Source organism: Tenrec ecaudatus, chromosome 3, assembly GCF_050624435.1.
Source record: "Tenrec ecaudatus isolate mTenEca1 chromosome 3, mTenEca1.hap1, whole genome shotgun sequence".
Lineage (NCBI taxonomy): Eukaryota > Metazoa > Chordata > Mammalia > Afrosoricida > Tenrecidae > Tenrec > Tenrec ecaudatus.
Window position 1 is genome coordinate 54,535,830 of NC_134532.1, and position 72,089 is coordinate 54,607,918.

Genomic DNA, 72,089 nt, shown 5'->3' on the forward strand with positions numbered 1-72,089 from the left:
ACTTCCTCCCCGGGGTCAGCCATGCTTTCTCAATTAGCCCAGACAGAAAAGGAGCCTTGGCCCAGAGACTGGAGCTCAAGGAAAGAGACTGAGGACCCAGTGATGAGAGCTGCCCTTTGAAATGTCTAGTCATCTAGTCCTTAGCCACTGCGTCACTATATTGGGGATTTTTACCTATTGCCCTCTATAACAACTAGAGATGGGAGGTCTGAGATCTTCAAAGAGAAATATTTTTGAATGCTCATCTTACTGGCAAATGATTTACATATCATACGAGTCAATAGTTCAGTCGTTCAATCAGATCAAGGGCAATGGTACAATCAATGATTACCATATCCATTTTAGAACAACACCCCCCCCCCTCCATGGTTAAATTGCCTTCAAAAGGAGTTGTGTAATCACAGTCAGGTCTAAAGCTCTCTGTCCCCTCTGGCCTCCTTCATTTTTTCGTCTTGAAATCAATCCCCCTTCACTCCCTAGCTTCCCGATGGGGAAGTTCTCCACACTGCTGATCTCACAATCCCTCCCTCTGCCATGAGATCTCTCCACCTGCAACTCTGTCAACCCTTGTGTCCATGATCATGATGCATCCACGCCTCCTGTGCTTCACAAACAGGGAAAGCCAACAGAAATAATGAAAATCAACATAAGCCGGCAAGGATAAAATGATACCAATGCAGTGAACAAAGTCCTAACAGTGAGTAAGGACGCACCAGCCCTCATCAACATTCCAAAGCCAGGGCTGATGGTCTCTTCTTTCTTGAGATTTCCCCTATCAGGAAATTAATTACGAAAGGAAAAATTTATAAAACAAGGAAAAATCAATCTCTCCTATGGCTGGGTTGAGAATTTCTTACCTTTATCCTTTTCCTGGGTGGTCGCACAGGTGGAGTATTTGGAAGGAAGGGGAGGACCAGGAAGAAGCAACCCACTCCATACAGGATGCCCAAGGTCAAAACAGTGAACCAGGTGGGGTATTGGTAGGTCAGCCAGGAAGCACTTTTCTGTTCCAGCAGAAAGAGAATCTCCTCCATCTTCTGGATACAGCGGTTGCACTCAGGCAACTGAGCACTCTGAGTCCCCTCTGCCTTCAAAACCACTTGCATCACAAACCTGGGCCCACATCACTAAAGGGTCACAGTGGGGTGGGAGGTGACAGCAGAACAACACATAATCCCTCCCTCTACCCTCCAGCTCATCACATCCCTCCCCTGCTCTGGTCTTCTCTCTCCCACTTGCCTGCTCTGGGCCTCCAAAGTCACCAGCTGCACCTGATGGAATGGAATCTTAGTGCAAGTTCTTATTCATTCCACCTCCCACCTAGGTATTACCTGCTTCCTTGGCAAGTTGCCTGAATCATGACCAATTTCATAGGCTTAGAATATCTGAAGTTGTCTCTGTCCTCAATGAAAACCTTCTCAAGTCATGGTTTTACTTTGTCTTATCCAAGATAGAGAACTTAGGTTTATGTAACATTTATTTAGCTTTATGAATGTTGGATGAAAAGCTTGGAATTTGACGTCTATGACCAGGAGAGTTATTCAAGAGCTGAGGTATATCTCTCCCAGGAGAGAGATCTAAGAAATTTTCTGCCAGATGGTACATTTGGGGAGACAAGGAACACTTAAGCATTAATCATTCTTAACAGTGTCCCCTGCAAATCTTCCTTGTGTGTGACTACTGCCCATTTAGGGCTTGCTCTGGGAACACTTGATGGGGTAATAAGCCTTGCAACAATTCAGGCTCAAAGGGCAAGCATCTGGCTGAGCAAAATAAAGAGATAATATGGATTGAGTTGTGTCCTTACCACTACCACTTGAGATATTCCCCCAAAATTCGTTGGAACCCTAACACTGAAGGCTATAATCTGATTTGGTTATGTGAGGGCTCTCTCTGGGAGAAATGTACCTCTGTCCTTGGCTTCACACAAGAACCAATTGACGCAGAAACCTAGTTTGTGATCCAAGTGACTTTATAAAGGATAGAAGAGGCAAATATGCTCGTGGGGGGTGGGGGCGGACTGGACAGCCCACGCGCGCTGGGTTGCATGACAGCTGGTGGGAGGCCCCCACCCATACCCTGTTGGTAGGCATGGCTGACGGTACTGTTTGACCCCATTGACTGAATTAAGCCCACCTGGTCTAGATGGGGGCCCGCCCAGGTTGACCTGCTTCCTGTCACAAGGACCTAAATGTGTGCATCTTTCCAGCCTGAAGCAGCTTTCAACTGTCTGTGATGGGGAGGAGGTTTGGCATGCACAGCGACCACCCTCAGTTCTGCCTCTACTTACCTAACAGGTACACGGCATTTCTTTTCTGTTTTTTAAAACAACAACAAAAAAATCATTTGTAATCTTTCTATTCCAGCGGTGCTAGGAGCAAGGCAGAGGCAAAACCCAAGAACAGGGTTCTTCTCCGTTGAAGCGCGATAAACTCACGGGGAAGCAAACAAGCATCTTCATCCACGTGAAGTGAATCTGTGAATCAGCAGCTCCCAACTGACCAAAGCACGCACAGAGCAGCCCAGCATCAAGGTCCGTTTCTGTGCACTGCTCCCACTGTGAGGAAGAGCTTCATGTGCATTAAAAGGGAACTTTTGTAATATTTGAATTTTGAATAGTGGTTTTTGTCAGAAACTGGAAAAAAATCTCAAAGCCTGAAGAAACTCCTTTCTAGTACTGAACATTCAAGGGAGCCTGTAGAAGCCTGAAATGATTGCTAGGTGACCACCTGGATCTGCTTGTTGAGTGAAAGTGGCAGAATAGCAGCAATAGAGCAGCGGGTTCATTCTGACCACTGACACTCGTGGACCTGGTTTACAGGCAGTAGAGAAGAAGATGAGAGCAGGTTGACTCGTTTGAAGTCCATGACCTACTCTGAGGGGACTAGAGTTGTGGAGAATTGGTGATGGGGCCAAGGCCTAAAGGCAATGCGACCAATGGACACTGAGGTGAGGCCAAGAGAGGGAGCCCACATTGACTTGACCCGAACCCGACCAGATGAAGAGAAGAATGTTGAGCCTGTGCACTGGTATATACTGCTGCAGACTGTGTAGACGAACTGTCCTGCTTTGACTTTCTTGTGGATGTGGACTTCACAAGGTTCCAACTGGCATGAAGACTCTTTATATTGAAGAATATGATTGTCTCCTCAGAGCACTGGGTTGATGGAAGTAGGCAGTAGAGAAACTGGATAGCCAAAATGGGCCAGATAAAGGCGTGAAGTGGCTAGCTTACAAGATTTCATAGATACTGGAATATATTCATAGATTTATAGGATTAATATGTGGGTGTACCTTACCTGCAATTGTTAAGCATAGGATATTTTTGTTTCATCACTTACAGAATATTATGTTTAAAGGAGGGTGGCACGGAGTGAAATGTATGCATTTTCATATTATACTGTTAGATACTGATATGATTCTATTATTGTTTTGAAATTATATACGGCTAAAGAATTTTGTGAAAATGTCAAATGGACAAGGGGTGGTCTGTTGTAGTTATACAATCTGGTGTCAATTTGGGACTTGAGAGGATTAAGAGTGAAGGGGTAGACTCTAGTCTCTCTATTGGGTTATGGCCAATGAGGCCTCTTTGTGGGCCTGGCCTTCCCGTCAGGGTTCTGGGAAATCTGGTATTTCCTCCTTGGAGGCAGGAGACTATCTTTCTGCTCATTCCCTGAGAGATGTCCTACTAACAAGACACATGGCACCACACTGATAGAACCCATGCCCTGGGAACTGGAGGAGCCACATGGAGACCCTGCCAAAGCTGAGATGCTTCTACCACCACTGGATGCAGAAGACTTTGCAACTACTGACCTGTGATCTTCCTGCATTTGGGGTCATTGAAGGTGTTTCATGAGTCTGAAGAGAACATTATAGATTGATATCAGACATGGGCTAATATTGGACTTATGGACTTGATCTTGGTTGGGCTGGAATGCTTTCTCAATATACAACTGTTCTTGTATATAAAGGTCTTTCCTATACACATCTGAGTGTGGATTTGTTTCTCTAGTCTACCTGGACTAACACTCATGGATCCCTTTCAGGACTGTAAGTTCTGTTCCCCTGACTGCTGCAAAGTATGTGACAGAGAAGAAAAGGGAGAAGAGTGAACTGTACCCATTTATTGAGGTAAGAAAAGTGATGAAGGAGCATGGCCGGTTCCCCAAACTTCATGAGTGGAAAAATGGGCTCTTGGCACAAAATGACATTCAATCTTCACCAAGAGATTCAGGGCTAAATTGCTGCCCTATCTCTGACCTCAGCTTTTGTTTTATTTTAATTCTCATATAATTCACATATATCATTCAATACTTCAGTCATATTAAGATTTGTGTAATCCTCACCACAATCAGGTTTACATCATTTCCTTCTTTTATATTCATTTTTGTTAGCCCCCCCCTCACTCCCCCAAATCTTCCCTGCCTGTCCCTAGGTGATTGTTAATTCTGTTAGTGTCTCTCTGGATTTACCTCTCCTGGATTTCATATGTATTAAAAAAAAATACAAAACAAAATCAAGAAACAAGTAGAAAAGAAAAACTAACAATGATAAAAGAGAGAAAAACCTCAATCGAACAGAAAGTGAAAAATACTAAAAACTGGAACCAAATTAAAATTAGTCTGAAGAGATCAAATGATCAGGTGTTACATTTGAACTTAACTGTATCTGTTCATGTCCATGGACTGTGGTCAGAGGGAATTCACCCCGCATGTGCATTTGAGTCCTTTTGCAAACTGGGTGTTCCGAACTTAAGCTCTGATTCTTGTTCATACCTGCAGATTGAGATTCTATTATTTATCACCCTGGCATCACACTGGCTGTGCTGCTTGTTCTGGGCGGCCTTAGTTGATATCTCACTTAGATGGCTGCTTATTTTCAGAAAAAAGGTTTAAGTACAAGGCCCTGTTCTTTGTGATGGATGTGCACCAACTGATTTCAGGGTTTTTTTACACCCTATGCTTTCCAGTCAAATATTCACTTGAGGTAATTCAAAACACTCACTTGGCTCGATGACGCCAGAATAGCTCCCCTCCATGCAGTTCCATGGAGCTCAGCATAGTTAGGGCACAGAGATGAAAAGACGATTGAACCATGTACTGAACGTTCAGGTTTTTCCCTGCTTTTGAAAATCTGTTTGCGCTTGTAGAGTAAATGTTTTGTACTTTTTAAGAGTGTAAAAAAAATAGATGGAGGGATTCAGAGAAAATGGCGACCAGATAGGACCCATCTATCTGGAGCTCCTGCTGCCAGACCAGAAAAATAGGAAATTAGGTGAAGGAAACGGGGAGGTGGAGTTCTGAAATTAGAACTAGGGTAACAGGGTTTCTCCTGAACCCCTTCTTTTGTGGGATTTCCACTCACAAAGCAAACCAAGAATGCTTTAAAGCACTATAATTTTGACGAAGTGGCAGGTGCCAGATATGCCCTTGCCTGGAGCAGGGATCCCTGCAGGTGGACGCCCTGAGAGGGGGCAGAATCTCAGACACGAGGGGAACCCCACACTGAGCTCTCCATGCGGTTGGATGCCTTGAGCTCACGGTCAGGGGTTGGTGGTGGGTAGCCATAATTTAGAGTAGAAGAAAAAATATATTATTACCTTAGGAAGATCATGGTGTGGGAGAAAAAGGCAGAAAGTCGGGAGTCCAGGGAGCAAATTTAGTTCCAATTGGCCGACTAGCAAACAACCCCCCTGATAAGCTGGATCTCCCCCTCTGGGGGTCAGCTTGACAGCCACCAAATCTGAGCACATCACAAGTAGAATTTTTTTTAAGGGTGAAACATAAATGATTGGTTTAAAACTCAAACCCAAGTCTGGTTGCTCAGCTCCAAGCACCACATAGGGGAGTCCCTTAACATAAATCAGCATAAGAAGCAACCTAGCTAAGGAATGCCAGAACTCAGCCACAGGGCCTGGCAGCTTTTACCATAACAAAGACCCGCTGTAGCAGTGTCAGCCTTAAACAGCACTGAGCTGTAGCCCAGAGACTGTGGGAGACAATTTCATTCTAGCTGGCCAGAGGGATAAAAGAGAAAATCCTCTGATCTAGGAAGCATCAGCAGTCTAGATAGGACAACAAGCTTCCCTCTCAGTGATTCTACACATAGCTGGGGAGGCCCTGCCGGTCTTGGAGCCCTAGACGGGGCTGAGGGAGCCCCCCAGTGCCCCCTCCCAGCCCCTGCTGCAGTGCTACATGCAGCACAAGGCAGGTACTCCAGCACCCAAGTGACCCCTGGCCACGGGCGCGATCTTGCTTTTGAAGTAATCTCACACAGCATCTGTGGAACCCTACATCAGGGATGGGAAAGTCCATTAACGCATGCCCAGGAGAGCCAGCATAGGAAAGCTGGATTTTCCTGCCCGTGGGCTCCAATGGATGTTGCACCTGGAGCAGCCCACCTGGGCCAGATGATTGCAGTTCAGCCAATGGGATTGACCTGGGGTCCTTCACCAGCCTCCCCGGGAACCCTTGAAAAGGCAGGAACCAGAAGGGAGAGGGGTGGTCTGGTCGTCTTCCTGGGAGGAGAGAGATCCTTGCATGACCTGAGGCAGTCTCTGCCAGGCCCCATGGTCAAAGGAATCCTATGGGTGCCTTGTAAAACCTGAAGCTTCTTTTAACTCTCATTAAATTCACTTGGATCACGAGCCTGGCTTCCGCATGAAATTTTTCTCGCGGGGAGCCAAGGACTGGGGTTGGAATTTAGGCCAGAGAGAGAGACCTTACAAGTCCATGACCCCGTGACCTTGAGGAAGAGTTGGAATTCCTCTGGCCTCAAGGACAGGTGATCAAGTATCATTACCTCCTTACCCACTGCTCTACTTATTCTCACTTTATTCACTAGCCCTTCTAACTTTTCCACCGCACTCAGTTTCAACGTGCTCAGGTTGGTGTTGGGCTTTTATTTACTCGCTTTCTTCTTTATCCCTCTTTGTTCCCCTTTTCCCCTCTTTTTCCTCTTCTCTCCCACTCTCTCCTCTCATATGCCACTAAAGGCTTCCAGGTCACTTCCCTCCGCTTAGGGCAAATCAACCCAAATAGCAGGAGGCACTCCAGCCTGCCCTGTGTGGGAGTGCTGTACACCACACAAGGCACCTGGGACAAACACCTACAGTGCGCTGCACCGTTGAAGAAACCTCCGTCATGCCTCTAAGGTGATCTCGTCAACTAGGGCAATTCTGCCCAGCACCACTGGGTCCCGGCATTAAAAGGGCACACTGACCTGCCATGTTGGAGCAGTGTCTAAACCCCTCTGGCCCCTCATCCAAGCAATCAGGGATCAGCTACTACTTTATACTTTATTTCCTCCTTCTCTCTCTCCTTGCTCTTTACCATCACAGCCAACCTTAGTGAACTCAGTTGGATTTATTTCCTTCATTCTCTTTATTCTCTTTTTCTTTCTTTCCTCTTTCTGTCTTTGCTTTCTTCACCTCTCTCTTAGCTTGTACGATTCTCTCTGCTCCCTCTCATTGCTTGCACATACCACTGCTGGTTTCCAGAGCCCTACACTCTGCCTAGGGCAACCCTGTCCTCCTAGTGGGCAGCCTGACCCCTAAGACAGTACTGCACACAGGACGAGTCAGAGCTACACACAGCATAACACAGGGTCAGTTATTTCTTTAACCATATAAAAAATACTCTCTCCTTCTCCTTCCTTTTCTCTTCTCTCTTTTTCCTTTTATTGGACTCTTCTTACAGGTTTTCTGCTTTTCTCTGCTCCATCTAGCTCTTCTCTACTTCCTACCACAGCCTCCACAGATTTGGTTCTCCTTTTTAGTTGTTTTCTTTTCTTTTTTTTTTTTTTTACTGTTGTCACCTTTGTTTACTCTGTGCATTTTAGTTGTGTGTGGGTGAGTGGTTGTCAGTCTGGTTGGCATTATTGCCCCAGCCTGTGTCTTCCTCTTTCTCTCTTTTTCCTCTCCTTTCACTCTCTTTCCCATCACAAGACAATAGCTGTCTCCAGGCCACTCCCCTCTGCCTAGGGCAAACCTGAAGGCCCAACTGAGGGAGCTCCCACCCCCCACTTATTGGTGTGGCAAGCAGCTGGGGAATTCACGCTGGTCCTCTCCCACACACCAGGCCACAGGTTGTTCTCCCCTATAAAAAGTGGGGGCATCCCCAGCCTAAATCCTGAGGTCCTACAAGTGACTGGGGGAAACGCCTGACCACCACTTGTGAGGCTCCACGCTACTGTGGGAACATCCACCCAATCTCCAAGGCGATCTCTCTGTACATCCCCTTGTCTAGCCAGATTTGTAAAGTAGAATTTGGATCATGATAGTGGGGGGAGGAAGCATTTAGGAACTAGAGGAAACATGTTTCATTGTTGCTACCCTGCACCCTGACTGGCTTATCTCCTCCCCACATCCCTTCAGGAAGGGGGTGTCCAGTTACCTACCAATGGGCTTTGAGTCTCCACTCTGCACTCACCCTCATTTACAATGACATGATTTTTGTGTTCTTTGATGCTTGATATCTGATCCCTTCAACAGTTCATGGTCACACAGGCTGGTGTGCTTCCTCCATGTGGGCTTTGTTGCTTCTGAGCTAGATGGCCGCTTCTTTATTTTCAAGCCTGTAAGATCCCAGATGCTATAACTTTTGATAGCCAGGCACCATCAGCTTTCTTCACCACATTTGCTAGTGCACACATTTTTCTTCAACCATCATGTTGGAAAGGTGTTCATCATGGAATGCCAATTTAATATAACGTCTTCTTGCATTGAGTAAGTATTTGGCAATGTCCATCTACTGCCTTAATACTAAGTCTATAAATATATGCACGTTGATCTATTTACGAACCCTCCTGTATAAATATATTTACATATGTACATGCCAGTATGTAGACCTCTAGAAATACCCTTTGTCACCTAGTTCTTTCCTCTATTTACTTTTACTTTCCTCTTGTCCGACTATCATGCTCAGCTTTCACTTGGGTTTGAGTAATTTCTCTTGGTTACATTGCCCTTGCTGAATACCTACCAGGCTTCTCACACCCTCCTTGCGACGGATTTTGGATTACTTGTTGCTCCCCTGTCGCTGGATTGGTCAGCATCACCTCCTTACCCCCTCCTCTCTCTCTCCCATGTCCCCGGGAACCATTGGTCCTGTTGTTTTCTCCTCCAGACTATTCTTCCAGCCTATCTTATCTAGATAGATCTGTTGAGATAATAATATGCACCAAAAATCAAACCATAGCAAGATAGGCGATGGGTGAGAACACTGTGATGACAAAAAAACAACAACAGAAAACCAATGATCAATAAAAGAGTAAATTAATTAAAAGACAAAAAAATTTTTTAAGAAAGAAAAACCTGTAAATAGATCAAGGTCTGATTTTTTTTTTCTATAGGTGTGTCCTTCAGTCAGGTCTGATGGCATATCATGCTCTGGCCCCAGAGTCTGTCCTTTGTACTCCCTCAGGGGCTACCCGCTCTGCTCTCATAGTTGCTCTGCTGCATGCTTTTAGTGATTTGCCTCCGTGTTGGAGGGCCAGTCGGGTCAGTCCCAACACAGAGTCTCCGGTATTGTCCCCATAGGGCTCTGGGCCAGCAAGGGATGGCATGTCTCATAGTGGGATCAGCCATATGGTCCACTCTGTACATTGGCTGTTCAGAGTGCCAAAATCATCCTCCAAGCCTGGTGGACCAGTGTGTGCTCCACTCTCTTCCTCCCCCTTCATTTGCCCCTGTGTGCTCTGATCAGACATGTCCATCTCCCCTAGCTACAGGTTCAGTGCCGTCTTCTAAAGTAAATTCTTCTGGGGGGACGGGCAGTTGTCCACGTAGCTGGTATGGAGGCTGGACCATCCACTTTTCATTTAGGATCAAAAGCATCTAGCTTTTAGCATTAGGTGCTATTGAGTCAGTTCCAACTCAAGGCAGAATGAACCACTGCGCAGTCCTACACCATCTTCAAAACTGTTGTTATACTTGAACCTAACATTTCAGCCTTTTCCAGGGACTGGCATCTCCTGATAACATATCCAAAGCATGTGAAGTCTCCCCATGCTTGCTTCTAAGGACCTTTCAGACTGTTCTTCTGACACAAATCTGTTCATTCTTCCAGCACTCAATGGTATTTTTAATATTCTTGGCTAGTGTCATCTTGATGGGTTGAAACACTATCTCGCTCTAGTGTTGATGTACATTTTTCTGATGCCTAATTATACTGAGTATCTTTTAAGGTAATCATTTAATTTTTATGGCATTTTGAAAAGATGTCAATGAGGTCTATTTAATTTGTGTTCAGATGGAAACACATAACTCAAACTAAATATGTGACAGTAGAATAAGAATCCATTTTATCCTAAATACTTGAGATATTTATACAGCCTACTCAAGTTTTTATCAACATAGATAAGGTGGCGGTGGTGGTGGTGGTGGTGGTGGTGGTGGTGGTGGTGGTGGTGGTGGTGGTTTTTAAGAGTTAATCTCTAAATAGGGGGCTGTAGTACTGAGCACTGAATCTCCTTTGCTTGATTAATTTTTATGTTAGGGAAGTAATACAAGGATTCCATCAAATGACCCATCAGTTTGAGGAAAAAGCATATCAGAATTGATGGTCAAAGCCTATATGGCTTTATGGTTTAGTCTCTAGGGGTATGTAATGCTCTTGTGAAAATAGTATTCCTCATGATAATAACGAGGAACTGGTGGGCCTCCAGGGCTGGGAGCTGAACTGAGGGGCAGTTCTACCCTGTCTAATAGGGTCACTATGAGTTGGCAAAGAATCGATGGCTGTCAGTTTGGTTTGTTTGACTTGCGTACTGGCATTCAGTGTGTTTATCGAAATCAATAAATTACAAGCATTTAGATGTCTATTTTTTACATACAAAATTTAAATCCCCCAAGCCTCTGAAAACTACGAAGATTTCACAGCACTAGGTTGGTACTCTCCCATCCAAGAATCAGTGAAACTGGCAGGGTGTGAGGCATTCAGGCTCCCTCAGTTCCTCCTACTGCCTTCCCTGACCCTGGTCACTTGCTTCTATTACCTCTCTTGGACCTTACATGCATTTGAATTAGAACACCATAGAGTACAGTGCTCTACATGTGCAGCAGCTCTAACCATGTCACTCTCTGTCTCTATGAAGCCTCTTCCAACAAAATTCAAATGCGATTGTATGTGCACACATAAACACACGCATGCACCAGAGCACCCTTCTTAACAGAGAGTCAGGAGGGTCTCTTATTTGCTGTCCTCACTTTGGACACAAGTCCCTTGATGATGAGTAGGAGAAAAGGAACATCAGGTAGTGGGGGAAACCCTAAGGAGGAACAGAGGAGAGCTTTAACTAAGAATAATGCTACTAGGGGAATGATGGCATGTGAGGAAAATTAGATACTTCCAGACTGTCAGATTTTTCCATACAGCAAAATTAACTTTTCTAGTTTTGTCTAAAACTGGCCCCAGGAAATTTCAAATAGCACATCTCAGATTATCTAACCTACAAAGGAGTAGCCGGCCTTCCACCCACCCCCACCCCACCCCCGCCAAAAAACCAAGCGGTACAAAGCTCCACTGGGTACACATTTCAAAATATACATTCTCCTGTTTGGGCAGGCATCTGGCAACTTGCTCTGAGCTAGTGCACCCACACTTTTTTCCCAAGGTCATTGCTGGTGACAAGACCTTGTGCTCTTCTCACAAGCCAGAATGCAAACATAAATCAAGTCAGTGTAAGACGCCATCATCACCTCACTCAAATACACCTCGTCAAGTGAACTCAAACTTCAAGAAGATGCTCATTTGTTTGGTTTTGTTGATGTGAGGGTGATAGTGCATTTGGAGTTTAGTCATTGCACTAGGTCAGACTGTTAATCAAGCTTCCTATATAGAGGTTCTGAAGATATTGTGTAAGAAGGTCTGAGTTGTCTGGCTAGACCAGAGCTTGCACACTGCTATTGACTAGAAGTTCCGACACACAGAATCCAGGACAGATAAACCCCTCAGGACCAATACTGAGAGTAGCAACACCACGAGGGAAGGTAGGGGGGAGAAGCAGAAGAAAGGGGAAACCAATCTCAATGATGGACATACAGCCCCACTCCACCACCCAGGGGAACAAACAGCAGAAGTTTGGGTGAAGGGATACAGCAGAGGCGTAAAATATAAAAATAAAAAGTATGTATAAAGTATCAGTGGTTCACGTGGGTGGGGGGAGGGGAAAAAAGGAGCTCAAGGAGAAAGAACATGTTTGGAAATGATGATAGCAATGTATTTACAAATGTGCTTCATACAAATTGGTGTATGAATTGTTACAAGAGCTGTAAGATCCCCCAATAAAATGATTTATTTAAAATAAAAAGGACTGATTAGTGGTAGACAGGGGACTGGTTTTGCCACCATGACAGTGCACCTGCTCACACAAAAAAAACAGCATGCCTCTATCGCCCGATCTGATCCCAGCACACCGAGGCAAAATACTAAGGGTGTACAACAGAACAGGAAGGGGAACAGAGCAACGAAGTCCCCAGGGAATACCAAAAATAGACTTTGGGGCCAGGGCTAGCTGACCCATCATACTCTATGAGAAAACACTCCTAAAGGCCAACAAACAGTCCTTGAACTAACTAAAAGCTTTTCTTTCTTGTGTTTTGTTTTGCTTTTTGTCATTGGCTTGTTGGTGGTGGTGTTGTTCTTTTGTTTCATTTTGTTGCTTGGGTTTGCTCTGTCTCGTTTTTGTGCATGCTATGATTTCCACAGGTCTGTCTAAATGAGATAGGCTGGATGAACAATCTGGAGGAGAAAACAATGGGACTGACAGCTGGGGGAGGGAGATGGGAAAGGGGGGTGTAGGGAAAAAGGAAGTGCTGTTAACAAACCCAGGGACAAGGGAACACCAAGTGATCCAAATAGATGGTGAGGAGGGTGTAGGAGGCTTGGTAGAGTGTAACCAAGAGTAATGTAACCTAGAGGAATTACTGAAACACAAATGAAGGCTGAACATGAGAGTGGGACAATCGGAAAGTAAAAGGAAATCAAGGAAAGAGGTAGGAAGCAAAGGGCATTTATAGAGGTCTATATAAAGGCATGTGCATATGTAAATATATTTATGTATAACGATGGGGAAATAGATCTATATGCATATATTTATAGGTTTAGTATTAAGGTAACAGATGTACATTGGGCCTCCATTCAAGTACTCCCTCAATGCAAAAATACTTTGTTGTATTAAAGTGGCATTCCGGGATGCTCACCTCCCCAACACAATTGCTGGAGGCAAATGGGTGCATAAGCAAATGTGGTGACTGAAGTTGATGGTGGTCGGCTATCAAAAGTTATACATTCTGGGGTCTTAAAAGCTTGAAGTTAAACAAGTGGTCATGTAGCTGAGAAGCAACAAAGCCCACATGAAAGAAGCACACCAGCATGTGTGATCACGAGGTGTCGGAAGAATCAGGTATCAGACATCATCGGAACAAAAAAATCATATCTTTGTGAATACGGGGGAGTGTGGAGTGAAAACCCAAAGCTCATTTGTAGATAATTGGACATCCCCTTACAGAAGGGTAGCAGGGAGGAGAGGAGCCAGTCAGGGTGCACTGTAGCAACAATGAAACATACAACTTTCCTCTAGCTCCTAAATGCTTCTTCCCCCACAACTAAAATGATCCCCATTCTACCTTACAAATCTAGCTAGACCTGAGGATGTACACTGGTACAGATAGGAACTGGAAACACAGGGAATCCAGGGCGGATGATCCCTTCAGGACCAGTGGTGAGAGTGGCGATACGAGGAGGGTAGAGGGAGGGAGGAATGGAAAGGGGAAACCGATTACAAGGATCTACATATAACCATCTCCCTGGGGGACAGACAACAGAAAAGTGGCTGAAGGGAGATATTGTATAGTGTAAGATAAGACAAAATAATAATTTAGAAATTATTCAGGGTTCATGAGGGATGGGGAATAATTATCAGCTGATGCCAGCGGATTAAGTGGGGAGAAAATGTTTTCAGAATGATGAGGGCAATGAATGTACAAATATGATGTATGTATCAATTGTGATAAGAGTTGTATGAGGCCCCAAAAATTGATTATAAAAAAAGAGAAAAGAAATAACAGTATGAAAACATCCCCCAAAAAAGCATGCCTCTCTTGTCCCTCATATCCTAATCACCTGAACTCACTCCATGTGACTTCTTTCTGTTTCCATGAATGAAGGACAGTGGTTTGACAACACAGAAGAGGGGGGGAAAAAACAAGGGTGTCACCCAAACTGCTGAGTTTGAAAAATGTTTCCAAGAATGTAATCACAGATTAGACAAATGTGTGAAGTGTAATGGAGAGTACTATGAAGGGGATAAAAAATTTAAATGCATAGTTTTGAAAAAATTGTAGTTTTTGTCGGGTTCCCCCTAGTAGCTTCCAATTTCATAGCAACTCAAGCCATCACCATACATCAAACTGACAGAGAAGGGGTGGGTTTTGTGTGTAGGTGGTGTTGGTTATTGCACAGGGGCAAGGGACTTCTGGTGGCATAGTACCTTATGCCTTGGGTGTCAACTGTAATGTCAGCAGTGGGGAACCACCAGTCAGTCCTCAGAAGAAAAGGATGAGGCGTTCTACTCCCATAGAGTTAGCCTTTGGGAAACCCACAGAGATAGTTCTGCTCTGATCTCATAGAGTCGCTATGGCTCAGCATCGACTCCATCGAAGTGAGCTGACAAACTAAAGGCAGGAGATCTGAAAGAGGATGCGGAGACGTTGTCTCAGGTACTTTGGACATATTACTATGGTGGAACCAGTCCTGCAAGAAGGGCATCATTTTTGGCAGAGGGTTAGCAAACAAGAGGAAGACCCTTACTTAGGTGGATTGACACCGTGGCTGCGAGAATCGGCTCAAATACAGTAACAAGTGCGAGGATGGCGCAGGACTGGGCTTTGTTTCTCTCTCTAGTGCACAGGCCGCTATGAATCCGAACTGACTCCAGGGCTCTACAATATCAACTACTACAACCCTGAAGTTCAAACCTACCCAGTGGCTTCCCAAAAGGGAGGTGTGGCCATGTGCCTCTGTAAAGATGACAGCTAGGGAGCCCCTGCGGGGCAGTTCTACTCTGTGGCACAGGGGCAGCCAGGAGTCGGAATGTGCTTCACAGCAAAGGGTGTGCTTTGTCTCAGTTTGTGCCTGCTGCTGTTTATGCTATGCACTGAGTTTAACATGTGACACTCAGGAGCGAATGAATGGAAACACACCCATGATGCTTCCATGATGCCAGATGCAAGCTGACACTGTTTCTGAGTTCTGGGCATATTATTTTTTCAGAGATAATTTCCTGTAGCGGTGACACACCGAGTCCTATTTCATGTAAAAGCATCAGCAGCAGAGGAAAGCACTGCACAGAGAGAAGACTATGACACGTAACAGGCTTTCCATAGAGGAACAAAAGGGTGGATGTCTTGGGCTGCACTCTTTTCTTGTATACAGCAGTAAACAAGCTGAACACATCTCACCTAAGCATAACATTACAACTACTTGAAGCCCAGCTCAGGCATCTGGACAAGAGGCAGCAAGGAAGGATGGGAGAGAGTTAATGGGCTGGGCGTCCCCAAAGGTGCAGAGTGGGAATCAAGGGAGGATCCAGGACGAGCCAAGGCTTCTGGCAGAAGTCTGAGAGGAGAGCAGCAGAAAGGAGCTGCTCTCTGGGTCCTCACAGATGTAGCCAGTGAGAGAGCAGCAGTGCTGCCCCCTGGCGGTGCGCCGAAGGCAGGGCCGCTTCCCCCAGGGCTGGAGAGCTCTGGGGAAAGACAAATCCTGTCACTTTGGATGCCAAGTAAGGGGGCACTGTGTGCCGGTGGTGTACCTATGTTGGCCAAAGCGCTGCCCACTGTGCATTTGCTTCCCACAAGCACAGTTATCCTTCCTCGTGCATCCAGGAAAGACAGTTCTAGAAAAACACAAGCAGTAAAATAAAACACTGCCAGGTCTCGAACCATCCTCACCATTGTTACTATGCCCACTGATGTAGCCACTGGTTCGAGCTGTTTTATTGCCCGTCCTCCACTTTTTGCCAAGCATCATGTCCTTCATGGACTTGATGTCCCTTCAGGGACTGGTCTCTCCTGACAGCACATCCAAAGATATCAAATGAAGTCCAGCCATCCTTTGTCCCCATGTTCTCTTGGCATTCCTTGTACTTTTATTGCTCAGTGTCTGATTATTTGGGACCAGGCCTTATTGCTGCCCCTTCCTCACCTTGGCCCCCAATCCCGACCCCAAGCCCTGCACATCCACTGTGTGAAACCTCCTGTTCCTGTAACCATCCCTGTGCTTTTGTGTGGGGGGTCTAGCTGGGTTCCCCTGGCAATTCGCCAGCTGCCCTTGGGAAAGTTCATGGAGTCGGCTAATTAGTAGAAAAGCCAAACGTCCAGCTGAGATTGGTTTACTCCCTAGCACCCTTGGGCAGGAGCACAGCCCCACTCCCGGTCCCAGGTAGCCAACGACCACACCTAGGTTCTCCGGACTTGGCAGCTGTAACATGTGGCCTGGGCTTCCCCTTCATTTCCTGCTCCTTTCTGGCTTGCTGTCTGACTTTTCTTTGCGGAATTAAAGCTGCAAATTGACAGGATCCCATAAACACTCTAAAGCCACAAAAAAACACCAAATGCCCACCCAAACCTGTGAAACTTCCAAAAATCATCCTTAGAAGATTCCCAAACCCTAAACATTCCTAAACCCCATATATGCCCTGAAAACACCATGAAAGCCCTAAGAAAACCTAAAATGCTGGGGGAAAAAAACACATATAATATTAAAAATACCCTAAAATCCCTAAGGAACTCTGTAACATCACTAAAAACACCATATTGTGCTGAAAAATACCTATACACTCTAAAAAACCACCCCTAAATCCCTTAAACACTCCCTAAAATCTTATAAAACACCCTAAAAACCCCAAACCACCCGAATGCCCCAAACACACCTTGAACGTCCACAAACAACCTAAAAGCCCTAAAAAATCACATGCCACCAAAAAGCCCTAAATGACCGCAAAATTCCAACTCATAGCCACCCTATAGAGGGCTTCTGGAGCTGTCAGTCTTTTATGGGAACAGCTTTATCGTTCTCCCAAGGAGAAGTTGGTAGGTTTGAAACCCTGACCTCATATTTAGCAGTCTAATAATTGCTGGACAGTGCCACCAAGGCTCTACTGGTGTAGTGGGTTACACATTGGGCTGCTAACCTCAAGGGAAACGGTTCAAAACCACCACCCACTCCTTGGGAGAAAGAAGAAGCTTTCTTTCTATTCCCCTAGATTTCTCATTGAAGGTGTAAAGTAACCTGTTAAATGCTCGCAGTGGCAGCAGCAATGTCTCATAACCATGGGGAAATGTGGTTCAGAAACTTCAGAAGCAAGCATCCACCAGTAGGTGACTGACCAGCAGTATTGACTTGGGCAAAGAGAAGGTGACATGGAAGGGTAAGGAGAAGAATGCGTGCAGAGGGCAGGTTGGCAGCTGAGCCTAAGTCCAGTAGAAACAACAGCAGAATGGCCTGTTCCTGGAAGGGCCACAGGAGATGGTGCGACTTCATGTAGCCCCCACTTACATGTGTAACAGCAGCAATTGCCTGAACACGTGGTCTCCCCAGGGAGGAGCCTTTGTGTGGTGTTAAGATGCTGTTACTGTCTGTTGTACTGTGGTGGCCTGCATTTGGCTGTAATGGTGGAAATTTTGCAGCCAGTAGTTCAAATGCCTGCTGGGTCACTCACTGCAGGTAGACTTCAGCAGTTTCCAGACAGAGACGAGGGAGGAGGACCTGGTCTTCCACTTCTGAAAGAACTGGCCAGTGTGAACCTTGTGAATGGCAGAACACTATACCTGAACATGAGTACCGCAGGCTATAAGGCATGATGGATTGACACAGTGGCTGCAGCAATGTGCTCAAACATAGGATAGTGCTGGCCTGGAAAATAGTTCATCGTCCATTAAAAAAAATCATTATATAGGGGCTCATACAACTTTTGTTGTTGTTTTTCCCTAAGGGAGAGCAGTGTATTGGTACACTGAGAGGTATATAGATCAATGGATACGAACAGAAAAGCTACACATATATTCACCAGTCAACAGGAACCTAGCCTTCGAAAAAGGACACAGAAATATCCAAAGGGACAAATTCTGCTTGCTCAACAAATGGTGTTGGACAAACTGAGATACCGTATGTAGGAAAATGAAGCAAGCCCCAAACCTTCCCCCATGCACAGAAATTAACTGAAGAGGGGTTAAAACCTGAAAGTAAACCTCCGGGCTATCATAATCATTTTTTCGATGACCTCATCGGTCAGAAATCATTGTAGGAACGCCAAAGCGTTCTTGTGTTCAACGTCTACATACATAGCAGGTGCTCCAGTAAAGGGGAATCTTGGTGGAGCTGGCTCATCCATTCCTGAAGAGAGTAGAGCACCACGTTGGCCCATCACAGAGCTCAGGTGTAGAATCTTCCTCACTGTCATCCTTTATCTCAGCAGTGTCAGTGTTGGATTATGAATTTCCCAAAGAACCAGTATCGCTCAATTCTGTGCACAATGCTGACTCACTCTCGCTGTTATTTCACTGGTCTAAAAACCCATTTAGGTTAAAATGACACTTTTTTGATGCCATGACCTAAAATTTTTAATGAGAAAATGTTCCCAATGACATTACATGGGTCTTCGTCTAATCCTGATGCCATGTTCTTTTTCACAGAGACCAGCTTCTTGTATAAATTGCTCAGCATACAGATGGAATAAGAACAGTGAAAGGATACAACCCTGATGCACACCTTTTCTGATTTTAAACCATGCAGTATCACCTTGTCCTGTTCACAGTCTCACCTGGTTCTATCTCTTGGCCTTTGCATAAGCTCCATATGAGTACAATGAAGTGTTGTGCAATGCCCATTCTTTTCCATGGTATCCCCAAGATTCACCTCCTTCCACTCGTGGTTTCCAGAACGTGGGGTTGGGACAAAGCCTGGATAGTCTCATGGCAAGACCAGATCAGGAATGGAGCTGAGCCGGGAGCAGCTTTATTTGCTTGCTCCAGGGAAAGTCTGCCAATGTGACTAAGCCTCAGGGGCTTTCTACAAATGATAAAGGTGAATCCCTCTCTCGTTACCCACTGATCATCTCTGAGCCTCTTGCTCTCATATCCCTTGCACAGACCTCTACCATTAGATGGACAATTCGGTAACGTTTGAACACTTTTCTGATGCTGAGCCTGGGGAGCAACTAATAGCTGAGTAAATATTGATTGAAAGATGGTGAGTGGAAGAAAATAGCTTTGCCAGGTCCAGGTTGTGATGGAGATGAGAGTGTTACCAAATCCTGCTGTCCCCATGGTGGGTTTGCTGTATTGTGCCCAGTCCTGAAAGTCTGAGCCAGGGGTTTTAACGTGGCCCCTTTCAAAACATATAGGTGGAATTCTTGGACCATGAGCTGTCCATAAAGCTTTACCAAGGAGATGTCCGCCCTGGAGCGAAACAACCCAAGAACCTAGATCTTCGTGAAGGTGTTGGTAAGGGATGCAGCGGAAATCATAAACTTGACTGAAAGCACAAGAAACTTTGCCTTCATGTGCCTGCAGCTGGACGAAGTGGTGCTGGAGCACACCCTCCTTTGTGATTCTTCTTGTTCTTTTTATGAGCTGCTCCCTGGCCTGTGTAGTCCCGTAAATCTGGAAACTCTTTGCTGGTGGGGGCAATTGTTATATCCTCCCCCCAGATCCAGATGTCTTGTCCATGGTCAGTGTGCAATCCTTGTTTGCCAGAGGAGTGGGGCATCTAAAGGCAGGCAGGGGTCACATACTTTTTTTCTACACTTTCTAGAAAGACCAGAGCTAAACATCTTGCAGCCCTTTTCATGTCCTCATTCTTTTCTGTATTTATTTTCCATGAAAGAGGAGAAGAAACGCGACAGCATCTACTGACAGCAAGTCAAATGCCATCGTGTGTGTTCAGAGGGCAGGCTGGTTCTCATTTGCCTAACTCATCAGTCCCATCGTGCCATGTCCATGTTAGATTGTTTAGGGAAACAGATGACATATGTTATGATGCTAAATAAGCTGAAACAGTGCCAGGATGGAGGCAGAAGGGTTTTATTTGTTTGTTTTTAAATGAAGCATGGCTTTCTAGTGACTTATTGTGGTGGGGAAGGGGGGCACCGAGAGCAACAAGACATGGCTGTGACAGTGGTCTGGGAATTGAGACAAATCATTGCTTCTGCAGCAGAGATGAGCTGCCTCTGACCTGTCAGTTACTTGAAGGGAGACTCTGCATTTGGTCAGACAAGTCTCAGTTGGAGATGGTACCAGCTTTCCTCCTGAGCCTCTGTGGTTCCCTTTGAACTACACAGGCCCGAATCGCTTTTAGCTGAGCAACAGCAAATGGCAACACAGACTTGCCATATTGCTCTTTTGCGTACACTCTTTAAAAATCATACTAAATATACATGCATCAAAACATTCGTCACTTCCACGCTCTACAAGATTATAATTAAGTGGCATTCTGCATGTTGTTCATATATCATCCTTACCCATTCCAAAATTATGTCATCACCCTTATGGAAGCTCAGTATCGTCTCAGGGATGGCACTTCCCCTCCAGGCCCTACTGGGTTAGGCTGGGTTGACTAGAGAAATAAATCCAAGGACACTCATATAGGTATAAGAAAGACTCCACCTCACTTAATTTGTCCAATTGACATGGCATTATGTAACAACCATACTTACCTTCCTACCTATCCCTGGAAACAATTGGGAGATGTTTGTCTCTATTCATTTTCCTAGCCTAGATATTTTTTGTAAGTGGAATTAAGCAAAATGTGTCCTTTTTGAAGCTGATTTATTTCACTCAGCATAATGCTTATGAGGTTCATTCCTCTTGTAGCCTGTGTCAAGAGTTCATTTCTCTTTATGGCTGAGTAGTAGTCCATTGTATATACCGTAGGCAACATGTTTGACTTATCCATTCACCTATTGATGGGTATTTAGACCGTTGACACGTTTGCGAGATTGGGAATAATGTTGCAAGGGCCATCTGTGTATTTGTATCTATTTATGCGCTTGCTTTTAATTGCTTATATCCTTCATTTCCTTTTCTTTCCTTGTTAGACTCAGTATGATCCCCTTCTGCCCATCCTCTAGCCTCACAACCTCTGTGTCTGATGTGCCAGGATCTCACCAGAAGCCTTAACACCAAGATTCTGAGCCCTGACTGACCATTCTGACCATCCAGGGAATTGAATATTCCGGAGCACACAGAAGATGAAGTTATCAAAACTCCTTAGGCATAACCGAACAACTGGAGGGAGTGCTTTATTGGGCTGGGGGGCTGGGGATTATAGTTTTGAAGGACACCAAGAACAATTGTCATTACCTAGACTGTAAAGACTATGTTCGACATCCATGCTGGTGAGTAGCAGCTGGATTTCAGAAGCTCACAAGTGGCCATCTAGGTGGCAAGTATTGTCAACCTCACTCTGGAGGAAAGAGTGGTGAGTGGACCACATGGACATTAGACTTCATGACTCTGAGCACAGAATAACTAGATGATCTCCAACTATCAATTCCAACTTCTTTGAAAGGGATCACATCCAAAGGTCCTAGATAGTGAAGCAAAATTCACAGTCATAAAAGAGACCAGGCTTATTGGCTGGATAGGGACTAACAGAACCTCTGAAACGATGGTCCTTATTCACTAAGTTTGAAAATGAACTCCTACCTGTGGTTCAATATTCAGCCAAATAATAGATTGGTCTATAATGGGAGCAATTACACAAGTGAGGCACACAAACCTGAAAACAGCAAACCATTTGATCTCAAAAGGGCAGTATTAATCCAAGGCCCAAGTTCAGAAGGGTAGGAAGAGAGGAGGAAGGGAAACAGAAGACTTAAGTAGGGAGTGGAACAAGTCATATTATATTGTGGAGATTGGAATAAGTGGCATAAAACACAATGGGTATGAATTGTTGAATAAAAAACTGATGATCTTGGTAAACCTTCACCTAATTCACAATAAAAACTTATGAGAGAGAAAAAAAATCCAAGCACCTAGGCTGCATTCCAGGCCAATAAAATCGGACTCAGTGGAGATGGGACAAAGATGTCTTTTGGACAGCTCTCTGGCGATCCCAATGAGCACACAGGCTGATACCCACCATCTGGAAACTATGGGGTAGCTGCTTCTCCGGTAATGCCTCGGGGGAGCGCTTGGGTCCCTCAAAGAATGCGGGATGATGAAGGGGCAAAGGTCATCAAACCTCACCCACAGCTTTACACTGGGGGGCTGCTCTCTGAGGAATGTGGGAAGGGTCCACTTGCATGCTGTCTCTGTGCAGCAGATCCAACAGACTCAACACCTTTCCAAAGCTGGCAAGAAAGTCCGAGAGACTAGATGTGGGCACCACGCTGTGAGTTTCCCAGAAGGCACGAGACAGATCGAGAGCAGTCACAGGAACACAGACTCCTCCGGAAATGCCGCCATGCGCAGAACATGCATCTCTAATTTCATTTCACACTGACTCAAGCATTCAGTCCTTTTTACGAAAACCCAGCTTCTCATTACAGTAACCGGTTTAAAATGACAATCTTCTGTTGAGCAAGTCTAAGAAATGACCTTCCTTTATTTTACATGGTATAAAAATTCAGTTTCCTAGGCCGATGGGCTCTAGGGACAGGTGTTTTAATGTACTAGACATGGCTTTCAAAGTTCTTCAATTGCCTAAATTAATAACGACTTTTTTCCTTTGGCTTTTCTAAGGGACACATTAATTTCAATCTTTTTCTAAGGAAGTGAATCTCTAGCTATCTCATTTGGATAACTTTCTGCCTTCAGAGTAGAATTTGAAATAATCTGCAAGGTTACCCCTTCCCCACCCTGCCCCAGCAGCCCAGCCTCTTTCTTCCTTCCAGCCTCCAGCCAACGGGGTTTGGTTGGGAAAGGAGATGCAGAAGGGAGTCTCTGGATTTTTCTATCAAAAGGTTGGCCACAACCCCCAGTAGACCAAATGTAATTCATTATGGCGGGTTTTGGTTTTACTACATTAAGAGTTATCCTTAGGGAAATTACAAACAAACAGAAATAGGAAGACTTTATATTTTATTAACGGATGTACTGCTCAGTCTCATTATATTTTAAAAGACACAGTATAAAAAAAAAATCTGGCTCCATTTAAAATGTCCTGACTAGCAGAACTTAAAATACACAAATCTTAACATGAAAGTCTAGATGAATAAATAAAATAAACAACGAAACAGCTTTCTCAGGAAAAGCCATAATAAAGAGCTCGACTATTTTTTGAGCTGTTTAAGATGCTCGTGTTAAAGGGAAAAGAGTATCATTGTTGACTTTGAAATGTAGAACCATTTGCTTAATTCAGTGATGCTAAAATGGGCAGTTTGGCTGAAGAAAGAAATTGGCTTGTAGCATTTGATGAGCAATTTCTTCTTTTGAATATAGAAATGACCAGGGATGCGGACACGCTTTTTATTCTTTTGAGGACCCTCTAACCAAGAAATCTTTTAAATGATCATTACACAGTGAATGCCTGGAGGCTCTGGAAACTATTTATTTTGACATTATTATAAGCTCAAAATGATTCACCAATGCAAAAGAAGAAGAGAAAAAGCAATTAAATACTAAGCTGTAAACACTGGAAGCTTTTCTGTGCTGAAAATAATTGGACAGAGTTTTTTCTTTTTTTAAGTAATAGTGTCCAAAGAGATTCAATGATCTTATTGCTTATGGATTTGGAGCTTAACTATATTCCTTATTTTAAATTTGATATTAGAATAGCAAGATTATAGACCTTGATACAGTGTGACTTGGAGAAGTATCGTTTCATTAAATTATCAAGTTAAGGCTCAAGGAGCCTGGCGGAATGTGTGTGACCATGAGGCCAGCCAGTTGGAATCCGCTATGGCTCACAGAGAAAGATGCGGTTCTCAGCTCCTGTAAAGATTTAGAACTTCGGGAACCCACAGGCATAGTTCTACGTTGTCCTTTCAGGGGTCCTCAAACTTTTTAAACAGGAGGCCAGTTCATTGTCCCTCAAACCCGCTGGAGGGCCGGACTATAGTTTAAAAATAAAACTATGCACAAATGCCTATGCGCACTGCACATACCTAATTTGAAGTAAAAAAAAAAAAAGGGGCAAAAACACCCGGCATGCTGAATAAATGTCCTCTGAGGGCCATGTGGTCCGCAGGCCATAGTTTGAGGACCCCCTAGATTGATATAAGTCAGAATCGACTTGATAGTGTTAGGTTTCTGGGGTGGTTGATCTCAGTTCTTGCTTAGCAATGCTGAAAGAATTCATATGGCAGAAGCACTTTTGTAAATCCAAGTGAATGTTGTGAAAGAAAGTTTCAGGTATCGCAGTCCCCAAAAGTCCCCACTATCTCCGGAAAGCACGCCGGGCTGCATGGCAGGGGTGGGGAAAGTTTGCAGCTGAATATGGCGGTTTCATGGGAGGAATACCTGAGCAGGAGTGCAGAACCAGCTGAGGAGCCACGGCAGGAACCCCCAAGGGCCTCACCCTCCACTTGCAGAGCACGTGAACAAGGGAGGGCGACAAGGAGCCCAGGCCTACTTCTATCACCTCCCAACACCACTGGAGGGCATTGGTCGATCGTACTGGTTGATTTTGGTGCACTTTTGTGAAGTCCTATTCTGTATGACCAGGTGGACCTTCCACCTGGGTCTACATGACTTGGGTCAGAGCATACTCAGTTCTGAATTTTGCCATAGGTATCTAATGAGTGTGCCTGATTTATTTCCAACCCCTTTGTTGTGGCCCGGACAGCTCATTTTCGTTTAGTGCTGGCATTTGGGAAGACAAGCCCTAATCTAGCAACCTGTCAATAGCAGTAAGTGAATGGAATTAAAACTCAATTCATAGCCATAAATTCAATTCGGACTCATAGCGACCCAAGAGGACAGGGCAGAATTGCCCCCTGAGGATTTCTGGGGCTGGAATTCTTTACAGGAATAGAAGTCTCTTTTTTCTCCCTCCCAGTGGCTCCAAAGGACTGACCTTGCAAGGAGATGTCCAGCGGGTGCCTGCAGGCTCCTTCATTGAAAATCTCTGCTAGTTTATGAAGCGGGAGGGAAATTTTGAGGAGGCCGTCTGCGGCAGAGTTAATTCCCCATTAAAGCCAATGAGCTTTTCCACATCTCTCAAAAAACAAACAAAAAAACCTAAAGTGACTACTTCAGATTAATATGCTGTAGGTAGAACCACCTCCCACTCAGCAAACCAAACCAATCAACCAACCAACCAAACAAACAAAAACACCCCAAATCCTGTTGCCTTCAAGTCAGTTCTGACTCATGCTCACCCTTTGTGGTACAGAGTACAAATGTTGCATGAGGTTGTCTAGGCTGTACCCTTTATGAAAGCAGATGACCCCTTCCTTTTGTGGTACAGCTAGGTGGGTTTGAACTGATAACCTTTATATAAGCAGCCCTATCCAGCGATCTATGTCAACTAAAGTGTCAAAGCATGTAAAGACTGATCCACAACCCCCACTTCTCTCTTCCTCTTCTGTGATGACCTGGAATCCACCTTTTGATCTGGTGGCACCATATTTGTGAAGCAGCCCGAATCACTGACGGACGGTGTGCAGGACAAACACCCTGTAGAATTGCCCTTCCAGCGTCAGAATTTGCATGAACAAGAAATAAACTTCTAGATTTTAAGCCACTGAGGTTTCAGGGGTAGCTTCTTTCTGCAGAACAGACTAGGCTATCCTGCCTGATCATCTCTTCACAGGGTTTTTGTGGAGAGCTACCGGAGCAGCTCGATCCAGGGGAGCTGCCAAAGCAGATACCTACACTTTATCTGGGATTGTAGGTTGTAGTACCAAAGTTTTTATTTGCCCGGGAGGCACTGAGTAAATTTTTTTTCTTCTGAAAACAGGACAATATGTAAGTAAGTTTGGAGACATATGTAGCTGGAGCTGAAAGTCCTCTTACCTTGCAGTTTTCTTTGGTAGAGATAGACTTGTTCTTAATGAAACCCATGACAGTCAGTGTCACAAATGACTTCTGAGGAGAGGCCAAACAGCTAAGTCAAGGCCAGCCTACCGTTCTCTTAAATGCTGTCTCATGCTCTCATCTGCTCTGACGTGTTTGCTCAGGGGCATGTGGCAGCCACTGGGCGGGCCTTACCATTGGCACTGAAAATCATTGTAGGGGATATTAGAGGATTTACATCAAGAAGACCTGACTTCCTGGCCATTGCTCGGGGGCCACAGTTCCCAAGACAATCAGTGTCAAGGGCAAAACAAAATAAAACATGACGAGGCCTCTGGGGCTGGGTTGAGCTGGATATGTAACCAAAGCCCCCTTCTACCAGGATCTTCCCAAGAGGAGATTGCTCTTTTCCATAGCTAAACAATTTTGTTTAACACACGTTCTGCTGGGGAACCTTCTGGGAAGCAGAAGAAAATAAATCTGCCTTCCTTTGAATTAAGCTGGGTTGGGTCCAAGCCCTGTGTAGTGTGTATTCTTATCATAACATCTAAAGGAGTCTCATTTCACCATTCTTAGCTATTAAAAAAAAAGTTCCAGGCACAATAATTCAATTTAAAATTACACACCAGGAGTAGTTCATATTTAATACACTTTATACAGGTATTACAGGTACAAGGGACGTACTTGTTAACTGCCAGGTTGCTGGCTTGAACCAACCAGCTACTCCACAGGAGGTACTGTGTTTCTGTGAAGATTTTCAGCTTGGAAGCCCACTGGGAGAGCTCTCCTCTGGCTTGAGTCTGAAGGTGCTTGACAGCAGTAGCCTTTTGTTTTTATAGAGGTATAAAGCTTTCTTTCTTTCTTTTTTTTTTCTCGGTATAAAGCTTTTTAGAACAACAAAAACAATTCCTTTTGGAAGTAAGCCAGAGATAAAACCACAAGTTACATGCTTTACTTTTTTTCTGTCCTGCTGCTGGCAGCCACCCTTTCATCGATTGTGCACACCAGCATGGTGGTGAAGTGGTGAACTCTGCGCTCTCACTCCCCTGGCTACACACTCGGTCTCCTCACTCATCGTGTGGCTTCACCCAACGCACGGAGCCTCCTGCAGGCTCCTCACCCTGTGTGTAAAAGTGCGAAGGAGACAGACTTCCTCAGAGCTGTGCTTTAGAGAGAATCCTCCTCACATACTCAGCACCGCCTTGAATAGGGCAGCACTGCATACATGACATCTACTTGATGATTGTTGATGGTGTGGTGGTGTGTTTGTACGGATAAAAAAAGAGCCCTGAATGGTTATGTAACAAGTAAGGGAATAAATAGATCTTCCTTCATCCACCTTCATCTTTCATTGTTCTATCACTCTCTGATTGCAATATTAGAGGCTAAAATGGGCAGAATTCCCACCTCTGAACAAAGTTTGTGCACATGGGTGTGCATGCTTGTGTGTCCATGTGAGTGTGCCTGTACAATGTGTGTGCACGTGTGTGTGCACATGTGCACTGGAGCCTGGCAGCAGCAGGGGAGGCGCCTGTCTCTGTTCAGCAGTATCTGACGGCTGCTGCAGGTGTAATGAGAAGTGATTGGTGATCTGTTCAGGGAGCTCCTGGGGTGGACTCAGGGAAGGAGCAGCAAAGAAGACATACTCATCTCCCCCATATGTAGATGAGGTGATGGAGGTGGGCGGTAGAGGAGCAGCTCCTTAGTAATGAGATCACAGGGGAAAGGCCTTGGATGAGGTGCCAGACATCCCTGCTTTCCCAGAGAGGGTGGGGCCTGGAACGAGGCTGCATCCTGCCTAATCAGTTACAGTTGCTCTGTCGCTCTGGGGAGGGAGGCAGATGAGGCAGGGAGCTTCCGGAATCTCTCATCTCCAGTCCTTCTAGGTGGATGTGGGAGCGTGTGAGGACGGCCACACTGGAGGGTCAGGGTTGATCGCCTTGCAGTGTGGAGCCCGGCCTGGACCTGCGTTGTGCAGGGTGACCAAGGAGCTCTGAGGGCAGGGTTCTGGGTGGGGGCTTTGTCTACTAAGACCCACAGCCGCGCCCTGTGTCGCAATGTTGGCATGCAATGTGCAAAGACTTGAGACAATGTGAAATGGACCATCCACTTCACTTGGAAAGACAGGAGGGCTGAAAATCAGATTGGGAGATCTGATCTCGTTTGCTGCACAGTTGTGAGAGGAGATATTCCTGGCTTCTCTCATGTTGGGAACCGGGCATAATCAGCCTGACAAAACCAAGGCCATATTGCCTGCCCAGCAGGGCTAAAGCCACGTCACCTCAACCTTATCTTACCCTGACACACACCAGATGGCCCACCCTTGTCTGCTCCAGCACCGGACATTCCAACTGCAGACTTGCGGCCGCCTGCCCTGTGTGCTCTACACCCCCGCCCTTCCTTTTTTTTATCTCCCCTTTGAACTCCCTTGTTTGCCTCACCCTTTATAGAGAGGCTTGTGTAGCAATAAACTCAGACCTTGACAAGAATCTGCTTGGCCTCGCTCCTCTCTCTCGCCCGTTTCTCTTTCAGGCTGGGTCCTCCTTGGAACCCCTCGAATAACTGAGTCCCGCGGGTTGGGGCACTCTCACACATGAAACTATATTCCTCCTCAGGCATCAAGGAGGTGATACGAATGCTTTGATAGCCTAGTATCTGTCAGCTGGGAGGCACAACATAGTGAGAGCCCTTATTAATCACTTGGAGATTAGCTGAGGGGTGGGAGAAGCCAGGCATGAGGCTTTCCAGGGCTGCTCAGCCTGCACAGGAGTCCTTTCCTGGGTTGGACAGAGGTGCTGCCATCTGAAAGCTCAGATAGAGCAGTTGGAAAATTAACTGACCTGGTACAAGATCTATTTACATATATCAAAAGATCCTGGGTAATAACATCTCATGTTTGTGCAGCATGCCACATTTGTCAAAGGGCTTTCTCATTTACTGTCTTACTTGGTCCTCAAACTAAGAGGCCTTTGGGCAGCTATTGCTGTTTAATTTTGGGCGTGGTAACAGCTTTGGGTATAGTACTGGGCTTGGAATCAGGCTGTGCAACCCACAGCAGGTCACTTAGCTGCTCTGGATTGGCTTTCTTCCTCTACGAAGGTCAGCGCTTGGACTAGACCATTTTCCCAGTGGCAGCTCTGCTGACATTTTGGCCAACATCGTTCTTGTGGGGCTGTGTTGTTCCCTGCACCAGGATGCTAAGCGAGCATCCCTGGTCTCAGCCCACTAGATGGCAGTGGGACTCCCTTCTTCAGAATGTCTCCAGGCATGGCCAAATGTCCCCAGCAGAGTATGCTGCTGGGCTGGCGCACGGCAGGATGATGCACTCAATGAGTTGGATTTTAAGTTTTCAGGTACTTTACATGTCTGCACAGGGAGACTACATCAACAATTACCCAGCAGTCAATGGGTCATCACTGACCCTCTCTATAATTCCAACTGAGATCATGAAGCACCGACTGAGTTTCTGAGCTTAGCACCCTGCATGGCACAAGTTGTTTAGCACTCAGCTACAAACTAAAAGGTTGGCAGTTCAAACCTATCCAGAGGCCTCTTAAACAAAATCCTGGTGGTCTGCTTCAGAAGAGTTGGAGCCATGAACACCCCATGGAGTGAAGAGATATAAACATGAATGTGGATGTGACTCTAGGTATAGCTACAACCGGGAACCATGGAATCAACTACATCATGGAATCAACTTCAACTCCTGGCCTCCTTGTGTGTCCAAGAAGAACTGTGCTCCCCAGGGTCTGGAAAGGCTGCTTGGTCTGAAGTAGATTTGCAGGCCCTTCTTTCTAGGTGCCGCTGGGTGGCCTCAACCTTCCAAGCATGCTATTAAAAGCCAATCCGTCACCTGTGTGCATCACTGAAGACACACAGACACAGGGAGCAATGCCCTGGCTGGGGCACTGGAACAGCGCTGGCATGCAGTGAGTGCTGCCCAGTTAGCGAACAGGTCTTCCCTTGGTACTTTCTCAGGTCTGTGTGAAGCTTTCTAAGCATCCAGAGTTCTCGGCCTGATTCTGCTGCCAACTTGCAATGTGGCTTCGAGCTAGTCTCTTGCCCTCTCTGGGCTTGATAACAAAAGCAGGGCAGGCCAGCCACAAATATCGTGTGGCTAGCAGGGGAAAGCAGTTGAGGACACAATTGCAGATGGAGTTCATCCTTTGGACTCATCGCCCCTCCTCCCTAACACCCCCCCCCCACTCCACACACACACCTTTTCAACTGCACCAGATGGGTTTTAACTTTCCGGCACCAGAAAAGCAGACCTTGAGTTTTTTCCTTTATGGAATGTAGGCCATCCCTGCTTATGTGTCACATTCAGTCCTCGTTCTTCTCCCTACTCTTGTCCCTCCTCCAGTCATCAACAAGTGACTGCAGGGCGGTTTCCCAGCAGGGCTGTGCTCAAAGATTCATAATGCTGGGTTTTCCTTTAGTTCTCCACAGTCTTGGGCTTGGAACAATCCAGGCATTACCTTATCAAATGCTCATTTTAGGGGGGAATGACGGGGGCACTGGAAACACCGTATGGGCTCAATCCTTTTCTGCACGTGTCTGAGGGGTTTCCAGGAGTTCGAATTTCAACTTAAGTGATTTATTTTTTGTTGTTTAATCGCGTGCCTGTCATCTGCTGGACATTTCTTCTACAGTGTTTTGTTGTTGTTTACCCCATTTCTAAGATCAGAGATAGAAGGGTCAGGCACAATAGGCAGTTAAATTGACTCAATCTGGGGTGTGAACCTGCTTCTGTCTGGTTCCTCATAGCCCTCAGTCATTTTAATGCAGGTGTTGTGAAGGGTGTGGGTTCAGCAGCCACACACTGCCTCATCTCGCCTCCTCGTTGATAGGCTGTGTACCCTTATGTGAGTTGTTTAATCTCCTACCAAGCTTGTGAGAGCACTACTTTTATTAGCTTCATTTTACCGAGACTGTGAGAGGTCAGGGGAGCGAAGGCTTACATATTGCCAGGCATATAATATGCTAATGATAGTCAAGATATATAACTAAGCATTTCTCTGTTCTTGGTTCTGTCAGTACCTGGTGTGGCCACAAAGGAGAAACCTGGTTTCCTGCTATTTTGAGCATCTAGTGTGAATGGCAGGAGATAAGTCACAAGCTAATGAACACTTGTGGTGTAGTGGTTAAGCACCCTGGGCCCGGCTATCAAAAGATATAGTGTCCAGGGTCTTAAAGACTGGAAGATAAACAAGGGGCCATCTAGCTAAGAAACAACAAAGCTCACATGGAAGAAGCCACCAGCCTATCTCGACATGATCGCTGAAGACAAAGCGGGTGCATAAGCAAATGCGGGCATGTTTTCCTGATGTGCACTCACCCTTTACATAAAACTCTCTCTTATACATACGCGTTTCTGTGGATTTGTTTCGCTAAGGCACCCAGACTAACATAAGCAGCATGGAACGCATTTAAGAAGCCTAGACAAGGGCAGGGCAGGATATTTGGAGGGACTGGATCCAGAATTAGAGAGGAAGGGGTCCTGGAGGTGAAACGGGCTGCTAGCTCCCTGTCCCAAGGGGGACAATGAGACTGCTGGCTCCCATGAAGATTTACAGTCTTGAAAACTCCATATAGGGTCACTGTGGTTGGAATCCACTGGACGGCAGTGGCCTTTTGGGATTGAAGGTGGAAGCCACCAAAGAGCCTGCGGGGAGTGTGTGAACTTCTGGAATACAGCGAACAACCTCTGCACATCTGCTTTTCGTGCTGCCCAAGTCATGCATTGACATTTGTCCAAAAGTGAACCATCACAGCTGCTCTCTCAGGAAGCTGGGGGCTGAGCCCGCTGGTTCCACTCTGTCAGCATTTCTGGTCCGGGTACCTGCCCTCTGCCCCGGCACAGGCAATGGGCTTTTGGAAGCAGTGCTCCCTGGGTAGTGGGTGTGATTTGGCTCCTCTGGCCTAACATGATGAATGCTGAGAGGGGGTGGATACTAGGGGGTTAAGCTCCCTGACCTTTCCCTAGCCCAGGGGAAAACTTACTATTTAAAGTAAGTTTTAGACAGAATCTTTAGAAAGATAAATTGTTTACTTAATGTACACAATTACTCCCCAACACATCTGTTTTGTGTCTGCTCAACTCAACCTCCTAGGCTATGGATGACCTTGAGCAAGTTTTTAAAGTCACAATGGGTTTCTACCAGGATTGAGAGTTCAGCTCTCTCAACTCTCCAACTGGTTATTAGCACCATAGTCTCATTTCTATTTATGGATTTACTTTGTTTGAGGGAAAAAAGACTCCCAATTCAACTTTATTTTATTAGGAACTCCTTTGCTATGTTTTACACAAGAAAAAGACACAAACCGCTGTTCTGGATGAAGGAGAGCATCCGCATGAGGCCACAATGGTGTCGGAAGGACCCACAGCCACAGTTACTTAAATAAAATGACACTCATTCTGTCCTGCTGACTCTGACTCATAGTGACTCTGTGTAGGGATCCTGAAGTTGCTACCTTTACAGGAAGCAATAACCTCATCTTTCTCCTGTGGAATGACTAGTGGCTTCGAACCAGCGATCTTGCTGTTAATAGTCCAACACTATCCAGCATCACCACCTGAGCTCCTGAAAGCTTAAATGAGACATGGAAAACAAACACCTTTGTCACAAAACTGTCCCTGAAGACGGATCAATTCATGGAGTTGCGGGAGGGCCTGTGAGAGCATGAGCGGGACCTTCATTGGGATGTGCACACGACCGTATATCGCTGAGTCTGGCCCGGGGAGTGGACGCAAGCTTTCCACTGCCGGTCAGCAGTAGGAAAGAACTCAATGGTGGCTGAATGTGTGGCCCCTCAAAATGGATTTAGGGTCTCCACATAGACTCTCACTGTGAGCCACAGCCTATTGCTCAAAATTTAAGCTTAAATATGACTTAAATGCCTAACATTCTGTTTCCTTAAACTAGAGTACTGCCAGGATCAACTAGAGGCCTGGATGACCTATCAGGTCTGAACAACGATCTCAAATCACTTCACATGATCCATTCCACCAGTCATGTCACCAGTCACACCTCCTCACTTACCCATTCCAGAGACTGTGCCTGTATAACCTATCGACTAACACATTCCCACATGTTGTGATTATGAAACCAACCATCATGCTGGAATAAGGACCAATCACGATGTAAGGGGCAGGGTCAATGGGAAAGCAAGATAGGGGCTGAGGAGAGCCAAGAGGGTCCCGTCACTCAATCCCTAAACCTGATCTAATGTCACTAGACTGGGGTCTTCCTCACATCTCAAGGGCACCCGATTCATGATTGAAGTGAATTGTGCTTATTCAATCTTTGTTCTGCTTACCGTCCTGCTATGCTGCCTCCTCTTCTTGCTTTATGTGTGTGGCTCCCTCTGTTGTGGTGACAAATGGCTTGAGAGGGATTTGACATAGGGAGAAAGCCCACCCACATCAGCTGTCACCAGAAGCAGACACTGAGTTCATTTCTCTCACCTCACAGAATTATGCACATCAGACACTGGTAGAGCTGCCCGGAAGGGGAACCCTTAGTGCAGTGGTTCTCACCCTGTGGGTTGCGACCCCTTTGGGAGTCATATGACCCTTTCACAGGGCTCGTCCAATTCATAACTGTAGCAAAATTACAGTGATGAAGTAGCAAGAAAATCATTTAATGGTCGGGGGGGGGGGGTCACCACAACAAAAGGACCTGTATTAGGAAGGTTGAGAACCACTGCCTGAGTGTGCTTAGGACTTTGCTGCCCTCAGGGTCACCAGACATTCCTGAAGGCAGAGTCACTGCAGGAAGCCCTTCTGGGAAATGCCCTGAAGCCAGGTCTCAACCAACTCCATCCACCCTCACCCTCCTAGATCCTAATCATAGGCTGCATGGAAATGCTCCCTGCCACTTCAAAGACTGTAAGTCCATGGGAGCAGAAAGCCTTCTCTTTCTCCCTTGGAGTGGTGGCTGGTGAGTTCAAACTGCTCACCTTCTGGGTAACATAACCCACAGACCAGCTCCCCCTGAGCTCAGTTAGGTTTGCCACACAGCACACATTGTTGGGAACCTTCTGAAGTAGCTGTGCCATGTGCAGGTTGGGGGATTTCGCACAAGATGCAGAATTCCACCCTCTCTTGGAAAAAATAATTTTTGCAATAGCCTTGTATTCTCTTCTGGATCTGAGTAGCAGCTACTCTCATGCAGTCCTAGCACATACATGCTAGGTCTTACGCCGAGTCTGCTCCATGCTTTCCTGTGTCCTATGTGGCGCTGTAGGCACCCAAGGCATGGACTCTGCAGCCTGGGTTCAAATCTCTCCTTTCCACTTCCTCACTGTGTGGTCATAGGCTCATGACTTTATCATCCTGTGCCTGATTTTTCATCTGTAAAATGAGGCAAGAATACAGTCCACACATAGGCTTCTTAAGTGAAATAATTGAATTATTATATACAAAAAGCTTAGAACATTGCTCGGCATCTTGCAAATACTGTTAGGTAGCTTAGCATAGGGAGTGGGTCATCCATTACATATGCTCAGGTTCAAACTTCCGGCCAGGAAGGGGTGGTACACCTAGGTGGGTGTTACACCTGGATTGGCCCATCTGAGCCAGGTGAATTCAATCCAGCCAATGGGGTTGACCAGGACCATCAACCATGCCTCCCTGTGGAGGAATTGAAATGGCAGGATCTTGACCTCTCTGATGTCTCCCTTCACCCACTTTTCTGTTGTCCGTCCCCCAGGGAGGAGGTCACATGTAGATACTTGTAATCGGTTTCCTCTTTCCAATCCACCCTCCCTCTACCCTCCCAATATCACCACTCACAAATTATCAAGGTTTCTTGAGGGATGGGGGAGGAAGGGGTAAAAATGAGGACTTGATTGATGCCAGGGGCTTAAGTGGAGGCAAATGTTTTGAGAATAATGAGGGCAGTGAGTGTACAATGTGCTTTACACAATTGATGTATGTATGGATTGTGATAAGAATTGTATGAGCCCCTAATAAAACGATTTAAGAAAAGAAAGAAAAGGCAGGATCCTGGAGCCCACGTAGTGACTTTCTCTCCAGCAGCTTCTAGGCAAGCTGTGCAGGGGTGAGGGGCCCTGAGGTGCCTGTGTAAACCTGAAACTTCTTCTCTCAAAAAACTCACTTGGATCACAATCCAGGCTGCGGAGTGAATTCTTTCTCACGCGAAGCCAAGGACTGAGGTATATTTCTCCCACGAGAGATCTAACAATAGTATCTCTTATTATATCATTAGGAGCCCTGGTGGTGTAGTGGACTATGCATTAACCTGCTAATCGCAAGGTCAGGGGTTTGAACTGACTAGCCCCTCCGTGGGAGAAATATGAGGTTGTCTATTTCTGTAAGGCAATGGTTCTCAACCTTCTGAATGCCGCCACCCTTTAATACAGTTCATGTTGTGGTCACCTGCAACCATAAAATTATTTTCATTGCTACTTTATAACTGTAATTTTGCTATCGTTATGAATTGGATGACCCCTGTTAAAGGGTTATTTGATCCCCAAAGGGGTCGCGACCCACAGGTTGCGACCCCTGCTGTAAGGATTTAAAGTCTCAAAACCCCAATGGGGCAGATCTTTGTCCTATTGGGAGTCAATAAAATGGTAGTTAGGTTTTTTTCTGCATCAGTATCAGATTCTGGTGGCAATCTCAGTCATCCTGCATTGTGGTCTGGTTTGAACTCCGGAAATGACTGCCCTGGTTTGAGGTGAGGGCCACGGTGCTTCAGTGGTAGACCTCTCATCGTCTTTCACCGGGAAGACCCGGGTTTGATTTGCGGCCAATGTGCCCCAGACTGTCAGTGAAGGTTTGTGTGTTGCTACGACACTGAGGCTTCAGTGGTGTTTCCAGACTGAAACAGAATAATGAAGAAAGACCTGATCATCCCCATCCACACATTGACCTATGGCCCACCACTGTTGGCTTCCTCTCCCAGTCCTGGTGGTAGCACAGATTGGCACAGTTTGCTCCACTGCCCATGAGGTGCCCATGAGAGGCTGAGTCGACAACCACAGTCAAGATCAACAGCTTAAACTCCATTCTGGGTCTATGGAAACAAGAACAACCTTCTGAAATGAGGTCACATTGCTATTTGGGACTGGGAGGATGCCTTTGTGATATGGATTGCACTCTGGATCCCGAGGGGGACTTTTAAACACAGCCACATAGCAGCTCCGGAAATTGTCATAGTGAGAAGGCAGGTTAAAAAAAAAAGCTTTTACTGGCTTGCTCAAAGGAGGCTGCGGGTAGATTGTGGGGTGGAAAACTCCTCTGGAAATGAAAAGTTTTTTTCCTTACATATGCATCATTTCTTCTGGTCCTGAAAGAAAACACAAAGCAGACGAGAGAAGGAAACGGAGACTAGCAGTCATCTTGTTGGTATTCCCACAGCACCCCCTCCTTAAGCACTTGCTGGCATCTCATCCAACTCCACTCAGTGTATTTCCACCCGGCAATGATGCAGAAATGTCTGCGTACTCCAGTTTGATTGTAGTCGGGCAACGTTTATGGCTTTGACGTTCAACTGAGCATGGCAGGACGTCTAGAAACAATTATAACCAGCACCTGCTCTGTCTGTGCTGTGGGCAGGCAGTGACGGATTCCCAGCCTCTGGAACACTAGTGTTCCCTCCCAGCTCAGGATAATGACGGTGACACTCGGCCCCCTTGTTGTCTGGGGAGCTCAAGGAGCTCTCCTCTGAAACCTCAACTTATGGGCATTTCTTTAAGTGAAGACATCAAATTAGTGACTGGAAAGGAAGGCGTAGGAGATGATTATTGGCCACAAGACAAGCCTCAACCGCCTCCAGAGAGCATGTCTCCTAAGTACCAAGTCGGCGGTGACAGCTAGGGGGCCCTGGGTCACCGGGTGGTGTTGAGCGGGGACTCTGGGGCCCCAGCGTGGGACGCTGGCGGGTGCAAGTTCAAGAGGGTCAGGGGCTGATGCCTCCCCATGCCCCTGCCCTCCCCCAGCAAGGGGGCTCTGGGGTGCTGGGTCCTTGAGGCCCCGGCTGGCGGGGCCGCCCACGGTCAAGGCTTCGGGCACAAGCGCGGGTGCGCTGAGGCCTGCGCCGTGCGGGGGTCTGGGCTCAAGCAGGTGGTCGCGGCGGCTCCGCGGGCGGGCGGGCGCCCAGCAGGACGACCGAGGACCCCCGGCGCGTCGCCGGCACCCAGCGCCCGGGCGTAGAGGCAGGCGGGGGGCCTGCGCTCCGCTGCCGCCAGGGCCCCCTCCTTCCGCGCCCCCCCCCCCCGCACCAGGTGAGCCCGGCCTGGGCCTCGGCGGGCGGTGGGGCTGCCCTCTCGCCGCCCTCCAGCGCCCCTCTCGCCGCCCTCAAGGGGCCAGGCCGCGCCGAGCCGGGCGGCCTCCGGCCGGGGCTGGGGGTTGGGAGGGGCGGGGGTCACGAGCGGGTCGCTTGTTCGGCCGCAGGCGGGGGGCGTGGCCGGGCGGCCGCGCGCTAGGCCGGGCCAGCGGCCGCCACGCCCTCGGGCTCAGACTCCGACTCCGGCTTGGCTCGCCCTGGCGGCCGTGGCGCCGTGAGGAGGAGTCCGCGCTCCTCTGTGGCGGCGGCGGCGGCCGGCTCCAGGCCGGGTTTTGGCGCCGCCCGCCTGCTGCCTCCTGGCGGCTCCTGAACTCCAGCCCCCTCTCTATCAGCCTCTCACTCCGTCTCAATACGTCTCAAGATGGCGGCCAATGTGGGATCGATGTTTCAATATTGGAAGCGCTTTGATTTACAGCAGCTGCAGGTCAGGCTTCTCTCTTGGCCTCTCGCTCGGGGGTGGGGGCTGCGGGCGGTCGCGGCCTCCCCGGGGGGGCGCCGGGCTGCCTTCCCGCCGGGGAGCCGCGGCGGATGGGAGGAGGGGGGTGCCGGGGAAAGCGGGGCCGACTCAGGGACAAGTCCCTCTCACTCCCCGGCCCCCATTGATAACTCGCTTGATCGGAAATTGATCCTCTTTGTTCAATTCATCGATCAGCCCAAGATGGCGCCGGGAGCCGCCGCCGCCACCGCTGCCCCTGGTGTCTGCCCCCTCCCCTGGCGCCCCCCCCCCCCCCCGGCCCCGAGCCGCCGCCGCCGCCGCGGGACCGGGGAGGGGGCGGCACTGGGCGCCCGCGGGGTGCGCAAAAAAAACAAAAAAAAAAGAACTTGAGGAAAGTTGTGTTTTTCTTTGCTGTCTCATACCCTGTATTCTTTTATCTCCTATCTGAGATCCTTCTGTAAGGGGATGTCCAGTGCACTGCAAATAGGTTTTGGGTCTATACCCGGCCGTCCCCTCTCATTCTCCATGATAAGATTTTTTTGTTCTCATGATGCCTGTTGCCTTATCCCTTTGAAACTTTGTGATCACACAGGCTGGTATGCTTCCTCCATGTGGGCTCTGTTGCTTCTGAGCTAGATGGTTGCTTCTTTACCTTCAAGCCTTTAAGACCCCACACGCTATATCTTTTGGTAGCTGGACACCATCGGCTTTCTTCATCACATTTGCTTATGCAGCCGCTTTGTGGTCAGTGATGGTGTAGGGAAGGTGAGCATCGTTTAATGCCAATTTAATAGAACAATGTTCTTGCAATGAACGAGTCCTTGAGCGGAGGCCCTATGTCCATCTGCTACCTTAATACTAAATCTATAAACACATGGACATAGATCTATTTCCCCATGCCCCTTTGTAAATATATGTACATGCCTTTATTTAGACATCTATAACTGGCCCTTGCTTCCCAGCTCACTCTTCTATACCCTTTGATTTTCCTCTTGTGCCCACTGTCATGCTCAGTCTTCCTTTGGGTTTCAGTAATTCCTCTTGGTTACATTACCCTTGATCACGCCCTACCAGGCCTCCTGCATCCCCCTCACCACTGATTTCCATCACTTTTTGTTCCCTTGTCTCTGGAGTTCTTAACACCACTACCTTTCTTCCCACCTCCCTCTCTCGCATGTCCTCCAGGATGTGCTAGTTCCGTTTTTTTTTCTCCTCCAGATTGTTCGTTCAGCCTATCTTATTTAGACAGACCTGTAGAGGCAATAACATGCACAAAAACAAGAAAGAACAAAACCAAGCAGCAAAATAAACAAAACAACAAAAATCCAATTACAATAAAAGAAAACAAAGGTCAACAAGATAGAAAAGCTCATAGATAGTTTAAGGACTATGTGTTGGCCTTTAGAAGTGTTTTCTAGTCCAGTCTTTTGGGGCACCAAACCCTGACCCTAAAGTCCACCTTTAGCATTTCCTTGGGATCTTGCTGCTCCTTTTACTTGCTCTTCTGCTGTACCCCCTTAGTGTTATGCCTCGGTGTAGCGAGATCAGTTTGGGGGTAATTCCCACACTGTGTCTCCAGTGTTGTCCCCTCTAGGGCTATGGGTCTTTGAGGGACGTTGTGTCTCGTCGTGGGGCTGGCCATGTGGTCTTCTATGTGAACTGACTTCTCTGAGTGGGAACATCATCCTCAAGGTCTGGTGGGACAGGATGTGCTCCACTCTCCCCTTCTCCCCTTCATCTCTGTGTGCTCTGATCAGATAATGTCTCTGTCCAGGAGATGCAAATTCAATGCTATCCTCTGAAATAAAATCTTTGGGAGGGGTTGTGGGGAATATCTGCTCAGATCTTTGGTGTGTCCAGGAGAGAGGGACTGCTCGGCTGGGCACAGCCACGAGGGGCTCAGAACTCTGGCTCCAGAAAATGGTTGTAAGTTTGGCTTTGTTTTTAACCAGTTGTGTGCCTCTGGGTCAACACCTGTGTTTTTTTGAGTTAGTTTTCTGATCCGAAAAGTAAAGGTACTCCATTGTCCAGACTCCCATGTCACCAAGTGATTGATAGGGGCTAACCAGAGCCTGATTCAAATAGTGTGGATCTGTTAGGTGCCTTCTAGACCTGGGGTGGCGATTCGGAGCCCAGGACAACAATAATGTCCGAGAGGTGATATAGGTGGCTCCAAATTGAAACAGGAAGACCACTGTGGAGATTTTGTCCTTCCACTGATGGCCACAGGCCACCGCCTCACGTCCTGCAAAAACAGTTTCCATGGCTCAACAGCCAAGCCAGGGGCCAGTGCCATAAAAATCATATGGCTAACTGGGACAAAGGGCAGACAGATATTTTTTATCATGATGTCTTGAGAAACCCACCTAACCTCCATGCAAATCTTCTGGTGTGAGTTATTTTTGGAAGCAATCATATGCTGACAGTAATTCAAATCTTTCCTTTTGACAATTTGCCTGTACTCTTTTCTGAACCTGAGAAGGTAATCCCTGTGTCCACTAAGAAATTGACTGGCTGGCCTCCTACTTGGACAGTTAGCCTGGGATCCTGGGGACCAAGTGAAACAGAGCACTGACACCTTCATTCAGCTTCTTCAAGCATTATTGTCTCTTGCTTGGGATTTTCTAGGTGTGGATGAGGCCCGTCCTCTCTATTGGAGGGTTGTCTGCTTCTCCTGGGGTATTCAAGGCACTGATTTTTCCAATGTCCTTCTTTCCTGCAGTAGGCACATTGATCCTGCCCCATGGCTTGGCGGTGCCCACAGGTCAGTCTCTCCGTAAGTGGGCCATGCTCTCCTTTTCCTGAGTCTCTGGGGTCTCTCATGGCAATTACTAGTATTTTAACTAGTTTCTTTGTCTCTGTCGTGGTAGGATCATCTCTGTTGTTACACACCCGCTGAGCCACTTGTACCAAATCACTAAGATTTTTCCCGTCAAACCCTTCCCACTTCTTTTTCATGTCTGAGGCAGACTGAGTAATAAAGGCAATACTTATTGCCCTCCTGTTCTCGGGGCCTCCAGGCCGTTAGGGATATAAAGCCCGTAGGCTTCCATCAGTCACTCTAAAAAGGCACGCAGACATTCTCTTGTAAGAGCCTGAAAATTCTCACTGACCTTAGATAAATTCATAGGTTTTCTAGCTGTTCCACTGAGGGCCTGCAAGAGAAACTGGTGATACCTGGTTAGGCCTTCTGTGCCTTGCAAGGAGTTTGGATCTCACATTTTTCGTGCAGTGGCAAAAAGAGTTTCCCTCACATGGGGAGTGCCTGCTGTCTGACCATCATGTCCATTGACTGCTTACTGGGCCTCTCTCTGGCAGGGCTACTGTACCTGTGTTGTGAACAGCACCTGGAGAAGTTGCTGGCAATTTCTGGAGGTGGGCTAATGCATATGGAAAACCGTTTCTATCAAGGAATCAGACCTGCTTTGTCAGAAAAAGGGATTTTGTTGATTCCAATTATACAAATCACTGGAATACAAGGGGATATATACCCAAAAAGGGACTCAGGGGTCTTCCCCAGGTGTTGGGGCTGCTTGCCTTGAGTGTAGAATGGCTGCTGCCAAATCATCCTTCTTGGGGGGTGGGGCGGTCGAGATCCCATACCAGCCCTAGTGTATGTTGGGGTGTGGACTCAGAAAGGAGTTATGAGTATTTCTCTCTCTCCAGCCCCATGCACCTGACAGGGTGGCAGTGATAATGAAGGGTCGTAAGCTAGTTCTCCCACTCCCAGAGTCCTCCTGCAAAAAGGAATAAAGCCGAGACAGAGGGGTATGGGGAGGGGTTGGGGAAGGGCAGCCTCCACCTTAGTGGTTTTAGGACCTTGGGTCTATTTTTTTTCTGGTCCTGCCATGTTTCCTGAAATCTTGAAACAAGAACCCTTTCTGTTGCAGGAGGAAGTAAGTCTTTTGTTTATGCTGGCTTATTAGTGGCAATGTCATTCCACGCATCAATTTTAGGGATCAGATAGGGATGTCCTGGTTCCCCATAAACATAACTATGAACTCTGAGAAATAGGGGAAGGGAAAACGAGTCTTGCATGGGCAAATCAGGAACTCCTTCTGTCCAATCACCTTTAAACAAATTGCGGAGTCTCCAGGCTTTAGGGCTGAAACTACATTCTCTTTGTGAGCGCCTAGAGCAGGGGTCCTCAAACAATAGCCTGTGAGCCACATGCGGATAGCCGAGGACCTTGATCCTGTCCGCCGAGTGTTTGTGCCCCGTTTGTTTGTGTTTTTTTTTTAAACTTCAAAATAAGGTATGTGCAGGAAGCATAGGAATTTGTTCATAGTTTTATTGAAACGATAGTTCGGCCCTCCAACTGATCAGAGGGACAGTGAACTGGTCCCTGTTTAAAGAGTTTAAGGACCCCTGGCCTAGAGAAATCAGAAATCCGTAGTTCTGGGGAGAGCACTCCTGTTAAGGAGGTTTCCTTTCTAAGCAAGCCCAGACAGTGGCAATTGGATCTCGGTGCACCTCGAAATGTTGTAGCCACTCTCCATTCCCAGAAAGAAAACTACTCCGACCGCTGGCAAGTTCAACAGAAAAAGTTTTTTTTCCTGAGCAGCCCCAGTCTAATTGTCCAAAGGTTTTTATACTTTTGCAATGTGCAGGTGTGCAAGCAGGCAGAGTAGAGAAGCAGGGTGTTGCAGTTAGTCATTCTTAGTTGAACAAAGACTGCTCTGGTCGCTCTCGCGAATCTTCTGAGCATCCATATCCTTTGGGACATTCCCTTGGGCACATCTGCACAGCCTACCTCCCCTATATCAGCTAGTTCATTTACAGTTCATAGCTACTTTATTTACTTTACATGGTGCCTTCTGTCAGCTCATAATGGCTTCACTCTTGTCAAGGCTGTTTAAGCTTTTCCCAGAGATCCTATATAGCCGCCATTGTGGCCATGGGGAAACGGGGCCTGTGACCCTGGCCAAGATGGTGCCCACCAGCCCAAACATGTGGAAGGGCACTGCCTAGGGAGCTGGTTGAATAGACCTGGGAGTTAGCCCTGCCTTGTCCTGGGAGCCAAATATTTCCCTTTTCCCCTCCATTCCCTTTCTCCTGGCTTTTCAAACAAGCTGCTTTAGCCCTATAATGCCCAGCACAACATTTTTATAACATTTAATTGAAACTTATCTAGTACCAAACTTATAAATTATCAATGTGACAATTTGGTTACATTTCAAAAACATTGCACGTTTTATATATTTGAATGCCATATATACATATTGATAACTATGAAAGTAAAGAATAAAAATGTTTAAAATTATTTCCTGAATTTAAAACTTGAGGCGTTATAGTGTTAGTGTTCTACCAGTGTAGGTTTGTTCCTTGTTACAGGCTGGTTTTCCGTGGCCCAGGCTTAGGCCAATGGCATATGGAACCCTTCCTGTGTAACTGTTACCTTTAGGCTTTCAGTGTTGCTGCTTAAGGCACTTTTGGGGAAAGCTCTTACTACACAGTTCCACTGCCACGATGTTCCAGACAGAAATTCCAATTCCCTTAAGGTTCCCTGAGCTTCCAGATGCCCCTTCCCTTCAGAGATTTGAGAGTCTGCTCCCGCCAGCAGGCATCTTGGAGGGCCGTGGGGCCATTCCAAGCAGTGGTTCTCCTAGCTTGTCTAGAATAATGGTTGGACTTAAAGTCGACCTCAGTGAGTTGTCTTTGATCCCTTACTTCTTGCTGGGGCATCTTCCTGAGGCAACAGATTCAGGGCAATAAAGGGCTCGCTCTCAAGTGGGGTTTATTGACCTTGAGGCAGCAAGCTCTACATAGCCTTCTTTTGTGCTTTCTAGATGGGACTTAGCAGCTTCATACTCAGGAATTGCCCCCTTGCATGAATCCTGTCCAATTGGGATAGAGTTGACACAGAGGCTAGACAAACAAAAGCTGATACACTATGCAACTTTATTTGAGAAAGGAGAATGGTGGCCAGAGAATGGTACACTTTCCCTTCTAACCCTGATTCACCTGGAACAGTTTTGTAAAGTGATTGGAAAGTGGGCCGAAATGCCAGAAGTTACAGCATTTCTCCTTTTGAGGAGCAGTAGAGACCTTCATCCCCAGTGCACCCAGGAACCCCTAAGGCAGGCATCCTCAAACTGTGGCCCGTGGGGCACATGTGGCCTGACGACATTTATCCCACCCTCAGGGTGTTTTTGCTGCCTCTGCATGTCCTACTTAGTAGCCGATTCGTGCAATGTGCATAGGAATTTGTTCATAGTTTGGTTTTTTTTAACTATAGTCTGGTGCTCCAACGGTCTGAGGGACAGTGAACTGGCCCCCTGTGTAAACAGTTTGAGGACCCCTGCCCTAAGGGATCCTGGACTTAGGGGTTACTAATCTCCCAGCCCTGAAACATCCCTGAACATTCTACCCGTTGTAGGAGGCACCATGGGAATTTGGTCTCTGGGTAATTTACAAGTCTTTTATTCAATTTGAAGCCAAGAAAATTAAAAATGACTCAGACACTTACTTTCTTTTGATCCCTGTTGACTCCCGCTGTAGTATTCCAATATTACAATTTAACGCTATAACGCATGACCTTTTCATTCCATTCAATTAAATGTGTGTGTATAGATAGATAGATAGATAACTATGAAAGTAATTAATGAAAACAAAATTTGTTTGACCAAAGTTAATAATTGAGGGATAATAGGATTAAATAGAAGCATGATTCTTAGCAGTGGGTCCAAACATTAGGATCATAAATGAAACAGTGATCTCAGTGCACCCAGTAGTTCCCAAACCCTGTACCCTCATAGGGGAAATTGTGGATGCTTTTACTCCCGTGCCTATACTTAGAACGAACAAACACACATGCCTGATAATCCTAAGATTTTTTTTGTTTCCTGTGACACTCACCTAATTTCAAGGGCACTGCCACCTCACAAGCCTAGCCTTGTCTCAGTTAAACTGTTCACCCTCTTGTCCGTTTGTTTGTTTTTCCAGAAGTTCTCAAGTTACCAAGCCCTCTGAACCAAGTGTGCCACCTCTAGGACCACCATCTCCTGGACCACCTCAACCTTATCCATCCTAGACCTGAATGGACAACCCCTCCCAGCAGAGTAGAAAGGGTATGGACCCAAAGCCCCACTTCACCCTTTTGGCAGCAGGAAGGACCTAAAGATGTCGTCGCCTTGTACCCCAAAGATTTGGGTCCATATCTCTTCAGGGTGTAAATTTTAGGTAGCTAGCATAGGGACTAGGTTGTCCATGATACATGCTCAGAGGGCCAAGCTAGCCACCCAGGAAAGAGTGGCACACCGAGCGTGCTCAGAGGTCCAGGTTTCCAGTCAGGAAGGCCAGGTACACCTGGGTGGGTGCTGCACCCACATTGACCCACCTAGGCCAAGTAAATTCAATTCAGCCACTGGGGTCCACCAGGGTTGCCTACCATGCCTCCCTATCTCTCCTAAAACACAATTGGATCACAAACCTGGCTTTGGCGTGAATTCTTTCTCATGCAGAGCCAAGGACCAAGGTATATCTGTCCACAGAGAGAAAAACCTAGGAAAGCTCTTTGGAGGCAGCAGCACTGCACATGAGTGGCTATTGGATACTGTTTAGATGCATGGCTTTCTATTTGGAACTTTTTTTTGTCTCACCTGAATGGAAAGGAAGAGGTAATACTTCTGGATCACACAGTATCCATGTCCACAAATGAGCTGCTCATTCCACAGTCCTGGCAGTGCCTTTTGAAAACCCTCTGCTTTAGAATGTCACTCCTTGAAGATGGCAGTGGGAGTGGCTGGGGCCAAGTATGCTGCCTCTTACTCCCAGTTGCAGGTTTCTGGATGCTGATTGTATCTCTTACAGCATCAATTAGTGGGCTTGTTGTCTGCCTCAGGCTTTGTTCACAGAGATCCTCCAGCTAGGTGGTGGTGTGTGCGCATAAGCAGAGGCTTCCTGCCAATCCCCCATGAGTAGTAGAGCTCCCATGGTGTGGACTCCATGAAAGCCGTGCTCCAGCCAGCAGGATTACAAAGGAGGGTGGGCCCGGCAGGACAGGAGGGCCATTGCCCCTATGGAATGACCTCAGAACCCCGCCTCCCTCCCTGTCCAGCTCCTGGGACTATGGGCCCTAAGCTTCATGCCTGACTCAGGAATAGACACAGGGTGAGGCAACTCCAGGAGGTGATTTTGCTGATCTAATCCAGCCTGAGATCATCCTTGCATGTGCCCTCTGTCCAGACCTTTTTTTAAATTGTTCATGCAACACTAACCAGAATGCATATATACATCGGTTGTGTAAAGCACATTTGTACATTCATTGCCCTCATTATTCTCAAAATATCCACTCTCCACCCCACCCAAGCCCCTGGCCTCAGCTCCTCATTTTTCCCCCTCCATTCGAGCTACCCTTGATAATTTACTAATTATTTTCTCATATCTTGCACTGTCTGATGTTCCTTCACCCACTTTTCTGTTGAGGTTAAATGTAGATCCCTGTATACGGTTTCCGTTTTCCAACCTACCCTCCCTCCACCCTTCCCGAGTCTGCACTCATAACACTGGTCCTCAAGGGCTCATCCACCCTGGATTCCCCATGTTTCCTGTTCCTATCTGTCCAAGTGTACATTCTCTAGTCTAGCCTGATTTGTAAATTAGAATTGGGATCATGATAGTGGGAGATAGGAAACATGTAGGAACTAGGGGAAAGCTGTGTTTCATCGTTATTATCTGGTACCTGTCTTGGTTTATCTCCTCCCTGACACCCTTCTGTTAGGGATGTCCAGAGGACTGTAAATGGGCTTTGTGTCTGTACCCAGCACTCCCCGCTCATTCGCAATGATAAGATTTTTTTTGTTCTGATGATGCCTGCTACCAAATCTTTTCAAAACCTCATGATCACACAAGCTGGTGTGCTTCTTCCATGTGGGCTTTGTTTCTTCTGAGCTAGATGGGCGCTTGTTTTCCTTTAAGCCTTTAAGACCTCACATGCTATATATTTGATAGCTGGGCACCATTAGCTTTCTTCACCACATTTGCTTATGTACCTGCTTTGTGTTCAGTGATCGTGTAGGGAAGGTGAGCATCATAGAATGCCAATTTAATAGAACAGTATTTTTGCAACGAGGGAGTCCTTGAGCAGTGGCCCAATGTCCATCTGCTACCTTAATACAAAACCTATAAATATAGGGACATAGATCTATTTCCCCATGCTCATATATTTAAATATGTACATGCCTTTTTTTAAACCTCTATAATTGACCCTTGCTTCCTAGCTTGCTTTTCTATTCCCTTTGATTTGCCTCTTGGGCCCACTGCCATGCTCACTTTTCATTTGTGCTTCAGTAATTCAGTAATTCCTCTTGGTTCCATTGGTTCCATTTCCCTTGATCACTCCCTACCAGGCCTCCTACATCCCCCTCACCACCGATTTGCATCACCTGTTCTTCCCTTTTCTCTGGGTTTCTTAACACCACTACCTTTCCCCACACCTCCCTCTCTCCCATGTCTCCCCAGAAGTGTTGGTCCTGTTTTCTCTCCTCCAGATTGTTCGTCCAGCCTATCTTATTTAGACAGACCTGTAGATGTAATAACATACACAAAACAAGACAGAGCAAAACCAAGCACTAAAAGCAACAAAACAACCAAAATCCAATGACAATGAATGAAAACAACTCAACAAGAAAGAAGTGGCTCATCGTTAGTTCAAGGTCGGTTTGTTGGCCTTTAAGAGTGTTTTCCAGTCCAGTCTGTTGGTGTACCAAGTACTGGCCTCAAAGTCATCCTTTGGCATTCCCTGGGGACCTTGATGCTTCGTTTTCTTGCTCTTCTGCTGTACCCCCTTAGTGTTATGCCTCGGTGTGGCAGGATTAGTTCGGGCGCATTTCCCACACTGTGTCTTCAGTGTTGTCCCCTCTAAGGCTATGGGTCTTTGAGGGGTGTCTTGTCTCATCGTGGGGCTGGCCATGTGGTCTTCTATGTGGACTGGATTCTCTGAGTGGGAACATCATCCACAAGTCCTGGTGTGCCAGGATGTGCTCCACATTCCCCTCCTCCCCCTTCATCTGCTCCATGTGCTCCGATCAGATATGTCCCTCTCTCAGAGCTGCAGATTCACTGCCACCTTCTGAAATAAAATATTTGGCATGGGAAGGTGAGTTGGGTGGGAGGATCTGCTCAGATCATTTGATGGTTCAGGATAGATTGACTGTTCGGCTGGGGACAGGTATGTGGGGCTTAGGGCTCTGGCTCCCAACACTGGTTGTGAATATGTCTTTGTTGTTAACCAGTTGTGTGCCTGTGGGTCAACACCTGTGTCTTTTTGAGTGAGTTTTCTCATCTGCAGAGTAAAGGTAATCCATTATCCAGACTCCCATGTCACCAATTGATTGAGAGGCACTAACCAGAGCCTGATTGAAATAGTGTGTACCTGTCAGGCGTGTTCTAAAAACACCTTAAAAGTCGTAAAAACAATATAAATGCCTTAAAAACCCTAAAACGTCTAAAATATTTCTAAAATGCTAAGACCACCCCTAAAGACCCTCTAAAACATCTTAAGACCATTAAATACATGGTAAAAGGCTTTCTAAAACACCCTAATGCGCCATAAGTCTTAAAAAAAACTCCTTACGTCCCGAAAACATAATAAATGCCCTAATATTATGCAAATGCCTTAAAACGCAAAATAAAGAACACGTGAAGCCCTAAAAACACGCTAAAAGTCTTTTAAAACCCCAAGAACATCCCTACAAAGCAACCCGAAGCACTATAAAACCCTGTAAAAGTCCAACAGCCTAATAGACATGAATTCACCATGAAAGCAAAAAATAATCCAACAAAACCCTAAAGCCCTGAAAACCAAAACCTAATCCCCCCAAACACTCTAATGCCTTAAGAAGCACCCTAAAATTTTAACAAAACACTAAAAGCCATAAAAACACATATAAGCCTAATAAACACCCTTAAACACTAAAATCACCCTAAAAGCCTTAAAATGTCTGAAAAGCCATAATATTCCCTAAAATTCAAATAACACTCTGAAGCCACAAATAACACACTAAATGCCTCCCAAAACATGTGGAACTTCCAAATCATATCCCTAGAAGATTCCCAAACCATGAACTTCCAAAACCACATAAATGCCCTGAAGACAACATGAAAGCCCCAACAAAACATAAAATGCTGGGGAAAAACACATAAAATATTTTAAAATACCCTAAAATCTCTAAGAAACCCTGTAAGATCACTAAAAACACCCCTACCTGCTAAAAAATACCTATACACTCCAAAAAATCACCCCTAAATCCCTTAAAAACTCCCTTAAACCTTATAAAACACCCTTAAAGCCCAAACCACCCTAATGCGCAAAAAAATTAAATGACCCCAAATGACCTTAAAGCCCTAAAAATCACATGCCACAAAAAAATCCTAAATGACCCCAAAATTCCAACTCAAAGCCAGCCTACAAGTCTTTTATGAGAACAGTTTTATCTTTCTACCAAGGAGAAGTTTGTAGGTTCAACCCCTGACCTATGCCCTTACCATATGAAGTTAGTAATCAGTGGTTTTGCAATTCTTTGAAGAAAGATGAGGGTAATTTTATCAGGAGTGAATTAAACTTGTCTAGTGCCTTGAGTAGAACTGATAACTGTACTACATTGAGTCGTCTGGTCAAGGAGCATGGGATATTATCCCATTTGCTGAGGTCACACTTGATTTCTTGTAATTTCTGTAGTTTTCCTCATATAAATCTGTTGTTTTTTTATTCAAGTATAGATATAGATATTTTCATTTACGCTTGGCTATTGTAAATGGTACTACCTGAAAATGTGTATTTCATTAATTATTATTTCTTTTTTTTTTTTTTAAATTTTAACAATTTATTGGGGCTCATACAATTCTTTTCACAGTTCATATATATACATACATCAATTGTATAAAGCACATCTGTACAGTCTTTGCCCTAATCATTTTTTTCTCTTTTCTTCTTTTACATTTTATTAGGGACTCATACAACTCTTACCACAATCCACACATATACATACATCAACTGTATAAAGCACATCCATACATTCCCTGCCCCAATCATTCTCAAGGCATTTGCTCTCCACTTAAGCCCCTTGCATCAGGTCCTCTTTTTTTTCCCCTCCTCCCTCCCCCTTCCCCCCTCCCTCATATGCCCTTGGTAATTTATACATCGTTGTTTTGTCATATCTTGCCCTATCCGGAGTCTTCCTTCCCCCTTCTCTGCTGTCCCTCTCCCAGGGAAGAGGTCACATGTGGATCCTTGTAATCAGTTCCCCCTTTCCAACCCACTCGCCCTCCACTCTCCCAGCATCGTCCCTCACACCTTGGTCCTGAAGGTATCATCCACCCTGGATTCCCTGTACCTCCAACCCTCATATGCACCAGTGTACAGCCTCTGTCCTATCCAGCCCTGCAAGGTAGAATTCGGATCATGGTAGTTGGGGGGAGGAAGCATCCAGGATCCGGGGGAAAGCTGTGTTCTTCATCGATACTACCTCACACCCTAATTAACCCATCTCCTCTCCTAAACCCCTCTATGAGGGGATCTCCGTTGGTCGACACTTGGGCCTTGGGTCTCCACTCTGCACTTCCCCCTTCATTTAATATGATATATATATACATATATATACATACATATATACATATACACATATATACACATACATACACACACTTATATCTTTTTTTTTGCATGATGCCTTATACCTGGTCCCTTGGGCACCTCGTGATCGCACTGGCCGGTGTGCTTCTTCCATGTGGGCTTATTTGCTTCTGAGCTAGATGGCCGCTTGTTCACCTTCAAGCCTTTAAGACCCCAGACACTATATCTTTTGATAGCCGGGCACCATCAGCTTTCTTCACCACATTTGCTTATGCACCCATTTGTCTTCAGCGATCCTATCATGGAGGTGTGCAGTCAATGATATGATTTTTTGTTCTTTGATGCCTGGTAACTGATCCCTTTGGGACCACTCAATCACTCAGGCTGGTGTGTTCTTCCATGTGGACTTTGTTGCTTCTGAGCTAGATGGCTGCTTGTTTATCTTCAAGCCTTTAAGACCCCAGTCACTATCTCTTTTGATAGCCGGGCACCATCAGCTTTCTTCACCACATTTACTTGTTCACTCACTTTGGCTCCAGCCGTTGTGTCGGGAGAGTGAGCATCATAGAGTTCCAATTTAATAAAAGAAGGTATTCATGCATTGAGGGAGTGTTTGAGTAGAGGCCCAAGGTCCTTCCGCCACCTTAATACTTGACCTATAAATATAGACACATAGATCTATTTCCCCATCCTCCTATATATATTTGCTTGTACATGTCTTTGTCTAGACCTCTATGAATGCCCTTTGACTCCTAGCTCTTTCCTCCATCTCCCTTGACTTTCCTCCTGCCCTACTACCATGCTTCATCGCCACCTGGGCTAGAGTATACCTCTTCTCTAAGCAACCTTACCCTTGATCATTTCCCACAAGGCCTGCCACTCCCCCTTCTCTACCATTTGGGGTCCCATGTTTTTCCCTTGTCCCTGGGTTTGTTAACACCACTTCCTTACCCCCCCTTTACCCCCCCACCCCAAGTCCCCCCAAAACTGTCGGTCCCGTTGTTTTTCCTCCAGATAGTTCATCCAGCCTGTCCTATTCAGACAGACCTGTGGAGTCACTAACATGCACGAAAACTAGACAGAGGAAAACAAAGCAACAGTATACAACCAGACAACAAAACAACAAAAACAAACCACTGACAAAGAACAGAATAAAACAGTTCACAAGAGAAAAGCTTGTAGTTAGTTCAGGGATCGTTTGCTGGCCCTTAGGAGCGTTTTCCAGTCCAGTCTGTTGGGGCACCACGCCCTGGTAATTATTATTTCTTGATCTATTTCTTCATCCTTCGAAATATTATCAGTTTGTTGTGGTAGATAAACATTAGGACTTTGCATAACTTAGAAATATTACATTTCACAGAAAAATCATATTAATTATGTCGACAGAGCTATAAAAGGAATGTTGCCCTGAATATCTTCAGATATGACAGCTGTTTCATTGAGAAATTAAGCCAGACAGACACAATGTGATGTACATTTTGTTATTTTCATGTGGGTTCCTTCACTCTTCCAAAAAAATTAGGTTCATGAGCCCCTTGGGGAATGAGTTTGAGTTCAGATCAGATGTCTATTTATATATTTGAGTCCTGAAGCCCATTTGATGGACTGTTCTGTTGCTTCCAAAGTAGTCAGTCACTTCCCCACCAATTAGAGAATTTGTCCGAAGCAAAAGTAAAAGTGTGGCGTACGACATTTGACTGCACACCATCTAGAATCACACTCTCATTTGGTGTTGGCAGTTTTACTTGTATTTCAATTGTAAACTACACTTCAGAGTTCAGGCTAGTGAAAACGTTTCAGTGGAAAAAATTTGCACACAACTACGTGCAGTTTGTGATTCTGTTGTTCCCAAGCAAGGCTATGAGGACAAAGATGCACAAGCATGGGGGGCACTGCAGACAATGTGTGAAAGTTTCCAGGAGCTCAGGGGTGGACAGCGGCTGCTAATTCTCCCGTGCTGGCAGTGAGCTATGTGGGAGGGCTTTGTGTGAGGTCCCTGTGGGGTCTCTGAGAAGTCTCCATAAAGGATGCTGAGAACTTCATATGAAGTCTCTGTGCGAGGCCTCTGAGTCTCTCTGGAAGTCTCCAAGGAAGTATGTGTGTGAGGTTTCTCTCTCGGGTATGTGTGAGTGTCCTTGTGAGATGTCTGCTGAATTGTGGGGGGTGGGGGGCAGTTGTTTCGCTGAGGTCTCTGCAGGTCTGAGTGGGCTTCCCTTTGTTTGACCTCACAGCACCATATAAGAGGACCTGGTGGCAGGGGAAAGGGAAGGGGCTTGGTCCATGCACCCCTTGCTGTTCTTTCAGGGTCTTCTCTCCATCTCCGTGCACTTACCTAGCACGAACGGTAGGGTTCAGCAGCGGGGAGTCCGGTGTCCAGCTCTTCACTCTCTCTAGGAACACACCCAAGCTACCTGCTACCCAAGAGGCCCCAGATCCAGGCTCTGCAGATCCAGAATCTGATTTTTTACTGCCACAGTCACTCCAGAGGCTGCCTTGGCACAATCAGGACTCCAGAAACAACATCATGCTGCTGTACCAGCAGTCTCTGGGGCCTATGTACACTTCCCTCCTCCACCACTGGTGTCAGTCCCCACCCACCACACACACACACTTGGTGTCCTGACTGAGGCATGGAGGTCAAGGCTCAGTGGATGTCTTCCTCGCCATCCTTTACTGTTTAGTTCAGTAAACAGTAAACCCTGGCCCACCAGGGGTGTTCTTTTAAGCACATGAGAATTTACTCAAGCGGATCAACTAATCATATTTTGGGGGGCCCTCCTGCCTTCTTCTATAATCTGGTGCCCAGGAAATAAAACCCTGTGTTAGAAGCACAGAGGAAACACTGACCACTATTGAACTGGTTTCCCTTATCAAGACAGGTGATGTCTAATCTCCGTGCACATCCTGATTTCCCAGGAGTCTCTAGGGGAAGGGAAGGCTGCTCCCAGTTGTGACTTTCTTTGCAGCACTCAGTCCTTAGAAGCCACTCTCTCCGGAGAACATTCCTAGAGCACGTGCACGCGTGTGTGTGTGTGTGTGTGCGTGTGTGTGAAGATCACCAGCCTGGGGTCATGTTTCCTGAGAACATTCCTAGAGTGTGCGCGTGAGTGTGTGTGTGAAAACCACCAGCCTGGGATCATGTTTCCTGAGAACATTCCTAGAGCGTGTGTGTGTGTGTGTGCGTGTGTGTGTGTGTGTGTGTGTGTGTGTGTGAAGACCACCAGCCTGGGGTCATGTTTGCTGAGAACATTCCTAGAGCATGTATGTGTGTGTGTGTGCACGCGTGTGTGTGCATGTGAAGACCACCAGCCTGGGGTCATGTTTCGTGAGAACATTCCTAGAGCGCGGACGCGTGTGTGTATGCATGTGTGAAGCCCAAAAGCCTGGGGTCATGTTTCCTGAGTCCTGGCACCCTGTTATAGACTCATCCCCACTCTACCCCACCCTGGCTATCAACTCATCCTTCCCCCAGTCAGGAGATGGAAATCAAGTAAAATAACAGTTTGTCGCCCCACTAAAGATAGTATTGAGAAAGTAACCTTCCCTGCTTGAAAGCTGTGCCTTTGCTATCCAACCCAGTGCTCTCTGTAGGAGATAAAGTTCTGCTGTGGGGGCAGCTAGCTAAAGCTGGGGTGAAGCACCTGGCCGATTCCCCTTTGTAAGCCTGTGTTAGCTCCGCTTGTGTCTTGCGTCATTTCTGGGGATCCTCATGCTCTTTGGCCCCCTTTGCTACGTCCAACGCTTCATATTCTTCTTCACTGTATCCTTCCCTACCCTGTGTCCATGGTGCCTAACCATTAGTGGTTATTACACAGACGCTCATCCTGTACCACTCAGCCTAAACTGTTGCTCCTTCTCCGGGTTTATATACAGAGGAAGGCATGTGAGCTGTGAACCGGATTTTCCCTTGGTGCAGTGGGTGAGCAGAGTCCCCCGCTGGCAGCCTCCCTAGCAGTTCCCACCCACATGTGTCAGACCTGGGACTTCCATCCTGGAGGTTACCCTAGGCTGGGAGAGAGGCAAAGGTAGCAAAAGATGTCATTTCACATTTTGTGACAGGTGTATTGAGGCGGAACCTCCATGCCAAACTTGGCAGCCTTCATCAAATGCACATGTGGGACTTAGACAGGCCGCCACATGTCTCATGCCTGCTTGGTACCATGAGACGCTACTTTGGTCTAAACCTCTTCTGGACCCTCGATGGAATTTCTTGGCTGGATTGCGCCTCTCAAAACCTATCAACTGCAGCCACATAACGTTGAAGACAAAGTAATGGCACCAGGGAACATTCTTCACTGTGTTGGGACCTTCTGAGGTTTTCACAGTAGGGGTGTTACCATAAATCATAAGAGGTGCAAAATGAAGAACTTGGGATGGAAGTGGGTGGGAAACACTGCTGAAAACCTCCTCCAGAGCCCTGCCCTTTGAGAAGTCAGAGCTAGCACTCAGAGAAGGAGACGCAGTATCTAACATAGTTAAAGGTATATTATGCCAACCTTGTCAATGAACTCATGTGGGGTTAATTGAAGGGCAGGGAGATCAATGGCTCTGTGAGCCTAGCCTTTCTGGTCTCTTGCTCTCTGATAGTGCCACCAGGGTGGATATGCATTTGTTAGGTCCCTAAAGCAGCTGGAAAGACTCATTTCCTGGGAGATCCCTGAGGAGAAGCCGCATGGACCTACCCTGTTGCAGCCCTGGTTTCTGCAGCAGCCTCATGGAGAACCTGCCAGCGCACGGACTACAATTTCCTCCTGCAGTCATTGTCTCCCCGTGTGTTTTTGGATTGTGAGGAGGACTTTGTAGATTGGTGTCAGACACATGGGATACTATTGGACTGGTGGTCTTAGATTGAACTGGGTTGGGATGCTTTTCAATGTTCACTTAACCTTTATATAAAACTCATAAAATATGAGTGTATGAATTTTGTTTCTCTAGTCTACACAGACTAACACACATGACACCCCCTCTAGATCCCGCCATGCAGCACAGAAGTCACACTTTAATGTAGGAGGGGGAAAATCTCTATTATGGAACAATGAATATCATGGCTGAGAGAAGCCATTAGCCTGTGCAGAACAGGCTAAAGTGGCTGGCATGGATACTTTCCTACTAATCAGAGCAGAAGAAGCGTCTTCTAATTTGCCAGATAAGACATATTCTCGAAGACAGTGACGTGGGCAGTGGTAAGGGTAACTGGAGTAAGCCCACCTCCTCCGCCTCTGCTGCTGCAAGCTGAATGGGCACACAAACACCCTGGGGGGCAATGCCTGAGTGTGGCTTCTGATATTGAATCCCCTGAACGGACAGAAATTTGTGAATACATCCCTGATACAGGTGCTCGTGGTGGGAAGGCTCTGGCAGTCAGGTATCGCCTGGTGGAGGCAGGGTCTCACACTTGCCACTCTCCTGTGTTCTACAAAGAAAGGAGCCCTGCAGCTGGAGGAACATCCATTAACTGAGGCCTGCGCTTCTTTTCGTGGACATAACGTTGACGCAAGATACTCCTGATGACAGCCTGGTGTCCCCTCTAGGACTTGGCCAACATCTGTCGTGAGCACCTGAGCCTCCGTGACCTTGTTAGGAGACACTGGTTGTCTTTGAAGGGGCCCAAGGCTGTGACCACAGGGTAATACGGTCTTTCCGTTTTGCAAAGGATCACCGTGTCCTGTAGATTTTTTGCTGGAGCAAATCCACTGGACAAAGTGCTTCCTCCATTTTTTGCTGTGGCCCTCAGCAGGAAGCTGTCCCTTCTCTGGTGGGAGCTGTGAGGACTTGATCTCAAGGCACTCAGCCAATGCCTTGTCTTGCACAGGCTGGCTTAACCCACAGACTTGGGAGATGCCTCTTCCCGCTAATCCTTTTCCATGCTCTTCTGGATTGGGCCATTTATGAGTCTCCCTCTTGTCAGTGGGAACAGCATCCTTCCTTCTCCTTGTCGAGGGGTCCTGAAGGTTGGGGCTTTTGAGCTTCTGCTGCCCCATGTAACTTGCTCTAGCCACCACGAAGCCACTTGGCCCTTGACATATTGGCTTATCCCCAGTGAACAAATGCTGGGGGCGGCAATGGACCACCTGAGAAGGCAAAACATTGGTGGCAGTGAGCACATCAGTGGTGCAGTCCTGAAGGAGCCCGTCAACAGGACAGCATGGAGAACCATCCTCTGCCTCTACCTCCACCTGGAGCTTAATCTCACTGCACACTCGTGCTGTAAGGCTTGGCTTTTCAGGAACTGGAGCACACTTTCCAGGTAGCAGGAAACTTTTACTACATCCTAGAGCCTCGAAGTACCCCCGGGTCCACATCATTGGTTTGAGATTTTGCCAGCACACTGGTTTTGAAAGTGTCTCTATCGTCTAGCTCTATTTAAGAGGACTTCTTGACCACCACCAACCCTGTCTCTTTGGCTCTTGAAGATGGACATTCAGAGTTCACTTCCAATCTGGGGCCTCCTGGGGCACAACTAGCACCCTCTTTCCTTGACCCCTTGCTGGTCAGTACTGGATTTGAGGTTTGCTCTAGGCTCTCTCTCTCTGGACACTTTCATTCTGGAAGGTTCTGCCAAGGATACTGGGCATGAAGGCTGGAAACGGCTGCCTGAGGGCCAATGAGCATCCACTGTCATTATCAAGTGGGGGGTAGGCTGGGGTTCCCTGAACAGGCTCCTCTGTAGGGGAGCAATCAGCAAAAGGACTCTCCAGGGTAGGGCTTGATTTCTTTGTGGTCACTCTCTCTCCCCAGTCTGCCTGACAGGGTTCTCCCAGGACCTTGGCAGCCTCAGTTACTAGGTTAGTTCAATACTTAGGGGTGGCTAAGCAGGTGGACTTTGGAAAGGACATTGCGTTGTCTTTTCTTGTCCTACAGAGGTTTGTGGGCTCAAGGACTTTGAGGGGCATGCACCACCTCTGCCTCATTTGGAGCCTTACGATATGCGAGTCCAGCACCTGTTGAGTGCCCGGGCTGAGAAAGGAAAGGCTCTGCGTTGTGTTCAGATCTTCCAGCTCTCCCCAGGAGGCCACATTGACAACATGTGGGTGGGTCAGGGAAATAGACAAAGCATGCGTGGTCGCAAGACATGAACGGCAAACAATGCTAGGGATCTGATCCTTTCTAATCTGCTCCACCTTCCTGTACATGTGGACATTCAGGGTGTTTTCCAGTAGGATTTTATTTGGACCCCTTAGGGTGTAAGTTCCTGCGTTAATCCCCTTGTGTATCCTCAAATCACTTAACTCCTTTGAGTCGGCTCCCGGAGTTCCTTTTGGGCAGTAGTTTCCTGATCCACAGAGAGATAGATTACATTTGGATATTTTCCTCAAGTAATTCCCTTGTCCATTGACCGAGTTGTTCCTCAGCTGGACACCGGCTCTGCAGCACGCAAGCGACGGTCCAGGGTGTGTGCATCTTCCTGGGGACACCGTCTTCATTACATTCTTCCCCTGCTTGTCTCCAGGTGTTGAGCAGGAGCATTTCGGGCTGCTTCATATCCAGACAAGTCCCTGGCCATTTTTCCTGAGGCTGCTTTAGTGTCAGAGACTCAAGAGTCCCATTGCCGAGGGGCCCCTGCAATTGAGGGAAGTTCTCTTGGCGGTGGAGCTCCGATTGCTTCAAGCAGTCAGGAAGCTTGGGTTCTGTCTTTGGGATCTGGACCTTCTGATTGTCCTGGGGATGAGTGGGTTTGCGAAGACAAAAAGCTTCCTGGGGTGGTGGTATCATAAAGGGTAAAGAACTCTGACTTTCCTGTTGTTTCTTTAAAAAATGGCTTTCCAGCTGTTGAAGTGAATTTGGAATGCGTGATTGGGACTTAGTGTGGACGGTAAGACAGGATTCATCACAGCGACTCTTGTGAGGAGGAGGAAAAGGTACTGCGAGTGGGCCACGGGGCTGTGGACCGGGCGGAGTCAGGACTGTAGCCGGCGGTGGGGCCTGGGCTTGGCATGCAGTTGGAAGTAAAAGTTGGAATCGGCCTTCAGTGTAGGGCAAGGAGTGACGTTGCAACAAGAGTGGGTACTCTTTAGCTTGCATTTGAGCTGGTAAGGCATTAGGAATTTCATTAAATAAGACAGTGGGAAACTCTAGGGTGGATCCAGAGACCTTGAGAGCAGCTGCCAGAGACTCGCTGTGCAGAAAAGGTAGACCCCAGAAAAACTCACTGAATTTTTGTGGAAAATGCTTCTGAGCGCTGGGTATCTGCTCTGCTTTGATGCTTGCATTCCAGAAGGGCTGGGGAGGTGCAGTGATCTGCTCCCCATCGAGTGCCTTCAACATATTTAAGGCCTGCAGATGGTATTCTGATACACCCTTTCCTTTTTCTTCCCAAATATTCCATTTCTCTGCCTTTGTGATTTCTATTTCCAGCAGCTTGTGGACATTGGGGTTGAGCAAGGTGGGCCTCCCTACTTCCCCCTGCCTCTTTGTGGGTCCTTCCCGAAAGGTGTCTTCTTGGGGGTGCCAGGTAGAGTGCTCTTTCAGAGACCCAAAGTATTCCAAGGAGGGAAGCTGTAAGTTCTTGGCAGCTGCCCAACACTGGGGTGGGGAGGCAGTAGGGAGGGCTGTGGGATCCTGACTTGTGATGGCTGCCATGGCAGGTGTGGAGCAGCGGTTGTGTGGAGATGGGCTCTGCCTGGGCCTTGCCAACAAGTCATTCTGAGAACGAGTCCCTGTGGGGTGCGGGGCTGGTGAGTCCCAGAGAGTGCTTGGAGGCTGCAGGTAGGCCTTTGAATCCGGGGGTTTGGCACTGGGTGAGGGAAGAGCCAGTGGTGTGGGTGAAAGACTGTCAGGTTCATGGGAATGTGCGCAGTCTGGTGATTGACTCAAGGCGGGTAAGACATGAGAAGTTGAGATGCACATCTGGGCCCGTGGAAGGGTGGAGTTCTGAGACCTAGGTGTCCGGAATGGATGAGCCGCAGAACCGTGTGGGGCGCGCGTACCGACGTGGACTTCAGCCGTACCTCTATTTCGCCAGCTACCAGAGAGGGCTTGAGCTTTCTGTTGACCAAAGCTGCCAGTGTCAAGTGGGTTTCCCAAGTGGCTGCAGGAGACAGAAGGACCAGATTACAGCCAGGACTGAAGGGGCAAGAGACCTAGCAGGCTAGCAAGGGTCGGTGCAAGCTCAGCCCCTCCCCAAGCCTTGATGGCCTGCTCTTCCTGCCCCACCCCACTGCCCGGGACTCCTGTCATTCTCTGCCCATCCCTGAAAGTGTCCCCCAAACCAGCGCATCCCAGCTGCTCTGCAGCCCGAGGCCACACAGGCACCCTGGTTGGAAGATGTACCCCGCGGTGAAGCAGGAAGGTTACTTACTTCTGCCTAAGACGCAAACGCAGGTTCTGAGCGCCATATAGTTCTTGCAGGAAGCTTCGGAAAACTGGAAATCAAGAGAACCGTTATGGTGCAGCCCTCCCAGAGGACCGAAAGGAATGTCACACGGGCTGTGCACTTAGGACGTTGGACTCTCCAGAGCTCAAGGTCAAATGATAGCTTACTCCCACGGGCAGGAGGTGCTTTGGCATTTCAAGGAGCATCGGTTTCCAATATTGTCTGTGGGGTCTCAGTGAGCAATCTGAACCTTGGCAAAGTTACACAGCTTATCGCAGTTACCCCTCAATGTTCCACCTCCAAATCCACCAGAATCTGCTCCTGACACCCCCACTGCCCCCTACTGGGTCCTACCTTGGCCAGCCTTCATCCCATCCTAGGCCCCTCCTGTACATCTGGGAAATATCTGGGTTCTGTTTCCATCCACAGTATCCTTTTGTTCAGGATTATTACCTGAGAGAGACGGGCTGTTGCCACTGGCATCCTGCAGAGGAGGGGACAGGAGAGCTTACAGAGCTTGGTTGAATGGGCAGAACCTTACCTTTCAGAGCGTCACCTTTGTCCCTTGACCTGCTGCTTCTCCTTGTCTCCACCTGAGGCTGGGGCACAAGAGAGGAAGTCAGGCTGGAATCCAATCCTGCATCTGTTCTTTGTGACAAACTGCAGGCATTTACTGGTGATTAGAAGAATGACAATCTCCATGGAATGACTAAAGCCCAGAAACCAGCTTCTGTGTGAGACCTAGATTGCATTTCTTCCGTCAGCCTTCCTCTGCTCACGGAGAGCACACACTCTCAGCACTCAGTGTTCTGGTGGGCAAGATTTTGATTATGGAGGCTGAAGCTCTGGGCCAGCCCTTGACCACTTCCTCCCCGGGGTCAGCCATGCTTTCTCAATTAGCCCAGACAGAAAAGGAGCCTTGGCCCAGAGACTGGAGCTCAAGGAAAGAGACTGAGGACCCAGTGATGAGAGCTGCCCTTTGAAATGTCTAGTCATCTAGTCCTTAGCCACTGCGTCACTATATTGGGGATTTTTACCTATTGCCCTCTATAACAACTAGAGATGGGAGGTCTGAGATCTTCAAAGAGAAATATTTTTGAATGCTCATCTTACTGGCAAATGATTTACATATCATACGAGTCAATAGTTCAGTCTTTCAATCAGATCAAGGGCAATGGTACAATCAATGATTACCATATCCATTTTAGAACAACACCCCCCCCCTCCATGGTTAAATTGCCTTCAAAAGGAGTTGGGTAATCACAGTCAGGTCTAAAGCTCTCTGTCCCCTCTGGCCTCCTTCATTTTTTCGTCTTGAAATCAATCCCCCTTCACTCCCTAGCTTCCCGATGGGGAAGTTCTCCACACTGCTGATCTCACAATCCCTCCCTCTGCCATGAGATCTCTCCACCTGCAACTCTGTCAACCCTTGTGTCCATGATCATGATGCATCCACGCCTCCTGTGCTTCACAAACAGGGAAAGCCAACAGAAATAATGAAAATCAACATAAGCCGGCAAGGATAAAATGATACCAATGCAGTGAACAAAGTCCTAACAGTGAGTAAGGACGCACCAGCCCTCATCAACATTCCAAAGCCAGGGCTGATGGTCTCTTCTTTCTTGAGATTTCCCCTATCAGGAAATTAATTACGAAAGGAAAAATTTATAAAACAAGGAAAAATCAATCTCTCCTATGGCTGGGTTGAGAATTTCTTACCTTTATCCTTTTCCTGGGTGGTCGCACAGGTGGAGTATTTGGAAGGAAGGGGAGGACCAGGAAGAAGCAACCCACTCCATACAGGATGCCCAAGGTCAAAACAGTGAACCAGGTGGGGTATTGGTAGGTCAGCCAGGAAGCACTTTTCTGTTCCAGCAGAAAGAGAATCTCCTCCATCTTCTGGATACAGCGGTTGCACTCAGGCAACTGAGCACTCTGAGTCCCCTCTGCCTTCAAAACCACTTGCATCACAAACCTGGGCCCACATCACTAAAGGGTCACAGTGGGGTGGGAGGTGACAGCAGAACAACACATAATCCCTCCCTCTACCCTCCAGCTCATCACATCCCTCCCCTGCTCTGGTCTTCTCTCTCCCACTGCCTGCTCTGGGCCTCCAAAGTCACCAGCTGCACCTGATGGAATGGAATCTTAGTGCAAGTTCTTATTCATTCCACCTCCCACCTAGGTATTACCTGCTTCCTTGGCAAGTTGCCTGAATCATGACCAATTTCATAGGCTTAGAATATCTGAAGTTGTCTCTGTCCTCAATGAAAACCTTCTCAAGTCATGGTTTTACTTTGTCTTATCCAAGATAGAGAACTTAGGTTTATGTAACATTTATTTAGCTTTATGAATGTTGGATGAAAAGCTTGGAATTTGACGTCTATGACCAGGAGAGTTATTCAAGAGCTGAGGTATATCTCTCCCAGGAGAGAGATCTAAGAAATTTTCTGCCAGATGGTACATTTGGGGAGACAAGGAACACTTAAGCATTAATCATTCTTAACAGTGTCCCCTGCAAATCTTCCTTGTGTGTGACTACTGCCCATTTAGGGCTTGCTCTGGGAACACTTGATGGGGTAATAAGCCTTGCAACAATTCAGGCTCAAAGGGCAAGCATCTGGCTGAGCAAAATAAAGAGATAATATGGATTGAGTTGTGTCCTTACCACTACCACTTGAGATATTCCCCCAAAATTCGTTGGAACCCTAACACTGAAGGCTATAATCTGATTTGGTTATGTGAGGGCTCTCTCTGGGAGAAATGTACCTCTGTCCTTGGCTTCACACAAGAACCAATTGACGCAGAAACCTAGTTTGTGATCCAAGTGACTTTATAAAGGATAGAAGAGGCAAATATGCTCGTGGGGGGTGGGGGCGGACTGGACAGCCCACGCGCGCTGGGTTGCATGACAGCTGGTGGGAGGCCCCCACCCATACCCTGTTGGTAGGCATGGCTGACGGTACTGTTTGACCCCATTGACTGAATTAAGCCCACCTGGTCTAGATGGGGGCCCGCCCAGGTTGACCTGCTTCCTGTCACAAGGACCTAAATGTGTGCATCTTTCCAGCCTGAAGCAGCTTTCAACTGTCTGTGATGGGGAGGAGGTTTGGCATGCACAGCGACCACCCTCAGTTCTGCCTCTACTTACCTAACAGGTACACGGCATTTCTTTTCTGTTTTTTAAAACAACAACAAAAAAATCATTTGTAATCTTTCTATTCCAGCGGTGCTAGGAGCAAGGCAGAGGCAAAACCCAAGAACAGGGTTCTTCTCCGTTGAAGCGCGATAAACTCACGGGGAAGCAAACAAGCATCTTCATCCACGTGAAGTGAATCTGTGAATCAGCAGCTCCCAACTGACCAAAGCACGCACAGAGCAGCCCAGCATCAAGGTCCGTTTCTGTGCACTGCTCCCACTGTGAGGAAGAGCTTCATGTGCATTAAAAGGGAACTTTTGTAATATTTGAATTTTGAATAGTGGTTTTTGTCAGAAACTGGAAAAAAATCTCAAAGCCTGAAGAAACTCCTTTCTAGTACTGAACATTCAAGGGAGCCTGTAGAAGCCTGAAATGATTGCTAGGTGACCACCTGGATCTGCTTGTTGAGTGAAAGTGGCAGAATAGCAGCAATAGAGCAGCGGGTTCATTCTGACCACTGACACTCGTGGACCTGGTTTACAGGCAGTAGAGAAGAAGATGAGAGCAGGTTGACTCGTTTGAAGTCCATGACCTACTCTGAGGGGACTAGAGTTGTGGAGAATTGGTGATGGGGCCAAGGCCTAAAGGCAATGCGACCAATGGACACTGAGGTGAGGCCAAGAGAGGGAGCCCACATTGACTTGACCCGAACCCGACCAGATGAAGAGAAGAATGTTGAGCCTGTGCACTGGTATATACTGCTGCAGACTGTGTAGACGAACTGTCCTGCTTTGACTTTCTTGTGGATGTGGACTTCACAAGGTTCCAACTGGCATGAAGACTCTTTATATTGAAGAATATGATTGTCTCCTCAGAGCACTGGGTTGATGGAAGTAGGCAGTAGAGAAACTGGATAGCCAAAATGGGCCAGATAAAGGCGTGAAGTGGCTAGCTTACAAGATTTCATAGATACTGGAATATATTCATAGATTTATAGGATTAATATGTGGGTGTACCTTACCTGCAATTGTTAAGCATAGGATATTTTTGTTTCATCACTTACAGAATATTATGTTTAAAGGAGGGTGGCACGGAGTGAAATGTATGCATTTTCATATTATACTGTTAGATACTGATATGATTCTATTATTGTTTTGAAATTATATACGGCTAAAGAATTTTGTGAAAATGTCAAATGGACAAGGGGTGGTCTGTTGTAGTTATACAATCTGGTGTCAATTTGGGACTTGAGAGGATTAAGAGTGAAGGGGTAGACTCTAGTCTCTCTATTGGGTTATGGCCAATGAGGCCTCTTTGTGGGCCTGGCCTTCCCGTCAGGGTTCTGGGAAATCTGGTATTTCCTCCTTGGAGGCAGGAGACTATCTTTCTGCTCATTCCCTGAGAGATGTCCTACTAACAAGACACATGGCACCACACTGATAGAACCCATGCCCTGGGAACTGGAGGAGCCACATGGAGACCCTGCCAAAGCTGAGATGCTTCTACCACCACTGGATGCAGAAGACTTTGCAACTACTGACCTGTGATCTTCCTGCATTTGGGGTCATTGAAGGTGTTTCATGAGTCTGAAGAGAACATTATAGATTGATATCAGACATGGGCTAATATTGGACTTATGGACTTGATCTTGGTTGGGCTGGAATGCTTTCTCAATATACAACTGTTCTTGTATATAAAGGTCTTTCCTATACACATCTGAGTGTGGATTTGTTTCTCTAGTCTACCTGGACTAACACTCATGGATCCCTTTCAGGACTGTAAGTTCTGTTCCCCTGACTGCTGCAAAGTATGTGACAGAGAAGAAAAGGGAGAAGAGTGAACTGTACCCATTTATTGAGGTAAGAAAAGTGATGAAGGAGCATGGCCGGTTCCCCAAACTTCATGAGTGGAAAAATGGGCTCTTGGCACAAAATGACATTCAATCTTCACCAAGAGATTCAGGGCTAAATTGCTGCCCTATCTCTGACCTCAGCTTTTGTTTTATTTTAATTCTCATATAATTCACATATATCATTCAATACTTCAGTCATATTAAGATTTGTGTAATCCTCACCACAATCAGGTTTACATCATTTCCTTCTTTTATATTCATTTTTGTTAGCCCCCCCCTCACTCCCCCAAATCTTCCCTGCCTGTCCCTAGGTGATTGTTAATTCTGTTAGTGTCTCTCTGGATTTACCTCTCCTGGATTTCATATGTATTAAAAAAAAATACAAAACAAAATCAAGAAACAAGTAGAAAAGAAAAACTAACAATGATAAAAGAGAGAAAAACCTCAATCGAACAGAAAGTGAAAAATACTAAAAACTGGAACCAAATTAAAATTAGTCTGAAGAGATCAAATGATCAGGTGTTACATTTGAACTTAACTGTATCTGTTCATGTCCATGGACTGTGGTCAGAGGGAATTCACCCCGCATGTGCATTTGAGTCCTTTTGCAAACTGGGTGTTCCGAACTTAAGCTCTGATTCTTGTTCATACCTGCAGATTGAGATTCTATTATTTATCACCCTGGCATCACACTGGCTGTGCTGCTTGTTCTGGGCGGCCTTAGTTGATATCTCACTTAGATGGCTGCTTATTTTCAGAAAAAAGGTTTAAGTACAAGGCCCTGTTCTTTGTGATGGATGTGCACCAACTGATTTCAGGGTTTTTTTACACCCTATGCTTTCCAGTCAAATATTCACTTGAGGTAATTCAAAACACTCACTTGGCTCGATGACGCCAGAATAGCTCCCCTCCATGCAGTTCCATGGAGCTCAGCATAGTTAGGGCACAGAGATGAAAAGACGATTGAACCATGTACTGAACGTTCAGGTTTTTCCCTGCTTTTGAAAATCTGTTTGCGCTTGTAGAGTAAATGTTTTGTACTTTTTAAGAGTGTAAAAAAAATAGATGGAGGGATTCAGAGAAAATGGCGACCAGATAGGACCCATCTATCTGGAGCTCCTGCTGCCAGACCAGAAAAATAGGAAATTAGGTGAAGGAAACGGGGAGGTGGAGTTCTGAAATTAGAACTAGGGTAACAGGGTTTCTCCTGAACCCCTTCTTTTGTGGGATTTCCACTCACAAAGCAAACCAAGAATGCTTTAAAGCACTATAATTTTGACGAAGTGGCAGGTGCCAGATATGCCCTTGCCTGGAGCAGGGATCCCTGCAGGTGGACGCCCTGAGAGGGGGCAGAATCTCAGACACGAGGGGAACCCCACACTGAGCTCTCCATGCGGTTGGATGCCTTGAGCTCACGGTCAGGGGTTGGTGGTGGGTAGCCATAATTTAGAGTAGAAGAAAAAATATATTATTACCTTAGGAAGATCATGGTGTGGGAGAAAAAGGCAGAAAGTCGGGAGTCCAGGGAGCAAATTTAGTTCCAATTGGCCGACTAGCAAACAACCCCCCTGATAAGCTGGATCTCCCCCTCTGGGGGTCAGCTTGACAGCCACCAAATCTGAGCACATCACAAGTAGAATTTTTTTTAAGGGTGAAACATAAATGATTGGTTTAAAACTCAAACCCAAGTCTGGTTGCTCAGCTCCAAGCACCACATAGGGGAGTCCCTTAACATAAATCAGCATAAGAAGCAACCTAGCTAAGGAATGCCAGAACTCAGCCACAGGGCCTGGCAGCTTTTACCATAACAAAGACCCGCTGTAGCAGTGTCAGCCTTAAACAGCACTGAGCTGTAGCCCAGAGACTGTGGGAGACAATTTCATTCTAGCTGGCCAGAGGGATAAAAGAGAAAATCCTCTGATCTAGGAAGCATCAGCAGTCTAGATAGGACAACAAGCTTCCCTCTCAGTGATTCTACACATAGCTGGGGAGGCCCTGCCGGTCTTGGAGCCCTAGACGGGGCTGAGGGAGCCCCCCAGTGCCCCCTCCCAGCCCCTGCTGCAGTGCTACATGCAGCACAAGGCAGGTACTCCAGCACCCAAGTGACCCCTGGCCACGGGCGCGATCTTGCTTTTGAAGTAATCTCACACAGCATCTGTGGAACCCTACATCAGGGATGGGAAAGTCCATTAACGCATGCCCAGGAGAGCCAGCATAGGAAAGCTGGATTTTCCTGCCCGTGGGCTCCAATGGATGTTGCACCTGGAGCAGCCCACCTGGGCCAGATGATTGCAGTTCAGCCAATGGGATTGACCTGGGGTCCTTCACCAGCCTCCCCGGGAACCCTTGAAAAGGCAGGAACCAGAAGGGAGAGGGGTGGTCTGGTCGTCTTCCTGGGAGGAGAGAGATCCTTGCATGACCTGAGGCAGTCTCTGCCAGGCCCCATGGTCAAAGGAATCCTATGGGTGCCTTGTAAAACCTGAAGCTTCTTTTAACTCTCATTAAATTCACTTGGATCACGAGCCTGGCTTCCGCATGAAATTTTTCTCGCGGGGAGCCAAGGACTGGGGTTGGAATTTAGGCCAGAGAGAGAGACCTTACAAGTCCATGACCCCGTGACCTTGAGGAAGAGTTGGAATTCCTCTGGCCTCAAGGACAGGTGATCAAGTATCATTACCTCCTTACCCACTGCTCTACTTATTCTCACTTTATTCACTAGCCCTTCTAACTTTTCCACCGCACTCAGTTTCAACGTGCTCAGGTTGGTGTTGGGCTTTTATTTACTCGCTTTCTTCTTTATCCCTCTTTGTTCCCCTTTTCCCCTCTTTTTCCTCTTCTCTCCCACTCTCTCCTCTCATATGCCACTAAAGGCTTCCAGGTCACTTCCCTCCGCTTAGGGCAAATCAACCCAAATAGCAGGAGGCACTCCAGCCTGCCCTGTGTGGGAGTGCTGTACACCACACAAGGCACCTGGGACAAACACCTACAGTGCGCTGCACCGTTGAAGAAACCTCCGTCATGCCTCTAAGGTGATCTCGTCAACTAGGGCAATTCTGCCCAGCACCACTGGGTCCCGGCATTAAAAGGGCACACTGACCTGCCATGTTGGAGCAGTGTCTAAACCCCTCTGGCCCCTCATCCAAGCAATCAGGGATCAGCTACTACTTTATACTTTATTTCCTCCTTCTCTCTCTCCTTGCTCTTTACCATCACAGCCAACCTTAGTGAACTCAGTTGGATTTATTTCCTTCATTCTCTTTATTCTCTTTTTCTTTCTTTCCTCTTTCTGTCTTTGCTTTCTTCACCTCTCTCTTAGCTTGTACGATTCTCTCTGCTCCCTCTCATTGCTTGCACATACCACTGCTGGTTTCCAGAGCCCTACACTCTGCCTAGGGCAACCCTGTCCTCCTAGTGGGCAGCCTGACCCCTAAGACAGTACTGCACACAGGACGAGTCAGAGCTACACACAGCATAACACAGGGTCAGTTATTTCTTTAACCATATAAAAAATACTCTCTCCTTCTCCTTCCTTTTCTCTTCTCTCTTTTTCCTTTTATTGGACTCTTCTTACAGGTTTTCTGCTTTTCTCTGCTCCATCTAGCTCTTCTCTACTTCCTACCACAGCCTCCACAGATTTGGTTCTCCTTTTTAGTTGTTTTCTTTTCTTTTTTTTTTTTTTTACTGTTGTCACCTTTGTTTACTCTGTGCATTTTAGTTGTGTGTGGGTGAGTGGTTGTCAGTCTGGTTGGCATTATTGCCCCAGCCTGTGTCTTCCTCTTTCTCTCTTTTTCCTCTCCTTTCACTCTCTTTCCCATCACAAGACAATAGCTGTCTCCAGGCCACTCCCCTCTGCCTAGGGCAAACCTGAAGGCCCAACTGAGGGAGCTCCCACCCCCCACTTATTGGTGTGGCAAGCAGCTGGGGAATTCACGCTGGTCCTCTCCCACACACCAGGCCACAGGTTGTTCTCCCCTATAAAAAGTGGGGGCATCCCCAGCCTAAATCCTGAGGTCCTACAAGTGACTGGGGGAAACGCCTGACCACCACTTGTGAGGCTCCACGCTACTGTGGGAACATCCACCCAATCTCCAAGGCGATCTCTCTGTACATCCCCTTGTCTAGCCAGATTTGTAAAGTAGAATTTGGATCATGATAGTGGGGGGAGGAAGCATTTAGGAACTAGAGGAAACATGTTTCATTGTTGCTACCCTGCACCCTGACTGGCTTATCTCCTCCCCACATCCCTTCAGGAAGGGGGTGTCCAGTTACCTACCAATGGGCTTTGAGTCTCCACTCTGCACTCACCCTCATTTACAATGACATGATTTTTGTGTTCTTTGATGCTTGATATCTGATCCCTTCAACAGTTCATGGTCACACAGGCTGGTGTGCTTCCTCCATGTGGGCTTTGTTGCTTCTGAGCTAGATGGCCGCTTCTTTATTTTCAAGCCTGTAAGATCCCAGATGCTATAACTTTTGATAGCCAGGCACCATCAGCTTTCTTCACCACATTTGCTAGTGCACACATTTTTCTTCAACCATCATGTTGGAAAGGTGTTCATCATGGAATGCCAATTTAATATAACGTCTTCTTGCATTGAGTAAGTATTTGGCAATGTCCATCTACTGCCTTAATACTAAGTCTATAAATATATGCACGTTGATCTATTTACGAACCCTCCTGTATAAATATATTTACATATGTACATGCCAGTATGTAGACCTCTAGAAATACCCTTTGTCACCTAGTTCTTTCCTCTATTTACTTTTACTTTCCTCTTGTCCGACTATCATGCTCAGCTTTCACTTGGGTTTGAGTAATTTCTCTTGGTTACATTGCCCTTGCTGAATACCTACCAGGCTTCTCACACCCTCCTTGCGACGGATTTTGGATTACTTGTTGCTCCCCTGTCGCTGGATTGGTCAGCATCACCTCCTTACCCCCTCCTCTCTCTCTCCCATGTCCCCGGGAACCATTGGTCCTGTTGTTTTCTCCTCCAGACTATTCTTCCAGCCTATCTTATCTAGATAGATCTGTTGAGATAATAATATGCACCAAAAATCAAACCATAGCAAGATAGGCGATGGGTGAGAACACTGTGATGACAAAAAAAACAACAACAGAAAACCAATGATCAATAAAAGAGTAAATTAATTAAAAGACAAAAAAATTTTTTAAGAAAGAAAAACCTGTAAATAGATCAAGGTCTGATTTTTTTTTTCTATAGGTGTGTCCTTCAGTCAGGTCTGATGGCGTATCATGCTCTGGCCCCAGAGTCTGTCCTTTGTACTCCCTCAGGGGCTACCCGCTCTGCTCTCATGGTTGCTCTGCTGCATGCTTTTAGTGATTTGCCTCCGTGTTGGAGGGCCAGTCGGGTCAGTCCCAACACAGAGTCTCCGGTATTGTCCCCATAGGGCTCTGGGCCAGCAAGGGATGGCATGTCTCATAGTGGGATCAGCCATATGGTCCACTCTGTACATTGGCTGTTCAGAGTGCCAAAATCATCCTCCAAGCCTGGTGGACCAGTGTGTGCTCCACTCTCTTCCTCCCCCTTCATTTGCCCCTGTGTGCTCTGATCAGACATGTCCATCTCCCCTAGCTACAGGTTCAGTGCCGTCTTCTAAAGTAAATTCTTCTGGGGGGACGGGCAGTTGTCCACGTAGCTGGTATGGAGGCTGGACCATCCACTTTTCATTTAGGATCAAAAGCATCTAGCTTTTAGCATTAGGTGCTATTGAGTCAGTTCCAACTCAAGGCAGAATGAACCACTGCGCAGTCCTACACCATCTTCAAAACTGTTGTTATACTTGAACCTAACATTTCAGCCTTTTCCAGGGACTGGCATCTCCTGATAACATATCCAAAGCATGTGAAGTCTCCCCGTGCTTGCTTCTAAGGACCTTTCAGACTGTTCTTCTGACACAAATCTGTTCATTCTTCCAGCACTCAATGGTATTTTTAATATTCTTGGCTAGTGTCATCTTGATGGGTTGAAACACTATCTCGCTCTAGTGTTGATGTACATTTTTCTGATGCCTAATTATACTGAGTATCTTTTAAGGTAATCATTTAATTTTTATGGCATTTTGAAAAGATGTCAATGAGGTCTATTTAATTTGTGTTCAGATGGAAACACATATCTCAAACTAAATATGTGACAGTAGAATAAGAATCCATTTTATCCTAAATACTTGAGATATTTATACAGCCTACTCAAGTTTTTATCAACATAGATAAGGTGGCGGTGGTGGTGGTGGTGGTGGTGGTGGTGGTGGTGGTGGTGGTGGTGGTGGTTTTTAAGAGTTAATCTCTAAATAGGGGGCTGTAGTACTGAGCACTGAATCTCCTTTGCTTGATTAATTTTTATGTTAGGGAAGTAATACAAGGATTCCATCAAATGACCCATCAGTTTGAGGAAAAAGCATATCAGAATTGATGGTCAAAGCCTATATGGCTTTATGGTTTAGTCTCTAGGGGTATGTAATGCTCTTGTGAAAATAGTATTCCTCATGATAATAACGAGGAACTGGTGGGCTTCCAGGGCTGGGAGCTGAACTGAGGGGCAGTTCTACCCTGTCTAATAGGGTCACTATGAGTTGGCAAAGACTCGATGGCTGTTAGTTTGGTTTGTTTGACTTGAGTACTGGCATTCAGTGTGTTTATCGAAATCAATAAATTACAAGCATTTAGATGTCTATTTTTTACATACAAAATTTAAATCCCCCAAGCCTCTGAAAACTGCGAAGATTTCACAGCACTAGGTTGGTACTCTCCCATCCAAGAATCAGTGAAACTGGCAGGGTGTGAGGCATTCAGGCTCCCTCAGTTCCTCCTACTGCCTTCCCTGACCCTGGTCACTTGCTTCTATTACCTCTCTTGGACCTTACATGCATTTGAATTAGAACACCATAGAGTACAGTGCTCTACATGTGCAGCAGCTCTAACCATGTCACTCTCTGTCTCTATGAAGCCTCTTCCAACAAAATTCAAATGCGATTGTATGTGCACACATAAACACACGCATGCACCAGAGCACCCTTCTTAACAGAGAGTCAGGAGGGTCTCTTATTTGCTGTCCTCACTTTGGACACAAGTCCCTTGATGATGAGTAGGAGAAAAGGAACATCAGGTAGTGGGGGAAACCCTAAGGAGGAACAGAGGAGAGCTTTAACTAAGAATAATGCTACTAGGGGAATGATGGCATGTGAGGAAAATTAGATACTTCCAGACTGTCAGATTTTTCCATACAGCAAAATTAACTTTTCTAGTTTTGTCTAAAACTGGCCCCAGGAAATTTCAAATAGCACATCTCAGATTATCTAACCTACAAAGGAGTAGCCGGCCTTCCACCCACCGCCACCCCACCCCCGCCAAAAAACCAAGCGGTACAAAGCTCCACTGGGTACACATTTCAAAATATACATTCTCCTGTTTGGGCAGGCATCTGGCAACTTGCTCTGAGCTAGTGCACCCACACTTTTTTCCCAAGGTCATTG